We start from the raw sequence: 70,862 nt of genomic DNA, 5'->3' as shown, positions 1-70,862 counted from the left end.
ATGCTGTGTGTGCAAGGCGCAAGCGCCCCACGCGAGCTGGGAAATGTCATCAGAACACTTGCCTGCAAGGCGCCAGTGCGATGCGAGCTCGGAGAGAACGCCTGCCGACCAGCTGCCGACGGCGACGCCTTGCACGCGTGCACCTCGCACGGCGACACGTTGATGCGGCACACAGTGACCGATAAGAGTATGTGTTAACGAGCACAGAGCAGATCGCAGCCGATGGCAGTTCACTCGCACAGTGGCAGGCCGGGAGCGCTGGAGTCTCTTTTTGGCTCTCTCTTGGGCTGACCGTCTATGTCCATGCGATTGCGGAGCGTCTATTTCGGTCAAACTCCACATGTGAACTAAAGCCGTATTCTGAGATGAAGTGCACGTTATAGCGCACCATTAGGACACGTTGGAAAACTTAGCTTGCAAAACAATGGTAACGATATGCCGTAATTACTGAAGAGCGCTATATGCACTGACCTGAGTGTTGCAGGCCATGGCTTATAGCCACGCGGTCAGGGCAGACCATATTCATCATTGCTTTGTTAAAGGCCTTCGTCGGATTCGATTACACACGGTGGTGTCCGGCTAGCACGGTGGTGTCCGGCTGGCATAACTAACAACTGAATATTCGCCTAAATAGCTATCTTTATGTATGACAATGAAAGTACAATTTTACGCCCATGTCTAAGAGCCACGCTATCAAGAACGATACGAAAGCAACATGCACGTGAACGAATGAAACGCCGCGGGCTCGTGTACCCACAATAGCCGCGTCGGCAAGCGCTTCTGCACGCTCCCCTCGCAGCGACCATCCCTGACCATGGAGACGCTACAGCGCTAGTGGCCGGTCATGCGATCACGGCACGAGGGTCACGATTTGTGGCACCGGCGCTGTTAGGTGCCCGGCTGACCCCAGCGCTCATGCTGGGCCTGAGCCCCTGCCACACCCACGGCATCTGCATTCCGTGCAGTGCTGGACCTCAGTGCGCATCGCTCCGTTAACCGGTGGTGGCGGCCCCTTTCAATATTGAAACTGGACGCCAGTATAAACCGCTCCCATTTCTTAACCGATTTGTCCGATGTGCACAGCCGGTCCCAGGCCACACATGGACATCGACGGCCGCATTAAAAAAGTAATCGGCAGCGCGCACTGACGCGGGCCGTTTTCACAGCAATCGCGCAACCATCCAATGGCCAATCACGCCTGGTGCTGACGTGCGTCCGTGACTCACAGCGCCTGTGTTTGCAGTCACGCACCGTGCCCCCCCCCCCCCCCCCCCCGGACACGATAGCCCCGTGACCCAGTGCCCCGTGCCGACGCCGCAGGTCGAGGCGGATGGGCCCTGTTTACTCGACGCATGTCCGTCCCCGCGAACAGCTCAGGCCGGGGAGCCTCGGCGGGCCGGTGGGCCGCCGACAGCTGTGGCCGGGCAACCTCGGCGGACCGGTGGAAGCATCGACGAATGCGTAACATGGCAGCGCCCGAGACGATCAGCTAGTGGTTTGGCGAAAATGACAATGGTGGTCTGCTCATGTTTTGTTCTGCATTGGTGGCAATGTAAACACACCGCCCACAAGAATGCGAGCTCGAATGGAATTTTGATTATTTCACGACAAAAACCATTACATGAATACAGTCGTCAGGTCATTCAAGCTTGACATTTTGATGGTCTTCGACCGAAGGCGCTTCGAAATGGGATGATTATTTCATTAGTGCATAACAAAAAGGTTTGATGCTGTTAATCCTTGTATAAAAGAACATACCCGCAAAATCCGGTGATATGGTTATGGTCGCAAGCAACGACAACCAAACACCCGGACGTGGATTTCAGGCGTCGAAGTCTCCGTTCCTTTAAACTGGTAAGAGTGCGTACTTTTATTATGATACTGTTCCGCATGTCATGCTAAGTAAATTGCGCTGATCGCTGTTGTTTTCGTTTTGCTCTGAACGCCAAGAATGCATCAGCTAGACTTGTCTCGCCAGCCGGCAAATGATCAAATGGCGGTGATCATCGACGCTAATGATCCTTGGAGGAGGCTATGGGCATATATGGGCCTGCCAGCGGCGTCTGTCAAACTATGGCCAGGCTGTCTCGTGAGCAGTGGCAGACGCTATCCCGGTCTGGCTAAGCCTACGCCACTTGTGTGCTATTACCTGTCATGAACTCATTTAAAGGCAGGGCCGGACGTGGCGGCGTCGACACTCGCCAGGATCACAACATTTGCCTGAACCGGGGCCGGGTGGGACGGTGTAGGAGGATTTGGACGGGCCCGACAAAAATCGAGCGGCCAGAATCGAAGCGGAAGCGTTAAGCACTGACGTTCTCCTACTGTCTCCTGTCAGCGAGCTTGATGAAGAAAATACGACTGCTAGACCTGACATGAAACAAAAACTTGAACGGAAACCAGCAAAGTCGGCCTTTCATAACATCGTGTGCTGTAGGCAACGGCCTGCATTGTTTATTGTCTTGAAAACAGCCTCGACGGAAGTAAATTTGACCAAGAGTAGCCCAGGCACGCAGGGTTTTGTTGAGTCATTTCAGCGGCACGGAATATGTATCATCGATGCACACCGGTCTGCCTGCCTGCGTTTTGCTCTCATTTTACAGTAAATATCGATTTATGTACAGGCCGCCTCGTGTACGCTGAAATGGTTTCACTTACAGTCGTCCCATCGTGACCAATCCTTTCCTTAAGTTCTTTTTTAGTCTTTTTTTCTTAAGCCCTTTCTTTGACCCATACAGGTCGATGTGAAATTATAATATTGCTGCTCAGAGATTGTTCTGTGCAGCTAATAGCCGGTTAAGCTCACGGAGATTGCAACGATGAAAGTCGATGTTTTTGTTGAAGACCCCGTGTGCGTGCGGTCAAAACGTTAATACACTGGATTTTGGCGTTGTGTTTCGTAATATACACACAAGAGAGCAGACATGTTTGCCCAGCATGAACTACTATGACAATTTTGGCAGTGCACCCAAAGCACACTGCACAGAGGAGCGAAATATTGAGAGCCAACGGTTGTTCGATGTTCACGAGGACATCCCACCGAGAAAATGAGGTCAAGATATGGGCAAAAATAGCCCACGACAGAAGCCAATAGATTTCTGCCACCGACCTGGAATAACGCGGAACGAATCGCACAAACGGAGACCGGGGATTAGGCGCAACTCAAGGACCAGGAAGTGGTTTTTTATTGATGCAGAGTAGGCTTCGATTAGCTTGCGCGCCATCGCTGACGTGTCATAAGCATAATCTCGATAAAACATTCCAATCGGAGGTCATCTTCACAGCAAGCGCTAGCACCCCGTCCTCGATGCCAACAATCCCCAGCTCAGATCTTCAAGTGCCTTCGCGAAAGCCTGCCGCCGTATGCTGCCACCGAAGCTGATACCATTTCCCAGGACGGCCAGTGAGTGCCAGCCCGTCACGGACGCCGCCGCCGACGCCCCTCCCCTCCACGCCCCCGGAAGCCCCAGCCAAACAACCACAACACGGACAGCACTCAGGCCGGCGACACCTGAGCGGCGCCTTATTCATAACACGACACTGATGGCAATCCGCCGAGAGGCGGCGCCGAGCACAAACACGGCCCTGGCGCCGGCGCCGTCAGCGCGAGCGCGCCCGTCGTACCGCGTTACGTCCGTCTTAACCAGGAAGTCGCGTCGGCGGCAGCTGTGCGCCACGCACCGGTCGTAACTCGCCGGGAGCCGGCGGCGCGATCGTTTCACACCTCCCTCCCCTCCCAGCGCCCCGTCCAGCTGCGGCTTGTCGCGCCACGCCGCGCCGCGCCGCGGGTGACACCATCCCGGTCCGGCCCCACCCCGCCCGCCGCCCCCGGCCCCGCCCCCTTCTCTCCCGCACCTGGCGCGCAGACCCGCGGAAGTGGCCGGCTGGGCGGCGGGCGGCTGCCGGTCGGGTGGCGCCGGATGTGGCTTACATCCGGGGTCGGTCAGCCGCCGCGCCTCGAGCGGGTCACCGGGGTCACGAGCGCCGGCCGGGGTCAGGGGTGGCGGCTGCAGCGGCGCCCGGCGGAGCGGGAGGCCCGCCGCCGCCGGGTCGCCTGGTCAGGGCCGACCGCTCGCCGGGAAGCCGCAGTGCCCCGGTCGTGACGCCGAACGGTTCTAATGACGGCATGGCTGCTCGGCTGGGACCGGTTTGGTCTGGTCCGCCCCAGTTCTTCGCTGAAGCCTCTGGTTTTGACCCCATTCTAGCTCTAGTGTTATGTTGGACGTGCATGAAGTCATGCTGCCGATTCCTTGACTATAACACAATACTAATAGCCCTTATTTCTTGTAGAATAACCAGGAGAATGGAGAGATGGATGGATTGATATTTCGACTGCATGCCTTCATCGAAACGAATGTCAGTTCAATTGCCATTCTTTCATTTTCCTGGCTGTTCTGCGAGGAATAAAGCTATAGCGCTGTCTTATCATATCATATATGCACAATATTCCTCGCAAGTGCACTTAATCTGCGTAATTGACAATTCTTTGCGGCTCCACGAATCATTTAATCCACGTACTTAATTTGATTATCTTAGCAGTTTCCTGACCCGTCACTCACATCATCCGATACCGCTGCAACGGTTATTTGTGACTAAACAGTGCGGGAACAACTCTGGTACAGAGCGACCAGACTCCGCCCCTTAGCCCCCTGCCACCATCTCACCACCGCTCCAGTTCCCTGGGTTCCAATCACCTCCACTCCTGCCGTCCAGTTGCCAGCATTCCCCTGCGTCCGTGGTGGCCGGTCCCGCCCTCCAGACGTGAGCTTCCTCGTTCCTGCCGTTCCAGTTCCCCGCGTCGTGCCGACTCCGTTCCGCCCGCACCGGCCGCGCGGCGCCAGGGTCGCGGCCTTTTTGTCGGCGCTGTCGCGTGTTTTCGAGCCGCCCGGCCCGGCCTCTGACCAGGCCCGCCGGCCCCTCCCGGTCGACAGGCAGCCGGCCCGCGACAGACAGACGGCTGACGGGTGCGGAGAATCGCGAGCCCGCAGCGGATCGCGGAGGTCACGCAGCCGCGCACGAGGCGTGCCGTGCTGCTCGGCGCAAATATGGTGTTTGTGCGCTGGTTAGTTCACGCGAGCCCGCGCGGCCATGGCGACTCGCACGCAGGGAGACTAGTGCGACCAAAACGTAATGGGCAAGGAAAATGGTTTCTTGCCAGCGTTCTTGGATGGAAGAGTTACACGACCATAAATGTTACAGCTTCGCTGCGAAGTTTTTGCTGAGCAGGCACGGAAACCCGAAAACTCCTTGCATCACACAAAGCGTCGCAAGCAAAAACCTTCCGCTGAAGGCAGCTCAAACCATTAGCCCGACAAGCCACCACAGGCTCATCAAAAAGTGGAAGAGATGCCGGTTCTCCGCCTGTCCGCCTGTCCGCCTGTACACCCGGGCCTGGCCGCAGGCGCGCGGGCCGACGCAGGCCTGACGTCCGCCTGACGAGCGCCGCGCCTGCGCGCCGCCTGCCGCCGCCGAGCGTGCCAGGCGCGCAAAAACACCAGCGCGAATCGTCCACGACGTCCGCGAAGGCGCCGTCCTGTGAGCAGCCAAGGCTGCAGCAGGACGGCGCTCGACACTGATCTGTTTTCCGGCGGTGCTCGGCTGGCGGGTCGTGACCCCGCGCGGGGCCTGGTGGTGGCGCCGACCGCCGCCGGTCGGGTCTCCAGCAGCGGCGCGATGGGCAGGTTTTGACGGCGGCCTTCCGATTAATGAGATTAATTAGCGGGTCTCGTGACGGCCCGGTCTCCTTCATCAGCAGCTCCATTCGCCACCGTTGTCGACGGCGCAATGAGGGATCGCGCCCAGGGCGAGAGCCGAGGCCAGGTCTGACCGATGACGGGGCCAGAGCTGGCGGGCATGCAGGGCAAAAACGCAAATCCAGAGCCGATGGAGAGCGACGCTTCGCTTCGCGCTCAGTTCGCGTCTGCGTGCCAAGGACACGAGACGTATTCTTTACGTTTTTGTTATGTGGTGGCCTCACAATCAAGCAGAGAAGTTCACCTCAATCACTCTTCACCTCACGGCGTTCGGGTCGAAATCCCTCACGATTCGGTTTTGAAGCCGGACGTTTCAAGAGCGTGGCATTCGGTCCAATTATTCGTGTCCATTGGCATAGCCTGGATGATAATGGATCTCCGGCGTCCGGAAAATCATCGCAATCGGCGAAGGCCATGACCTTGTGGATTTCAACTACAGGCATTACGTATTTCAATGGTCGAGAAGAAAAACGCATCTGCTGTTAGAGCTTCGTGCTATTAATGAGTTTCGCCATGGCTGCGGCACTGCAATATTGAAAAGCATGCTATTTCAAGTAACAAACATCAGTGCTGTCTGCAACAAAACATATTCGGTCAGGGATATTGACGGGTTTTTCAAAGGTTTTCGACCTTGCGAGATAACCAAATGAACGTTCTTAATCATATGGGATGGGAACTAAGTGGCAAATTATGCAGGCCGGCGGGAGTTGCAGCAAACGTTTCAATTACCACCCGGGCACCACCCGTGAAGCCCTGATAAGCTGTATCTCCATAAAGTATCTGCGGGATAATTGACCCCGCAGGACTCTGACGAGACATTTTCTTTTTGACAAAACAGGCGCGCGGCTACAACCAACCAGCCGGCAGCTGTTCACCGGTGGAAAGAAAACGAGACATTTTACCGGACAAACTACACAGAATGATTCAGGTGCTCTGGCCGACAAGGATGAGCCAATGCAGTACGTACTCACTTAAACACCAGTTCATTTGCCTGCGGCATTTCGTGCACTCTGATGTGCGTGCCCGTATCGTTGGTCAGGTTATCTGTTTCTGAGGCCTCATCAAGAACCGATAGAACATGCATCGGAATGGCGGTGGTGTCAAAGCAAGCGCTAGATTATGTAGAGGTCTGTGTACAAATCAGTCGCATATGACCAAAAGATAAATGGTGGCTGCCGCTTTTGGCTATCGTCTTGAATTCGTGTCCTCCCATTACACATTTCATTCTTGACAGGTACCATGCCTTTTGAGCCGTATTCACTCCTCACACCGCCGCTCGATTCGAGAAGAAGCGCGCATCTATCTTGCCGCCGCACAGCCGACGCCAGCTGATGACAGCCCGCGGCGGACTGAAGAAGAGCAAAAACCTGCGCTCGCGTCGCTTCAGCGGGCCGGACCCAGGCGTGGCAGACGATCCAGCGGCAGCAGATGTGCCCGGCGCGGGCCGATGCAGACGCCGGCATCCCACGCGGGGTGTTTCCCGGGCCGCCGCCGTCCAGCCGCCCGCCCTTGGGTCACACCCACCGCCCTCGTCCAGCGGCGGCGTCCACCGCCCAGACGTCGCCCCGGGCGCCCGCCGGCCAGCCGGCCGAGGTCAAGGGTCAGATCGGGCGGCGCGTTGCGAGCCCGTGCACGTTTGCAGGCCGGGCTGATGGATCGCGTCTGTTACGCCGCGTCTCGCCCGTTGCGATTGAAGCTCCGCTGATTCCTCTCGCGGCTGGCGTGGCCTTGGGGGCGCCCTGCAGCCGCGGCTACGGCCGGCGACGTGACGCTATTTGGGAACATTCCCGGGTCTCCTGGGGTGCCGGCATCATATTCTCACGCACCGCCCATTGTTGTAAAGCGCTCGAGCAGGGCGCCTCGGCCCAAAATCGCATCGTGTCCTTTCGGCATTTCAGGCGAGCCGGCTTCTCCGGATTTTTTCCGCATAGCTCTCCAGATGTAGTCCTTGTGGCGGGTCATGGGAAGTCGGCTGGCATCTGCGTAATGGTATGGTGTAGGAAAACAAGCGTCGCAGATTTAGTGCTTAAAGCAGACCCCAGCTGCAGTAAAGGCGCAGCCACGGTGCAATGTTTGGATAATTAGCACGGAGTGGTCATATATCTTTGCTGGCGCAAAAACGCCGACTCTTTGCAACACCATCGCGCGGAAAGACGTGGACAAAACTGATTTTAGTCTCCGCAAGCGGGTCAAATGACGTCCGGGTGCGGACTGGGTGCTGTTTTTACATCTGGGTGTCGGAGCGGCAAAGCATACCACACGCGGAAACGTCCGAAGGCGGAAATGTTAAACTTCCTTGCTTTTCTTTCGGCGAGGTGCTTTCAGTCAACGAAACAAAACGATGGGTTTGGTTGCAGTAGAGAGTAATGTAGATTGAAGATAGTAACGGTTTGGATGCATTCGAGAGCCCTCGAATTATATTTGCAACAAAGGACGGAACGCAGGCAAATAACACGCATTGCAACTTGTTTGCGACCAACAGATTCGCCGCTGTATTTGTGGGATGAGAGACCGCCGGGCATTCTCTGTCAGCGTGCTATTTTACGGAAAACGATCCGGTGTGTACTTCGCGTTCAAAAAGTTATTTTATCAACCGCGAACTCTGAGGCGATAGCTGACAGACTAGGATCACTGCAGCCACGCAGAGTACAGGCAGCCATTACCGACCATGCTCGGTTATAAAACGGTTGATGTTTTGCACGATGCTTGCAGCTGACTGCTTGGGAAGAGCGCACTAAAACGCCAAGGACAGTCGAAATCGACTTGCCTGCCGCTATCTCACAACAAAGGAACACGCTTACGGGGACGAAAAACATGCGTGAAACGTTCACTGGGGTTCCGACTTTATCGATGACGGGGTGTAGAGTCAACCTAACACAACCATTCGCGTTTAGAACAGTCACAAATGCCGCGTCGAGTGCGCCGAGGCAATCGACACAGGCACGTTGATGCACACGTTGACACGTGGACAGCAGCCTCGCGGATGTGGGGTGGGGGTGGGGGGTGGGGGGGGGGGGGGCGTGCCCCTTTGCCCTTTCGCTTCCCGGTGATTTTAAACACTAACCGTTCTAATGTTGCGGCATGGCGTCGGCATAAATGCCTGTTCAACTTATTGTAATGTGATGTGGACTCTTAGTTTCACCCAACATTTCAATAGCAGCCCTTTCAACACATGGCATTAACCATTTAAACACGTATCAATATTATAAGTTAAAAGTAGCTAGTCATACAAGTTAAGGCTGTTAGCATAAAACCTTAATTCAATGCTGTTAACATATAACCCCCAGGTGAACACCGTGAGGAGGGGAAATAATAGACCAAAATGATAATGATAAGTAAAGTAGTAATAAAAAAAGACGAAGGCATAGTCGTAGTTAAGTAATTAAGTAAAGCAGTTAAGTAGTTAAGTAGTTAAGACATAGTCGAAGTGATTAAGTCTGGCCAAAAGGTGGAGGGAATGAGGGTCCTCGCACACCTGCTCCCGCCCACCATTCCTCTCCGTCTGGACACCGGACCCCCCTCCGACCCTGCCGGCGGAGATCCCCGCCCAAATCCTGACTCACTTGCTGTTTCGGACGGTAAGTTCGGCGGTCGCTCGCTCGCCCCTGCACGTGTCGGCACCCCTCTCCAGACCTCTGGTGGAGTCTGGCAGCGGGCGCGGACCTCAGGGGGCTCGGTGACGCCTCGGCTCCGCTGTCAGCAGCGGCCCGTCAGCGTCCCGGAACGGGGCCCAACGTCCGACCCCTTCGACCCGCACAGCACTACTGGCTCGACCGCGGCGGCGGCGGCGGCGGCGGCGACGCGGGGGGGGGGGGGAGGAGACCTCGAACGCACGCAGGCAGGGGCCAAGGTCAGTACGGGTGCGAGACGCGAATGCTGGAGGTGAGAAATGGTAAGCGGGTTCACTGGTGTTTCGAGCGATGTTTTGTTTTGATTTGTAGGTACCTCGTGATGTGTTTAACGTTCAGAACTCGGAACTGGTTTGGCTTCACTGCTAATTGGGGTGACGGCCTTCCACTAACGATCGGCCAACCCATAATCAAAGCTCACACGCCGTCGTGGGCTTTTTCGGATGATGGAATTCCCTCATTCAAACGTCGGCCAGAACATAATTTACGCTGATTTGCTATGTATCCTGTCAAAGTTTAACGTAAATTGCTTGATCAAAACTTTTCGCCGCCTACCTACCTACGAACCTCAACCCAACACACATGAACTTCATGACCTGTAGATGTTGTCTGGGAAAGCCTGTTGAAAAAAATTGTGGGGCATGATGAACTGACAAAATGTTTGGAATCATCCTCTAGGCCGCAAAGGAAAGGTTCTATTTCAAGGTTTTTACCATTTGAGCACCACTAGGGGTTGATCTTTTTCAAGCATGTTGAAGTCAGCTGCACTCTTGGACATGCGAAAAAGCGCGGGGGGTCTCATCATAAAGATTACCGTCTTTAAAATGCCCAGATGCTCGTTAAATGAAAATGCAACGCGATCATTCATTTGTGAAATGTCCGACCTTTTAAGGCATTGCTCGTGGCCGACAATGAACAACATTAACCATAATTGAGATAAAGAACATAAAACGCGCAGAAGCGGAAGACGGCAAATGTTCCGATGGTGTGCAGAGTCTGCCAGTAAAAAGATAAAACAGAAGACCAAAGTGATCAATCATCCGCGCCACCACATTAACACCCGATTTACGTTATCATGCTAAGGCCTGCTCGAAACACAGACGACCTGGTCGCAAGGTCTCAGTGACGCGTGCCATTAAACAGAAAATAAGGTACGAGTAAAGATATGCATAACCCAAGATCATCAATGCAGTCGCTAACGATTCCACGACCTTAAATCCGGCGCAAGGTATCGTGCTAAGGCCCGTCCAAACCTCAGACAGCTGAATCGAAAGGTTCCGATGACCGTGTTTACAATAATGCTAGACGGGACTGTGAACTAGACTAAGAATAGAGTAGACCAAGCCTACACAGCACTCTTATAACCTGCTCTTCTGGCGCGATATGCTCAGAACACAGCGCCGATGGCGGAGGATCTGTCTTACGACACCGTTCCCACAGAGCTGACGACAGACGGCTGTAGGTCACAGGTCACTGACGCTTATCATCGAGTGTGCTTATCGACAGGTCACCACTCACCACCACCTTGGCCATGACATTTGCTTCGCGGTAGTATCTGGATGGCTGGGCTCCATAGCAGTCCAAGTGTTTTTTCCGCTTCGGTCAAATTGATTTGAGATATCTGGCATAGGCCCTGTCTTCGGGGACGATCTGCTGGCACCTGCTTGCTTTGGAGCTAGCAGAACCCAGGGAATCCGTTGCAACATGAAATTGTGTTCCTTTATGGGGTCGGATGGTCTCTGATGCTTGGAATACAGTGGACACTTCGTTGTAACAAAAATCAGGTGCAGACACCTCACCTGTAATGCAAAGATGTTTACAGTGTCTCTATTTATAAGAGGAAATCCGGCACCGAGTTTTCCTTCGAGCTGTAAGTGCATATCTGCATGTGGCTAGAACGCGCCGAAGCGGGCTTAGGGCCTATTTCAGCAGCTGTTGGCAAGGACCGCATTCGTCTTTATCTCGGTGAGCAATATACAGACACTTGGGTTCGGTTGTCTCCAAGGCGGAAGATGCTCGCCACTGCGCTTGGCAATGTCCTTGGGGTGATATTCCTGTCGTTATTCGGTCCTGCACCCGAATGTATGTCGGTAGTGAAACGCTTCTCCTATTGTTTGTGAGCTCACCACATGAACTCGGCAGGAGTGCTTAGAAAACACTGGATGCGTGGGGAATTTAATAATTCTTACGACGTAGTTTAAACTCAGATTTGTACCTCTGAGTCCTAGCGGCGATTCGTTGGCTTTGACTGAAATGTTGTCTGTACGTGTTGCGCGGAATGCTCCCGTTATCACTTGAGCGCATGCGCCTTGCACGGTATTAGTTTTTGGCGATCGCTACAGCGCAGTCAGAGCAGCTGCACCCATAGTCAATTGCCGATAAAATAGTGCATTCTTAGGGCACATTGATTAGCAAAGCTTGGGTCACAGGATGTTATGGATGCATTCTGTACCCAATGCCGCTGCCAGGGACCGCACTCGTCATATAGTTTCCCGGCATCCTTTTACCGTCGATTGCTGCCGTTCGTATCCTTGCAACGCTAGGTTTGCCCGATGACCTGAAGTCACATAGGCAAAACACAATACCGGATTAGCTTCAAAGTCACTGTTGCCAGGTGATGTGCCAGTTTTGAGCCTTGTTTGGACGATGTCCGAAAAATTATAAACGTTTTGTGTCGGGAGCATTGGTCAGTAGAGTTTGGGCATCACATCTCATATACCATGATGGCTTGCGTTCACTGGCCCAATGATTACACTTGGTTTCGATTCGCAGGGCAGAGCGTCCGAAAAGGCATCACCCCACCTCATCCTCATAGGTATAACGGGCTTTCATAGGGGTCAGACAACGATGACTTTGCTGCATAATTTATAGACACATCGATGAAAGACAGTGTGTAATTGGCTTCAAACACCATGATTCAGGTACAGGCGATGAATTTCGATCCTTATCTGAGGGATTTCTGCATGTGAAACAAAGCTTTCGTGCGTTTGGTTCGAGAACGGGTGTCAGCTGGTTTGGAACGGGTATCAGCGAGTCAGCGGCGCTATGACACCACACAAGATCGGTTTAATTCGCTGGTTTCATGCAGTTACTGGCTATCATTCCACTCGTTCCTCGTCCAGGTCGCCAATTTCTTCTAATTCGTTGTCATGTCATTCAGTTCGCTTCGCTTCCAGATGTTTGCAAAGCGGGGCGTAATGGTCGAACGGTTTGCGTGCCGGACTGCCACACAGGAGTTTGGTTTCAAATCCCAGTTATGTTATTACCCTGAGCGCTGATATACAAATGCAGCCGCTGGGGAGTTCGGGGCATATACACCATAGGAGGAAATTCCTGTTGTTGCGATTTCATTTTCACACGGCTTAAATGCTATATAAATATCGAATGAAATTCATAGTGATAATTGTTAGTCAAAATTTAACCGGTGTGTTGGATAAATTCCATGTTTTTTAAACAAATGCTGCTCATTGCAGCACATTGCAGCCGTCCAGCTGATGTCTTATTCCGTAAAAACGTACCAATCTTGGTGTGAAGTAATGGAAAGTCATTTGCTCACATGCTGCTCAAATACACTGCGCAAACGTAACGCTGGTCCGTATTTCAGATACTAATTGGCTGGAACTAATGTTCGTCTGCATTCATTGAGCTCGTGGCAGGTACAGAACATGCAGGCACCTGGGACCAGACATAAAAATGTATGTTTTAGTGTGCAATAGTAAAAGGCATGGCGGTAGCACTATCGTACACGTGCGCAACACAAAGTTATTCATCTTACGCCGTAGACGCGTGCCTTCGAGATGAGTTCGAACCCAGTTTGATAATTTTGTGTGTGTTGACGGTGGACGACCGACGTTCTTACGCACAGAGCAGCGGTGAAATTTGTACATGATTTGCAACCATACTGAGCAATAAACTGCGAAATGCAGAATGCAGTACAGCAGTGTCGCGGTAGGCCCACCGCCTCCTACCGCTGCCCCCTAAAAGCAGAGGGTTGCATTTGGACGGCGTCACATGCTACGCACGCATTCCAAATAATTACCAATGTCAGGTGTGCGCAGAGGTCTGAAATAAGGTGAAAACATCAGCACCCAGCACCGAGCTCTTATTATCCAACTATAACCAATTGACTGATTTACGGAAACTGACGGTTGCTGGCGCAGGCCAGCTATTCCATGCTTCATAAATGTAATTACACTACTATAACATATATAGCAATGGCTAAATTATTCGCGGAACAATGCCAATGAAAAGGACAGCTAGGGACCTGGAAAATTCCATCAGCGAAATGCTCCCAGAAAGCTTTGATGGAATGTGTTAACCACGTAATCATTTTACCTGTAGAGGACTAGACATGTTAAACATGGCAAAATATCACGAGGCAGGACGCCATTTTCCTGATTGTTCTCATATGGGCACACCTCACGTTAATAGGTTACTGCACGCAAATTATGCATCCCGAGAAAAGCCAAATCCTGGATTTAGAGCCAGGGCAACATGTAGTTACCGTGGCGAACACCGCACAGGTTTTAGCCACCTCCATTCTCTGATGTTCTTTATCACTGTGCGGTGCATGCGGTGTGTCACAGCTGCACGAGCGTCGGTGCACATTTCACCAACAGCTAAAAAAGGCAAAAGAAGAAAAACCAGCAGACCCACGCATTTGGCGTCGTTCTCGAACAGCAGTGTCCTCTCAAACCTAGCCTAGTCAGATACCACAGAATGTGATCTGTTCTATTACAGCAGCCAGGCATGTCACCCACGTCGACATATCCAGACTTAACCAAGCGATTGTGCATCGCTCGCATTTTCCGTGTACATAGATAGCCCGTGTGATTTGAAAAGGCTCACTTCTGTGCTTTGACATGTGACTGAAAAACCCGTGTCATATAGGTCTGTTGTGAATACAAATCTGAATCCGAAACTGAACCAGCTGACGGCCTTAAACCCTGTCACAATCTCGTGCGATCCATTCGGTAGATCAAGGCCCACCTGATAGCAACGTGTCCCCATCACCTTTGTAGCGGTAGTAATCATTCCGTGGGCTGTCTGATCGTTCCAGGGCCCTGGATGGTTTGAGAGCCACTCGACCATATGTGGAGGGGCTTCGACTGCATTGAGGCCCACTGGACAACATCAGATTCTCTCCAAGCCGGTCGTAACGGTCCGGGATCATCCCTCGTGCTATCATCAGGGTGCTTTTCTTCGCGGGCTCTTTTCTAACCCAGATTAAAACCCATAGAATCCTCTTAATGCCAAACTGTTTTAAAGCCCTTGGCTTTCTCAAGGCCTCTGACCAAAACCGTTCCAGAGTGCCTGACGGTTCGCGGCCAGGCGCATTATGGCTATTTCAGGACCTCTGTTCGTCGTCTCGGAGTCATGCTCATCGTCTCGAGCATTCACTGGCATCTGAGATCTCAAAACATTCAACATCACGAATGGGAGAGATCTTCCTGGAGTTACTTCTTGATCGCTCCGACACAAAAGACAGTTTTAGATGCCATCGCTAGGTTTCACTTAACATGCATTCTTGACAACTGTTTGCTGTTTATGTCCTATAGCACCAATTTTTCACCTCTAGCTTGAGGCTTTAAACCATAACAACGCGAAAGTCGCCGCCTAGCTGTGCTTCCGTAGCTCTTGCGGTCCACTGCGTGTTTCGGCGCTACATGCTACAGTTTTGCCTCACTGTTTCAATATGTCAACTAACATACGCGGCATGATAGCTGACTGGCGTTTCTGATGTTTCTACCAATGTTTACTCAAAGTCATGCTCGAGCTGCGTCAAATCATGAAAGATCTTCTGAACCTCTCCGCCCGCATTTTCGGAACTCTTGCACACTGCTCCGGTTCCCGTGCTTAGCTCTGACGACCCGGCTACTTCGGACCTCTTGACGGTGTCGTGTCACCTTGAGCGTCTCAGGTCTCGCTGTGCTGGTTCTCTCGCCAGCCTCTCGACGATCGCGCACCCGTGACCGCGAGGCCCGCCCGGCCGTCTGATCTCTGACGAGTCAGCCGATGATGTACCCGATGATGTGCGGCTAGTAACGCTGACGGTAGCTGATTAGTTCTGAACCTCAGGGCCAGTTTCATCAAGTCAGCACCACCCGCGAGAAAGAAACGAGATAATGTAGCCTTTTTCCGGCAATATTAGACGGAGGCCTAATCTGCCGCCAAATCTAAAACGCGTGAAGAATAGGACAAGCAGAAACGAAAGTCATGTTTTGTGGGCAGGGCTATCAAAATGGCTGAAACTGTCTTTCCTAGCAGTGTTTTGCCCTAATTATCAGGTGTCTGCAAGTCCTTTCACGTTTGCAGGACTGAATTATTTGGTCCCATGGGACTAAATTCGCGAACGTAAAATGGCTAATTGGTGCATGATGCCGGAACAAAGTCTCTTCCAGAGTGAAGATAATCAGCTTTTTTTTGGGGGGGGGGCTGGCGACGAATATGGGTTTAACCCCAGTTAGACAATTTTCTGTGCAGTTCAGTTTGACACCATATTAGATCCTTGTGTGATAATACTGGCGTTGAGAAGGCGGTTAAGTTCAAACTCTCGAGGAAGGCACGACAAATTGCGAGTTCTATCCGTATATCATTCATAGGTTGTGAATCATAGTTGTGTGTTATCCAGTTTGGCTGGGGTACAGTTTCCCATTCAGCTGAGTGGGCTCCAGCCTCCCTTCTAGCTTCCGGAAGAAAGCCGACCAAACCCAGTGGGAACCACGTTTGTCGGCATATTTTAGTGATCAGGCTGTGTCATTTTCCACCCTTCAGCCCCCTACCCCGCTTCCCAGCTCATTTTAAGCAACTACGCTCCTACAGTCCTGAACAGAAAACGGAATTGGTTGCCAATGTCGGGAGAATGAACGCCTGTGCTGAAGGCGCCTGGCTATGGGGATCGTCCACGTGTTCCCGCAGCGGCACTGCGAAACGCCAGCATGTAAGGCAGACAGGAGGACGACTTCTCAAATCTCAGAAGATGAACTCTGATGTCGCAGCTGAGGCTCTTCCCGATAACATTTCGCATCCTCGTCGCTGCAGCGCCAGCCTCGCGTGGCGTGCAGCCGACGCTGGGCCGGGCCGGGCCCGATGGACACCGCCGGTACGACAGGCGCTGTGCCAGGCAGTGCCACCGCCGGAGATGCTTGGTGCTGCTGGGTTTTCCCTCCCTATCATGAGCAAGAAGCCGCATTGATTCGCGTTTCTGAAGCCATGTGCGCCAAAACGGGCGCGGTGGCTACCATGGGAATGAGTAGACTTACTGGCCTTCTAATTACGAATCGCATGCTAGCGCACCGCGGCGCTGGCATCGCACCAGCCACTGACAGGTGGCGCTGCTACAGGCACGGCAGGGCGCCCGGTACGACGAGGCTGGCCGGTTGCGCGGACGGCAGGCGGTTGTGAACAGATCTACTCGGGCTGAACAAGGAGTGTAGACTCCTGTTCAGTTGGGGGAGGAGGCGGCACCCAACCTTGAAAGTGATGTGGGCCAAATCCGGGGAAACCCGCTTATTGGCCTAATTTCGAGGAAAGCTACGGAATTCCGTGCAAGCGGTGCTTCTCACTGCTCAGCCCCCCCCCCCCCCCCCCCAACTCATCTTGGGAAACAACGACGCTGGTCTGAACTGGCCTGCGGTGGTACAGGGTGTCAGCGGCTGGGCTTTGCTCGGAACACGATGTTGCCAGTTTCAAGACCTTGTGATATCATTTTGTCATAGTTTTGTAATTTATAGAGCTAATGCTAGGTATGTTTCCAGATCGGAGATTGTAAAGTCTTTTGGTTGCATTTTTACGGAAGAGCTCAGGCAAGGTATTAGTATTGCGGATGGAATAATTGCTCGAACTGTCGCCCTCGTCTGATGTGTCATTTACACTAAATTACACACAGCGTAACATGCACATCAAATGATTACGATAATCATTCCATTCGTATTATTCTTAGGGTTCGCATCGTTGTTGGCTGTCATCGCCCCGTGATTCACGCAAGATGGGCTGACTACGTACGCCGTTGATAGGCGAAATAAGGTGATGCGAAATGCTCCCCGGCTATCGCATCGCACAAAGCAGAGGACGCACACCCACCGACTCGCACGTTTTGGTGCACGATTTATTGTTTGCCATGAGCTGAGCCAGGCTGAGCCCTTCCACTTGACGGCAGGTGCCTGGCATCTGAAACACCTGTTCAACAATGTAGATGTCAATTTATTTCATAGGTACGGTAGGCGACAGTGAATGTCACAAGCAGTATTCGCCCTATTCGCGCAGTCCCGTCCCGGCGCTACGCGCGTCCCGCACTCACGTCACGATAAACCTTTGACCTCAGCTCACTAGATACCGGCGAGGCGCCCAAGCAAGTCATCCTGTAATCACGGTCGCCCGCCACTATCAAACTCCGTCATACGCCCGTGGGCCAAATGAGGCGCGAGCGCCTCAGCTTTTCCATTTATGGTGAAAAGCGCTCAGGAAGGACGCGTGCTCTCTAGGTTGCAAAGTTTCAAATGGTTTTAGTTTGACCACGGGCATCTGCTTAGGCGTATTTGGGACAAGACTGAGAACTACGTAAGTTGTTCAGTGCATTAGCGAGGAGCATTATTCATATAGATAGGACAGCAGTATTAGCCTTATTCCGCTCGGAAAACTACTTACCAAGGTTGAGAACCATGCTCTGAAGTGATGCGTGCAGTAGCGTTAATGTTTTGTTTTAGATTAACTGAGATGCATATGTCATAGCAATGAAACTTTAATGTTTCAAGAAACTGCGTATAAACGGAATGTGAACACCACATTTGGTGTGGACCCTCTGCACTTGTGAATGCAGAAACAAATACACCTCAAATTACAAAAGTACGTTGCGGAAGACCATACGCAGATTTTGCTTTTCAGTATGCAAGAGTGAACTGCAGCTGAGAGCACGCACACCGATCAAACTTCGAACGTGCAGGCGAAGGTGAAGACCTCAACAAGATGTTCAGAGAAGGCTGCGTAGGAAGGCATCAGATGCGCTACATGGTGGCAACCAACGCTCGGGTAGTCAACGTCCCGGGCAACCCAAAACTACGCAAGAAGGGATCGCCACTTCGGGCCATCGCCAGTGGCAGAAATTATGCGAAGGAGTGCCCGGCTGCACGTGGGGGAGAGGAACTGCATGCGCACGTGTAAAATCAGAAATCCTTCATCCGGGATACACCACGCTTTCTCCAAAAACTTGACGAATTATTACAAGCAATGAGACATCATAATAAGTGCATGCGATCCTATTTACCATGGGTGAGAGTAGCCTTTGCCCCAGTGTACCACTTCGGCAGGTAGGGGACTGCGCCTTTGCCCCAATGTACCACCGCGGTAGGTAGGGGACTGCGTCTTGGCCCCAGTTTACCACTTCGGCAGGTAGGGGACTGCGCCTTTGCCCCAGTGCACCACTGCGGTAGGCAGGGGACTGAGCCTTTGCCCCCGTGCACCACTTCGGCAGGTAGGGGATTACGCCTTTGTCCCAGTGTACCACTGCGGTAGGTAGGGGACTGCGTCGTGCCAAACGGCTCTAGACCAACCTGAATCGCCAAAAGTTACAGCGGAGAGTGTGCTGCACATTACCCAGTTAGCTTGGGTGCGGCTTAGGGAACGACGACCTTAATCTAGGGCCAAACGAGTCTTTAATGCAAGTTGAAGGCACAGAAATAGGTTTGAAATTTAGGAGAAATGTGGCGTGCACGTATTTGGGGCGTGGAAATCAGACTTCGATTAGAAATTTAACCTCAGCCCCTAGTGTATTCAACATATATCGATGACGTTTTGGGAGTAGGGCGGCTTGGTCAGGAGCTATCAAACAGGATCACAGTGCTGCAAAACAGCGTACACTAAAGACTTCAGGTGGACCTTCGTTATTCCGAAACCAATATATAATTCTTAGATGTGATTGCACGGCTAAAAGACGGCTATATGCGAACTCAGTTGTTCTACAAACCACCAGACAGCAAAAAATGCTCCTATTTCTTACCAGACCATCCTTACCACGCCCAAAATGTCATGCCTTTAGGATTGGTTATGCGATCCAAGAGAATCTGTGGTGACCAAAATGATTGTATCCGGTAAAGACGAAACCTAAAAGCCAAGTCTCAAAAACAGAAGTATGACGAGAGGGGATGGACAATAGCTTTAGCAGGGTCGGCAACATTGAGCGTGTGAAATTTTTGACAGCAACAAGCAGGGCAAGAACGTAAAAATGTAGTGCCGGGTCCCGCTCGTTATAACTTACTCCAGCCATCTGCCCAATGTTGTGATTTTAATTTACATAATCGGATACTTAATGTAGTAACACTCGTTCAAACTTGGTACAGTTTAAATTAAAATGGTAAAAATATAAGCGACTCGTTTTGAACCACACCAACCAAGCAAGAATTTGCCAGCCAACCCTTTTTCATCAAAGGGGTCAAGCCTCAAGGATCAGTTAGTGCACGCATAGACAAAAAGAGTTGCGAACGGTCAGGCAAGGGAAGACAGGAATGAGAAAAAACTGCGTCATCTGTCGGCTGACTTATCGGGCTATCGGTCGTGATTTAGTAAAGGGACATGAAATGACGTGTGTGTATGATAGAGCGATTAACTGTGAAATAAGGAACACTGTGTATGGTGTTACAGATGTGTGTGAATGTGCATGTTATCGAGGAGATAAAGGAGATGTCTATACCTGTTCGACAAACCATTTATCTGCCGTCGGGACAAAATAGGCATCGGTGAACTCTCTCGCATTCCCCCACTTTAAGTCACTGGGTCACTCCATGAATAATCTAAAATTTGGTGACTTGGAGAGGGTGTGGAACAGAAATGTGATACATAGAGGGCTCAGAGAAAGCAAGAGAGATTAATAAGAAGATAGATGAATTTAAAGGGCAAGATTATTAATGTTCTGGACAGCCTACATTCACAGCACACCTTCAGACTAATAAAAATGTGGAGCAATATAAAGAGCAAGAGGATTAATGTACTGTAGACATCACACCTTCAAGGGAAACTGAACGCAAAAACAAAATTAGATGCACAAACAAGCGCCGACGGTTGTAGGTCACAGGTCACTGACGCATGCCATCAAGTGTGCTATCGATATGACACCTCAAACTACCCTGGCCGAGACATCTGCTTCGCTGTAAAATCTACATAGCTGGAATCCTCAGCAATCCAGGTATTTTTATGCTTCGCTGAAATTGATCTAAGATATCTAGAAAAGGCCCTGCCTTCTGGGCCGATCTGCTTGCAGCTCCTCACCTTGCAGCTCGTAGCGCCCAGGGAATCCGTGACGACATAAAATGGTGTTTTGTTATGAAATCGCATGATATCCGATGCTTGGAAAACTGCATTTTTCGTTGCTTAAAGCAGACACCTGGTCTGCAGGGATACAATTTTCTGACTCTTTATCGACAGAGGAAATCCGGCCTCCGAGCTTTTCTTCCAGCTAACAGTGCACATCTGTGCGCGACCAGAATGCGTCGAAGCGAGCTGAGTGCAACTGTCGTAAGGGGCTGCGTCCTTAAGTACTTATCCCGGTGAGTGATACGTACATCGTGCGGAATGCCCCCGCTATCACTCGAACGAAATATTGGTTGTACGTGTCGTGCGGCATGCCCCGCTATCACTCGAGCCAAATATTGGCAGTACATGTCGTGAGGATTGCCCCCGCTATCACTCCAGCGAAACATTGGTTGTACATGTCGTGCGGCATGCCCCGCTATCACTCGAGCGAAACATTGGTTGTACATGTCGTGCGGAATGCCCCCGCTGTCACTCGAGCGAAACATTGGTTGTACGTGTCGTGTGGAATGCCCCCGCTATCACTCGAGCGAAACATTGGTTGTACATGTTGTGCGGAATGCCCCCGCTATCACTCGAATATCTACGCGTTGCACGGCAATAGAAGTTATTGACCGTCTCTAAAGCACCATGATAGACTGCGCATCCATGGGCTATTGCAAAAGAATGGTGCACTTTTAAGGCGCATAGGTCAACGAAGTTTGGGTAACACGGCGATGTGTATGCATTCTTATATTGCAAATGGATACGGCCTTGTAATTCTCGCTTCCTTACTCCTATTCATTGCATGCCCGAAACCGTTGTTTGGCATAGGTGGGCATGTACGTTGCATGATGGCCAATAAACTATGTTCATTGGCGATGTCCGCCAAATTCATAGACTTTGTAAGACAATCAGTGTTCAGGAACTTTACAGCTTCGATACAATTTGGTAATACTTACCCGAATAAAGTAACTTTTCATGTTATCATTATCTCTATATACAATGCGACATACGACAAATTTAAACAGTTTTGTGTGATTAAAATTATGTCTAAAATGAAGATAGAGTTTAAGCCTGGCTCGGGCAGTAAGGGGAAGGGTTGATCCATCTGCTCAAGACTTTGCGAGCTTTGCGGAAAAAGGTGGAGCATGGCGAGCGATTTTTTTTGCATCCATATTTTAGGTTCTCACACCCCGTATGCAAAATCTAAGTTCTATGGAGGTTAGGTCGCTGTCTGAGGTTATGTCCAAGGCGGAGCTCCAAGCAAATTACAAACCTTATAACTTGCTCGGTGCGAACGGATTCTGATGACATTGATATAAGTCTCCTGTTATATGGTACATGAGTTTGACATGTTGATTATACAATCACCTCAGCAGCTCTAAAAAAAATTAATGGTCTTTTTCCCTGCCTCAAATGACACGCTCTTTTTGCTGGTATTTATCTTTATGTGCGATACACAGAAAATGAAATCCTGCCCAGCCGTCCGCACCAAGCATTTTGAGGACCAGCCGGGCCCGCGACAAACGACAACTCCTTCTTAGCTTCGAGATTTATCCTCTTTTGACATAAAGTGAACTTGACCTTGGCCTTGCGTCGCATATCGCATTTTAACTCGAACCGCCTCCAATAAATTATTTCCATATCGCTCTCGAGCCTCGCGTTTATGGCATCAGCGGTTGCGGAGATACCGACCCCGGATCTTAGGCTGGAATCCAAGGGATACGCTCGGGTTGAGGTATCTGTATTTCATGCACATGAGATTGGTTGATGTTTTCAGACTTGCACGCGCGAACGGGTCTTAATTTTTATGTTAGGTTATCACGGATAATGATGCATGTACCTCGTCATCCAAGTTGAGTGGCATTGCTAACTTATTTTTGGAATTCGTTTTTTGACGTCACGTCGATTTTTGTCTGCTATTTTAAAAAAATAGGGAGCACCTTTCAGGGTAATCCCTTCTCTAATCTTCCAGCCGATCCTGATGATACTGATTCACCTGTCAAATCGTGTTCACTGGAATGCGCCAACCTCTGTTGGTACACGCTCCAATGGAACGCTCCAATGGAACGCTCCAATGGAACGCTTAAGGCGGAGGAACATCCACAGACTGGCTGGACGCAGGTATTTGTCCAGACATATGAAACAATATCTGTAATGATTGGCTCAGTGTTTGTCCACACACGTCTTGGGATTAGATAGCTGCAGTGGATTGCTTTGGTCATGAACTGGCAGATCCTGATGAGAGAAAGGCAGTTGGTCAGTTAAACTAGGTGAGGATTTTGCAAAGGCATGTTTTTCGAGAACGGGTCACAGGCGACGATGAAACACTGCGACACTGTTTGCCTGAAAAATAATATTTCATGCGTTTTTTGCTTTTGTTTAAAGCATAACAAACCTATGGTCTATTCCAGGCAAATTTTGCTGCATGCGTTGTTTTGCACTTTGAGCTACTTTTCTACGTCACATCGTCATAAGAATTAAGCGCAGCGTGCCTAAAAAGGAGATGAACTTACCCGTGCCTGACTAAAGGCCATCCGCCATGCACAACCGGCTGTCAGATAATAAATCCAGCCCCCCCCCCCCGCCATCTTATTTACAAATGCTCGATCATGGAATGAAAATTAGAGCAGCGTTGGCATCTCGACTTGAGAAGAGCTCGCGACATACCATATTAAATGTTTTCTGTACAATATTCAACCGTTCTATGCCCTGTTCATGCCCTATGTTCTATTGCTCTATGCCCTATGTTCTATTGCTCTATGCCCTATGTTCTATTGCTCTATGCCCTATGTTCTATTGCTCTATGCCCTATGTTCTATTCATGATAAATCTCCTCCCAGAGGTTGTATTTCGCCAGCGCGGGTTGGATTCCTTAGGTTTAGTTTTCGTTTTAGAGTGAGTATAAGGCCTTTTCTATAACAACGAAGATACAACCACATTTCAGCGCGTGAGTTTAGATGGCGAGCACAGAACGTGTTGCACGTAGTCACACAACCTTTTATGGAGCGCCAACGACTGCATTGGTCATATCATTGCTCAGAGGTCAAGGTGCAACCATGCTTCGGGCTCGCACCCCCACGTTGGAGTCCTGGGCGTCACTGAGCCATTACGCCACTCACATTGGCAAGACCCATGAATGAAGTGTTTTGTGCGGGAGTTGTTGTTCTGTGCTGTCTCTGTTTTTGCTAGTCAAGCCTGCTCCTTATGTGCCATTTTTCTTTCAAATCCCGAATGTTTCTTTCATACGCCTGGCATTTTTTTAATATGTCATTTCGTAAAGAGGAGCGGGTAATTGCGTGACCTGTGGAAAATGCCTGAGCGATTTCTGAAAAAAACAGACGCAGCAAATCGTTCCCTTAGTTATTATGTTCCGATATGTAGTATTGTGTTGGTGTCCTGCTTTCCAAAAAAAAAACCAGTCGAGGTTTTTCAGCCTAGGACCTAGGGTAGAGGATTGGGTAGTAAACTGACCTAGGGTAGTGGTTTGATCTATATGGTTTTTGAAAAGGAAAGGGAAAGGAAATCCTTGCGATATTTTGTCTTTTTCGTTGAATGGAAAAAGAAAGAAAAATGTCAAATTGAACAAAGAAATGGTACTGCAAATTTTGTGACGCCATGACTCATATGTCCTCCGCCAAATGTGTCTCGCTATTTCCCGCCGCTTTGCTTTTCAATTTCATTATGTTGCAACACTTAACTCCACTTATCTGAAGGGGCTCCCATTCATTCACCTTTTCCCTGTCTTTAAGCTCCTAACATTTTCATCCCTGGCGACACAGAAATAGTTTCCAAGAACTATATTACTGACTATGTCTGCCATGCGAGCACTTGTGCTTGCAGATGATGCACACGCTTCATAGCAGTAGCCGACACAGATGCTGCATTTTCACGGCATTTACTGCAGCCAGCAGTTTGTCTGGGTCCCAATCCAACGACATTTTGAGCTTTTTGGAGCGCAGCAAGGATGATGGGATAAGGAAAATCCAGGGATGAGGATAGCAGGGAGCTTCCACACAAGAAAAGGAAACCTACACGTCGCCAACATATATGTCAACACAGCTCTTGCTCACGATAGTTTATCTCTTTTCCTCTTCCCCTTAAAGTTGTACATGCATATATGTATGTGTATATATATATATATATATATATATATATATATATATATATACATATAGATATGTATATATATAGATATGTATATATATATACATATATATATATATATATGTATATATATGTATATATATGTATATATATATATATATATATATATATATATATATATAATTTGAGCAGAGACGTCATTGGCTGATAAGATAGCCTCCTATTTCTAGATCCACAGGCCCTCTGCGATAAAACTCCATTTCGACAAAAGTCGGTAATGCCGGTTCGGTAGCAAACTTTTCCGGAACAAGGAGACACCATGTTGTGTTAACTTAGGCGAATGGACTCACAAGTTCACTGCATACCCTACTTTAAAGGACATTGGTATGAAACTGTCCTCAATATGCAATGATCAGACAATCATCGGCACACTGGTCTATTGGCTGGGTCCTGATTTACGTCACTGCAAGTTTCTATTTTTGGCAAAACGCGTAATAACCTGCAAAGTTGCGGTGACGGGGCCCGCTGAGTAGGGCAAATAGTGTATTGGGCGAAGATTATCTCTACCGCTTATTTCTTAATTCAGTCGCCAGTTAATTAAAATACCAAGAATAGAATGAAAAGAAAAATACATACTCACAACTCACACGCACCTGACACAAACTGCATCCGTTTCTGTGGCAAAAGAGTTGTCCTAGCATCTCCGCCTAGTTACCATTACGTCAGAGGGTGCTTTTTCCCATGTTTTTAAAAAAAAATAAATCAGAAGTCTTTTCAGACAAATGGCTTCCTACGTCGCAGTACATGCGAAGCACGTTAAGAGGCACCTACTCAAAGCACAATTCACAGGCACAACTGGATTTTGGTTTTTGAACAGGGAATGCGTACACATTCGTTAAGATATTTGTGTTTTTAAACAAAACACGTTTAGCAGATCCCATGACCCTTAGGAACGGCGTAGCAGAGGCGGGGAGGCTGGGGGGGGGGGGGGGAGGCATGCTTTTGTCACTCTCAGATTGATCCAGAAAGACCCCATAGAGGAGCCATAGAGTAATAAATCAGGCTTAGAAGAACCTTTGTTACATCAAAAGACTCATTTTGCGCCCTGAAGTCTCCTTGACGAATGAAGCAAGGGCGGGTCCATGGAAGGCCGCAGGGGCATGCCCTCCCCCCTTAGGCCCCGAAGGGGCACATTGGCTCCGAAAGGGCCCATAGCCGGCCGAACAGGTGCAGCTACTTTAAAGACAAAACGCAACGAAATTGAGCGTCTTTGGACTTCGAGGCGACCAAGAACAGTTGCAAGCGAAAGTGAGGGGCCGCGAGTAGACAAAAAGTTGTCCAGTGACCGAAAGGTGTTTCTTGGGAATTTTGTGTCTCATTAACGCTATCCAGAGGCTCTATTGCTGTTTTGGGGGGACCTAAATGCCCACTTGCAGGGTCATTCCGATCGTTAAGGAGCCTCCCAGGTTGCCCTTGACCTTCTGCATTTACTCGGAGGGCAATGCTCTATTGCTGAGCCATTCCTGCTAGCGTGCCGGGGCGCTCTTGTCAATCAGGGGCCTTCCACGGATTCTTTTCATTCGTCAGAAAGGCTCTGTACGCTACAGCCGGGGCCCACATGTTAACCTGCCGGAGTATTCTCGGCTGCTCAGGGGCGCTTTAGGTTGGTTTCGGTTAACCTACCGACACACGTGCGATATGCTCGTGGGCCCTCTGCATAGGTCTAGGGGGCTCCAATTCTTGATGACTTGCTTAGGGGCCCTACGCTCTTGTCGGGGGTCCATCTGTTAACCTGTTTGGGCACACTCCGTCGCTCGGGGCCCACCTTGGGTGCTCTCTAATTAAATGAAGGACCCGCACACTTGTCGGGCCCCATCTGTTAACCTATTGGGGTACACTGGATTGTTTGGGGGCCCTGCACATGGGTTTTTTAATGAAGGGTCCCACGCTCCTGCCGGGGGCTACCTGGCAATCTCCTCAGGTGCGCTCGATCTTTCGAGGGTACTTCGCACTGGGTCTTGGGTATTTCTTATTTGAATGGGAGTCCTACGCTCTTGTCGGCGGCCTATCTGATAACCTGCTCGGGCACATTTCATCGTGCGAGGGCGAACTACACTGTGGCTTGGTTGCTTTCTATTTGAATGAAGGATCCGCACTCTTGTCGGGGCCCCATCCGTTAACCTACTCGGGCACACTGGATTGTTTGGGGCCTTACACATTGGGTATCTTAATGAAGGGCCCCACGCTATTGTCAGGGGCCCATCTGATAATCTGTTCGGGTCGCAGTCCACCTTTCGGGAGCCTACCGCACTGAGTTTTGGTCACTTCTTATCTGAACGAAGAGCCTTACGCTCCCGTCGCGCCCCTTCTGATAAGCTGCACGGGCACATTCAATCGTTGCACTCGATCATGCAGAGGCCCTCTACTTCGTGTCGCGGGTATTCCATATTTGAACGGAGGGCCTCGATCCTTCCGGGACCTCCATGCTGTGTCTTGAGTGCTTCTTTTTTGAATGGATGGCCATGTGTTCTTGGCGGCGCCCTATCTATTAAGCTGCTCGGGCCGGTGACGGATACAGAGAGGGGCGGGGGGGGGGGAGGAGGCACCGGACCACGCTCCCATGGACCATACGGTGGGGACCCAAAGGTTCCGAAGGGGCCCATAACCGGCCGAACGAACGCACTTTTCTAACAAACAAGATAAATAAGTTAGATAACAAATGAATGTCTTTGGACACACAGACCACAAAGAACGGTTGCAAGCGAAAGAAGAGAGCTCATACGCAAACAAATTGAATTATTCACCGACCGAGAAGGCGGTACTCGAGGGGAATTTTGGGGCTCACTACGCCGCTCAGAGAAGTTGCGTTGCTGCCCTGGCCCCATATGTCCCCTTGCCGGGCCAATCCAATCGCCAAGGAGCGTTCCACGCTTCTCTCGATCTCTTTGCATTTCCTCGTAGGTGATCCCAACGCTACTGTCGGGACACTGTGTTCTTCCATGCCTGGACACTCTTGATCGATCAGGTTTTCCTTCACGGATTCCTCCCATTCGCCCAAAACGCCCTATACACCTTTGCCGGTGCCCATAAGCCGGGGTACACTCAATTGCTCAGCGGCCCCTCATATAAGTCTCGAGTTTTTACCACTTGCTTGGAAAGCCTTATGCCGTTGCTGGGCTCGTACAAGGTAGCGCACCGAGGCACTCGATGCTCAGGAGCCCTCTACGTTGATTGAGGACTCTTTCCCTCTGGTCTCATTCACGGAGGGCTGTTCACTCCTATCGGGCCTCTTAGTGTTAACCTGCTCGGACAGTTTCATCGCACAGAAGTATAAAGGGTTTTTATCGCGCAAGGGCATTAAGGATTTGATTCGAACAAGGGTTCCGTCCCTGTTGGCCTTGGTGCCTAAGCCTGAGAGTAGCAGTCAGGCATGCGCTGTGAGTTTTTACGCGCACTCGTCGAACGCAATTTTACGTGCCATCGACGTTGCATGTGTCATTTCCCTTGGTTAAAGAGTATGTTACACATATCAAACTGGTGCATCACGTTCCTACATATTTTGAATGCTAGAATGTTTTGTACCCCTTCATAACAAGGACAAATTCTGTATTAGTTATCAGCCATCAGCTAATTACATCGCCCAGCTGGCTTGCCGTAAGTAAGCTAGGAATCAATTACTTGCTGGGTTTCGATGGTATTGAGCAACCAGTTTGAGTTTATTTTGCCTGTTTTTCCGAAACATTTAGCCTCAAAATCACAGGGATAAACATGATCTGGAGCAAATGAGTGAGCTCCATGTATGTGCATGCGTAGCATACCTACTTTGATAGGGCTGCGCACAGTAAGCTGAGTTCCCGTATTATGATTGGTACCCTATTTATTATTTTTTTGAGGTGGGTACCCTATTTATCTTCAGATATAATTGCTTGAAAGCGAGGATATCTTTGAAGGGGAGCGCAAACTCTAAGGGGGCCACAATATTGCATGGCGACCCCCCTGACGATATCTTGGATCCGCCTCTGGAATAAAGAAGCCGATGCTCTTGATCAGGAGGGCCAATGTGTTGTTGGGGAGGCAAATTTTCTGGTTCAGGGGGCCCCCGACACAAACTAGAAGGCCCCCTGTTCAGAATAAGGAGGCACCCTCTTTATTCACGACGGCAATTTCTGGAGCAGGAGGCCGTTTTCGTGCATCAGTTCGCCCCAATTTCGGATCAGGATGTTCTGTTTTGGGAAAGCGAGGCTCCTTGGTTAAATTTGAAGGCTCTCTTCGCAAGTTGTTAAAATTCTGTTCTGAAATAGGAGGCCTCTTTATGCATCGGGAGGTCATTTCCTGAAAAAGCGAGACTCCGTTGTAGGTAAGCGAGACCTTTCCATAAATAATTAGGAGTTCCCAGTCCTGAATCGCTTAACTGTTGACATTTAGTTGGATGAATATGATGCGTGTAGCAGTTTAATGAGAGAGAACAAGGCCTCGGTGCTCCTCCCCCTTGCATACGACGCTGTGCAAGAGGTTTCCTGTGAGGAGTCTTATTTTGTCCTGGTCTCCTGGAAAATCCTACCTCTCATCTCAAAACCCGTGCCGCCGTGCATAACAACCGTAGCAGTGGCGTGATCCAACCGAAAAATCGCTTTCTTAGAACTGGACACGTATTTTAAACATCAATCAGCACCTGGTACTTAATATTTGGTCTGAAGCGAAGGAGAGCGCATTTTCTCCCAGCTCAGTTACCGGATCCTGCCCTTCATGAAATGTCAACCATCGGGCATTTTGCCGCTGCACATGCACACGCCAACTCCACAGGTTCCTGCATGTCCGAATGGTCTAGCTGATTGAAAACGCCAAGGGTGTAGTTTCACAAAATGCGTTTGGGGGTGGGGGATGAGGGAGCTGAACAGTGAAAGATGACCCAGCTTACCCCAAAAATATGGCAGCAAACAAGTCTTTCCCCAGATTAAGTCCACTCTTTTCCCAAAGTTGGGGGGCCGGAGCCCAACTGACAAGAAACTAGACCCCGGCATACGCGCAGCGGGGGTGTAGTTTCGTTTTCAGTTAAGTGCGGAAGAGGATATATGCCCCCTCCAAAAAGCCCCCCCCCCCACAACTCCGAGAAGAAAGTGCTCAGATTCGGTTATTGGCACATCTTGTGGACGTTTCCCCATTTTAAATTGTACAGCCCGCGCTGAAAGCAGCGTGCAGTCTGTGCACCCTATGCGTGCATCCAACAGATGGTACAGTGCAAAAAAGCGCGGGAATAATGTCCATTTGAATGCCTCGCTTGCGAAAACGCCGCTGCACATGATTCATTATGCACTGTACTGAAATATTCTAGTGATAGCTATTTGATCTCATCCTCTCAAAACAAATTGATGACGTCTCCCCTGGCCCCTGGTCTTCGGTGCCTCTCGAAATGAAGCTTCCGGGCCATTTGTAGTGCCCCTGAAACTTGGCGCCTCTCGAAAAACAAGGGCCATGTGGATCCGAAACGAGGATTTTTGTGCTCCTTCGCCATGAGGTGTTCCTTCGATCCCAGGAGGGTGTCATGATCCCATGCCCCCCCCCCTCTGGATGTGCCACTGAAGGCGCCCCGTCAATATGTGAGAGTGACCGCCACAAACGGCGCTCCTTGACCTTGCTTCAACCATCCTGTCCACGTGCTCGTGCATGCTTCTCACTAACATCACAAGAAAGACTTGACCTTCGCCCGTCAAGACCGAACGAGCGAACGCGAACAGCCTTGCCATATAAGGTGAAGAGCGCTACGGAAGGACGCCTATTCTCTAGTTTCTGAACTTTGAAACCGTTTTATTTTAGCGTGAGTTGATTAACCTGGAGGCTTACAACTGGTTGGGAAAATTTTTGAGGAGTTCAGAGAAGAAAGTGTCAACAAAAGTCTCGTGCTACACAAGCCCCACCATGTAGATCAGCATCGACAGTAATGTCTGGTTCGCTTCTACCGCCAAACGGTCCCAGTCCAGATGACTCACTTTTCCCTTGAGACATATAGTTCGTACTGTTGCAGTTTATTTTCACATTATTCATGTTTTTTTCTTACGGAGAGGACATTTGTTCGTACCCCTTTCTAAGACAGAATGAACCGCAGCTGCAAATCTCCAGCGAGTAACCTTCACACATGAATGTGGCTTCTTTTGACTCGAGTTTTGTGCCGAAAATTGGCCAATGAGGCTCAGGAAATAGCCTGACGTATGGCGCATGAACTTTATTTAGCTGCCACTGAACGTCTGAACGACTCACCTTTATAAGGTTACGATGTTCAATCTGACACTAAACGCTCAGTCCTTAGCGGAGCTACACGGCTGACTACTAGGTTTTATGTGAGTAATGTAAGCAAAAACGAAAATATTTTCAGTTTTTTCCTCCCAATAGAAAATACATTCTTATATTTTTTGGTTACATTATTTTAAAAAGTAAATTGTACCATATTATAGTACAAGTTTCTCTGAAAAATATTTTCTGATAGAAAACTGCGCTGCTTTGCGGTAGAGCCCGGATATCAGCTGTGTGCTACACGGCGAGCTGTCGTGTTGCTGCCAGACACAGTTCCGTGATTTGCAGTCCTTCCTCTCTGGGCGTGGGGTTGCCGGCCGGTGAATTCTCCGCACATCCACGAAATGGTAAGTGATATGTTTTAATGAACGGTTGAGTGGGATGGAAGTATTGTAAGGCGTTTGTAAGAAATCAGTGTTCGCTTTTGCTGCTGTCAGAGACCGTGGAGGAGGGACGGTTTTTGGTGCACGGATGTTAATTGTTACCAATTTGAAAGTTGCCCTTGTCTGAAGCGGTTTCATGTTAAAGTACATTTTTGGCGAAGTATGCGGGGATATGACAGTTCTATGTTTGTTTCCCTTTTGAAGCAGGTTAGGCATCAGATGTAAGTAAGTTGATGAGGACTGGGAGCATTCACCGAACCTCCTCCCCACATTGCATCATTGAAAGTGAAACCTGATGCAAAAAGTACCATTTTTTATATTGGAATCCATCGATGAAATAATGAGCATTAGTACTCTAGGTTGTCAAAAAACCTTTTCACAGCATATGCAAGGGCATGCAGACATAGTCACATAGGCCAGTCTGCCCAAATTCATGGTGCAGGAATGCTTACATGGCATTGGTGTGCTGAGCATGGGGGATACATACATTGAATTCATGCAAGGTCAAAGTCCACTGAATTTTTAAATTATGCATGCCTGGTAACCTAGGGACTTTTGCACACTAACAGAAGATGTCCAAGAAACATTTGCTTAACTCCAGCAACTCCATACAGGCACATAATGATAAATGTGACAGTGTGATATTGTATAACCCATGAGATGCTGTTGGTGGCTGCAGGTGACTGGTCATTGGTAGTTGGCGCAGCCTAAACACCTCATACTTCATACAGCACAGCTGCCCGAACAAGGTGCTGTTACAGGTTTAAAACAGATACTTTTTAAGGCATTGTGATGTTTTTCACTTGGTGTCATTAGTGACCAGCTTTAGCCTTGGCAGTCATTGGGTAACCCTTTTTACTTCTGATGTGGTCACTGGGGATAAGGCATTGGGACTGACTGGACTGGTAACCATTACTAATTTTATCCATGTGTACTGATACTCCATTTGGCATTCTGTGCTGAATAGGATAAATCAAGGCAGATCTGTCATTTGAAATTTTTGGAAGTGGCTTAGTTAGGTTTTGCCCTATGCAGCTTTAGCTCCTATGCAAACATTCATGTTAGTTAGATTCATATAGGCATTGGGTGGATTGGATTCATTCATATAGACATTGGATTCCAATGTTGGACTGATCTATTTAAAACTGGGGAACAGCATTGTGAACATGATGCAAAGTGTTCAGTTTTGAACCAGAGTAGGCAGGTACTTGTGCTGCAAAAATGCTCTGTTAAGAAGTTATTTAGGTACAGGGCAGCTTCTGAGCAATGTTTGGATGTGTATGTGTTATCAGTATGAGTCTTAGAAGTAGTTATGTTTAGATTTTTGGCATTGTTTTGTTCATAGATGTTTCCTAACACTTGTATAAAGACAAAGGATGGTTGTTTCAATTAGTTCCTCCAGGCAAACTGTTCCACTTCATGGACTTGACAGCATTGTTCATAAACAAAGGTAAAACTTTTCCTCAAATCAAAACACATTCACTCAGTATTCATATCCAATTTTGCCCTGCAAGTAGTTAAGGTTATACTAGGCAACAGGATTAGAGGGCCAGCAAGTGCTCATGATGTTCCTGTCTGCTTCTCCGGCAACACATATTTACTGTAGAAGTATTGATTCTGGTCTTTATAAATGTTGTTTCAGTGAAGATTGAATCTGCTTTTTCTGTGATTAAGCCATAGTTTCATGCTAGCTTACATTGTCAGCATACACCACCAAGGTTTGGAGCACAGATAACTAGTCCACAGAGTGACCATATAGAGGATGTGAAACTGGTCCGTCATACCATTGGTTTTCAGGCATTGTAAGTTGTGATGTCCATGACTTGTTGTATGGAGACATTTTATTAGGGCACTTGCTGAAATACATCATGACAGAAAATCCTTACATTTTTGTTACTGATCTGCCTTACCCAAAATGGATGGTTTTGACACTGAACAAGATAAGTCTGTTGACTCCTTGTCACTCATATCCAATCAGTCATATTGGCAAATACTTCATCTGTGTGTGCTTTGTTTGGGGGCATCAGTCAAGAGATGGTCTGGGAGCTGGACACCACAATCAGCTGCTGATGGCTTCATTTATATCCTGAACATTGTAGCAAGTCAGTCACACATGCATCATTGTGTTCTATCCATGTCTTATGTGGAGTAAATTATGGTGTTGCTGTTATATGCTATAAGGCTGTTATGCTTTTTATCATCCAAAACATTTCCCCAATTATTTTATTCTTGGTCTCTGCATCTCATTGTGTGATACTTTGTATCTTGCTCTCACCCCCTGACTAGCTTATAGGCAGACTGCTGTGATTGCCTAGGCTCATATCTGCTAGCAAGGTCTGATGTAGCAACAATGTTCTGAACTGCTCCACACAATCACCCATTCATTTCTGTTGTTGCTTAAATGTTGTGCACTTGAATTTTAACCATGTCTGTCTCACAGACTTGTCTGGCTGTCCCCACACTGCTTAACTCTGTTCAGATGTCCAACTCATCTGAGACCCAGGCCACACCGTGGTCTGCTCATCGGCCTGCTCCCAGCCCCGTCCAACTCATCTCAGACCCAGACCATGCCATGGTCTGCCCAGCGGCCTGCGCACCCGGGTCGGACCGCGTCGCCCATCAGCCTGCTCCCAGCCCCCACCTGACCAGCCTGGCGCGTCCGTTGCAGGCGTCCGGTGTGTCCGTATCGGATGCGTGCAAGACGGTGTTCGACGAGGTGAAGAAGGCCAAGAAGCACCGGTACGTAGTGTTTGTGATCAAGGATGACGTCATGATCGACGTGGAGGCGATCGGCGACCGCGACGCCAGCTACGACGACTTTGTGACCGACATCCAGAAGGCCGGCAAGGGCCAGTGCCGGTACGGCCTGTTCGACTACGAGTACCTGCACTCGGTGCAGGGCGCCGCCGAGGTGAGTGCGCCGGGGCAGAGGCGAGTGGTCAGGGCGCCCGCCGCTGCTCGGGCCGCTGGCAGGCCGGCCACGAGAGTCCGTGTGTAGGCCGACTTGTCGAGCCAGATTGCGCCCGCCTGATTTACGGGGCGCGGTCCTCGTCTGCGGGCCGCGGCCGCGAGACGCGGCGCGTGCGATTTATGTGGCGGCGCCGCTCGTCGCCGGGTTTCATTTCCAGCGCCGGCTCGTGGCCGGCGCGCCATGTCGTCGTGATGGATGCTGGCGGACAGGCGCCGGTGGGCTGCCGCTCCGGTAATCGGCCCGGGTCAGGCGCCGAGCCGTCAGGTCGGCGGCGACGGCGGCGGCGGTGGTGGCGCACCTTCCGCCGGGTTCCGGTGGACACCGTGTATTTCGGTCGCCAAGATTTGGCATGCGCTGCTCGCGCCTGTGGGGTGGGGTAGGACAGCGCAAGGTGCGGCTGTAGCTGCTCTCGCCGGCTGCCCGCCGCGCGGCTACGCGACGAGCGTCGTGGGAGACGCGGCGCCAGCTGATGCACTCTGCGTGCAGCGTGCCGCGATGTTGACTTTGGCGCGTTTTTACGTTCGGTCGTGGCGCCGAGTGGGTCGCTCCACGTACCGCCGAGCTGCCGCGTTCAAGTGTGACGTCACAGTCGAGCCGCTACTGGCCCCAGTTTAGAAGCAGTTTTTGGAAGGATGACGTCATTCGGTATGTGTCGCGCCCACGTCTTGCCGCGTTACGTGGCGTCGCTTCTGGCCATAGCAGACAGGTCGTGTCCGAGGCGTGACGTCACGCGTCTGAATCACGCGACGATCGGTAGACTTCGTGGAATGGGCAGAATCCATGCGCAAAGTTGCGCTGCGAGACGGCGGGATAATGCGAGGCCTTCCAGACTGCGATGGGTGACGTCACTCACACGAGTCGCGCACAGCCGGCTCCGGACAGCAGCGGGCGCTTTGTCCGAAGTTGCGAGTCATTCGCACGGGTCGATCTGCGATGGATATCGCTCCCGGCCTCGATGGACATCTCGTGTCTGAGGCATGGGTTTGTTTGACGTGTGCCAATCACGTGACGTGCGCTACGTATGCTATGCGATTTGCCGCCTTCTGCGCCGTTGCCACCGGTTGGCGTGCTGGCGAGACGGCGGTGGCGCCGTGACCTCCCGCTCGGAGATCGGACACCGGGCGTGCGCCGCGGCCAACCTCTGCTCGCCGTCGGGCTCCGACCCGTCCGGAAGCCGGGCGGCGCGTGCGCGACGCTCCGCCGCCAGGTTTGCAGCCGTGCGTGACCTGACTGCGCCGCATCGGTGTGCCAGTCCGTCCAGGCGGCCTGTGCCGCGGGGCTCGCAGGCGAGGGCCGCCCTGGAGATGACGTCGGTGCTGCACGATCGGCAGTCGGCGGGCGGTGGGGCCCGATGACCTCAGCCAGGCCTGGCCTGCGGTGTTGGCCTCGGTCGCTGCCCGCTGGGGCGGCTTTTTGTGAACGCGGCGAGGAAGAACTGCCGAACGGCGTCGCAACGTTGGGATGACGGGACGTTTCGGCCGTCGGCACGCCCGTGAGCCGTAATCATCATCCTCAGCAGACCTTTACTGTCCCACGGCCTTGCAGTCATGCTGCTCGAGCATCCGGACGGAATGTGGGGCACGGCAGCAGATGTGGCAGTCGTCATGCCGTCCTGACGTGTTACCATTGAGAGTTGCTGGTTCTGGCAGCTGTGCCGTGCCGGCATTTCTCGGCGTCCTCCATCGGCGCCCGGGTGGCCGGGCGTGCGCCCCGAGGCGGTGGCGCCGGTACCGATTCGCGTCGCCACGCCCGGTCAGACTGATGACCACAGCTGCGCCGGCCATCTGCGCGGCGCGAGCTGGCCCGCGGTGCGGACCGCCTCACACGCGCGGATAATGCTCTCGCTCACATGCTGCCCGCCGTCTGGAAGCGCAGCCGTGCTGTTTTCTGTCGTGTCGGGTGATATGTGTCGGTGTCATGCGTGCGGATGTGTTGTTACGGGCCTGCCTCCGCCCTTTGTCGCCCGCCGCCACGCGCAGCCGTCCCGCCACGGCCTCGTGCTCATCTGCCCACGGGCGTGTGTGTCAGCGGGGCGGCGGCGCATGTCGTCACGGAGGAATGTGTCGGCCGTGACTCACGTGCGCCACGCCGAGCTGAGGCGCCCCGCTGTGGGCGGCCAGGCGTGCCCGGGTCTCCCGGTGAGACATCGACGGCCGCTGTTGCACGACCGAGCGCGCGCAGAGGCCGCGCCGCGGCACAAGCGGACCCGATTGGTATCGATGCTATCTCTGTTACGTGACGACGACTGTCTGGAGGGTGTGGCGCGGCGCACAGCCCCCGGGTTTTCGGTAAGCCCCTGCTTGCGTCCGGCGGTTTCGTTTGCGGTACTGACAGGTGGTGTGCATTGCAGCCCACGAAGAAGCAGAAGCTGTTCCTGATGCTCTGGTGCCCTGACGAGGCCAAGATCAAGGCGAAGATGCTGTACTCCTCCAGCTTCGACGCTCTCAAGAAGTCGCTGACGGGCGTAGCCAAATATGTCGAGGTATGTATCGTGCGGGTGGCCGACGCTGTGTTCCGCGTCGGCCAGGGTTGGCAGGTTGATCAGCCCTGCTCCCGCCGTTGAGGCGGCTGTAGCCGGGTTGGGGTGGGGAGAGGGGAGCACGGGGGTCTCTGTCGCTGCGCGGCGGTCGTTCGTGACCTCCCGAGGGCGGTTTGGCAGGCGGCCGGCGCTGTTCGGCTGGCGCGCTTGTTGGGGTTTGGCCGCCGCATTCCTGCTGGATGCCGTCGGCGCCGGCGGGCGAACGCCAGCTGACGGACACCCTCTCCGCTTGCAGGCGACAGACTCGGCCGAGATCTCCAAAGAAGAGGTGGAGAACAAACTAAGGCAGAATGATCGTATGTAAGCGGCGATGGCGACAGCCTGCCGGGTCGCGGACGCCCGGTGCCCGTGCGCGCTCGCGCGCGCGCACCCACGACAAAAATACAGACTGCTAGTCCCAACTGTGAAGGGGGGCTGGGCGTCACCCAGGGATCGACGATCAACCAGCCGGCGAATAAGCGAATCAACGGGACGGCCCTGCCGGCACCCAGCAGCGTTTGTTAATTTCCTATCTGATTACACGCATCCACGTGCGCGCCTGCCGCGGCCGCGCCTGGCGCGCCGCGCACCGGACCGACGGCACCAGGTGGGCGCGCGGCGAGGTCGGCCCGGCGTGCCCGCAGGGCTTCCGTCGACGCAGCACCGGGCGGGGCGGAGCGGGCCTGCCCGATGGCGCCTGTGTGACGTTTTGTATTGCAGGAAATCTGTTATCGAAACCACCTTTCAGCGTGTGTCGCAGCGATTTTTCTATTTATGATTGTAGGCTGTACACGTTACGAATAAATTTCCTTTCTACGCGGCGTGTGTCGGTGCGGCGGGCCAGCCGTCGGCGGCGGCGAGCCGGGCGCGGACGGCCCGGGGCCGCCTTCCAGCTCGCCCCGGGCTATTTATAGAGCTGGCGGCGCGCGCCGCCCATCCCGGCTGGATGCCGCGCGCCCTGGGGGACCGTGTTTTCGGCGCGTTGGGGAGGGGAGGCCCTCCCGGGCGCGCCCTGGTGCCCCGCGCGGGGTGCATGGCGGGAGGGATCGGAGGCAGTCTGAGAGTGGTGGCGGAAGCTTGCAGAGACCGGCCTTGGCGGGGCAAGGCAATGGCGCTCTCAGGGCTACAGGCACACTGTTGCTCGCCTGTGGAGCTCGCAGCGACGGCGAGATTCATTTGCACTTTTTGATTTTCTCAGTATCTAAGGAGAATGACGATTATGCACACCCATATCATATACCCACATTGCATCCGTGTGTACACATCCACATCTGAACGAAACCGACCCCTCCGCGCGCTCCAGCCAGGGACGACGTGCGATAGAAAGGACACCGCGCCGCGTGGAAGGGCGTGGCCGGAGCAGCTGACCCTGACCTTCGCCCCGGCGCGCCCGTCGCCCGCCGTCGCCGGGCCCTTCCGTGACGGCGGGGCGTGCAGGTACGGCCGCCGGTCTGAGTGCGGACGGCGGCAGCGGGCGGCGCCACGTGGGCGGGGCCCTGCCCGACGCCGCTGGCCGCCAGCCAACTGCAGCCGCGCTGCCGGCGCCGGCCGCCGGACGCGCCGGCCGCCCGCCGCGCCTGTCACCATGTAAGGAGCGAAACCGGCGGCGGACGCGCGGGCAGCGGCACGCTTTAACGTGCCGCGCAGGAACTACCGATGCCAGGTGCGAGCGGAGCGGGGCAGCTGCCGTCGCGGGTCAAATCGGGAGCTCCCAGTCCGAATCTCACTTATCGGCCAATGAGCAAACACCTCCGACGCCATCAAAACGACCGGGGTAAGATACACGGAGTGATCGCATGCATGTGCATACATGATGTGACGACAATCGACGGTCCGCGTTTGTGGCGAGACAAGTTCAGTTGCATGTCTTCCGGCAGTGTCACCTGTGACGCAGACACGCCGCTGCAGTTCGCCGCCGGCCGCCGCCCGGGCCGCCGCATTGTCCGCCGGCGGACAACAATGCGGCGTGGCGTCGCCAGGTGGGCTGCCGTCCGTCGCGCAGCGTTGCCACGCACGTCCGCGACGCCCCATCGCGCCGCCGCCGGCCCGGTTCGCACCACACCGGCGCGGCGGCGGGGAGACGCTGCGCGCCCTGCGGAGACGGCCGTCCGGCAGACGTGACGGCGTGGAGACGATCGGACAGGAGACGTGATGGACAAAAGACTCCGATGGGAGGGAGAGGTGCTACGTTCTGCAGGCGGGTACCGAGGGACTCCATGCCCGATAGCGGCAAGGACGGAGGATTTGGCGCGACAGGTACTGATAATGGCGCGAATGAAAGTGCGCTTCGCGCCGGTGACGGGGTATGGAAATGGTACTGGTGGAAAATGGTGCTGCGGTGGGTACGGAGACGGTTCACGCCCCGGAGGCACGGGGGCGGCGCACAGTGCCATGTGAGGCGAGCAGATGGCTCGCGCGTCGAGGGGACACGTCGGTAAGGCGCGACTTTGTTTCCAGCGCGAGCGAAGTATGTACCTGTTGCCTCAGTTTTGTTTTTTGTTTTTGTTTTTTGTTAAAAGCACAGCGAGACGCCGCTGCAATTGGTCAGGCCGGTGGCGGATCCAGCATTTCGTCAGGGGGGAGACACGCAACTTTGTGGGTCCCCCTGGAGTTTGCGGCCCTTCCAAAAAGCCTTCTCATTCCGCCCATCAAATCGTAAATCTACTCGAGTTATTTTTAAAACAGGAACCATCGTGCTGTGCCTAGAAAACTAGGCACAGTACGAGAACAGACACGGTAGAAAACAGCCCGCAGGCCTAGAAAACTAGGCTTGCTGCGTACATGCATGCATGGATCTTATTCATTTTCTCCAGATCATGGTGGTTCCTGTCATTTTGATTATGTCATCCTGTCAAAGCAGGCAAGTTGACGCGATCACCTGATGGTAGATGTCTTGTGCAGAGTTTTTGCTGTAATTGTCACGAAGGCGTGCGAAATAACCTGGCATTCAAACGTGATGCACGGGTGTAATAAGTGTCACATATTCAATAACCTACGGAAATGACTACGGCATCGGCTTCGCGTGAGGTTATACTCGGCATTTGCCCTTAAAAATGAATGAGGGTATATCTGCTGCCATAAAGCAGAGAAGCCGAGAAAAATCGTCATCCTACAGTCTTGGCCTCGTGCACATGGTGTAATTTGGCTAGGCCCATACACACGAGCAGGCGAAACACCCTGGCACTCGCGAGCACATGCGGGGCTTTCGGCAACAGAGCAAGACCCTTCTGACTTCATCGAAGGAGCTCACGAGCAATGTTGATGACCCAGAGCGGTCAAGAGTGCCCCGGCTAATCAAGGTTTATGTCCCCGTCAACGGCGTAGGCCCTCCGATGACTTAAAACTTAAAAACTTAACTTAAAAACTTAGCTAAAAACTAAAAACTAAAATTTAATAAATGCCTAATAAAATACTTAATAAATAAATAAACAAATAAATACTTCATAACTAAGTAATAAAGTACAAATAAAAAATTAATAAAACAATATAAAAAATTAAAAACCAAAAACTCCGAAAACTTAGGCCAAAAGGGATGGAAATGTCCGCGGTAGGAGTACAGGGTCCTCCGCAAATGAGATCAAATGGAAAGAGCCCTTCATTAATGTAGAGGGCCCCTTGGCATCCAGCCCCTGGATGCGTTGCCTTATATGGGCCTCAGCAACAGCAGAAGGCTGTCCGAGCAAGCGGAAAGAACCCGAAACCAATGTGAAGAGCCCCTAAGTAATTGAGTGCACACTGACAAATGGGGCCCCGGCAATAGCGTGTAGAGCCTCTCGGCTGAACGAGAAGAATCCGTGGGGTCCCCTGATCGATCAAGAGTACTGAGGAATGGAAGCAGGTAGCGTCCCAACAGCAGCGCTGGGCGCGGCGAGAAAATGCAGAGGTAAGAGGTAACGTGGAAGGCTCCTTAGCGATCAAATTGGCCCGGCAAGTGGGTATATAGGGCCCCGGCAACAGCGTGAAGCCTCTGGACAGGCAAATGAGCCTTAGAATGCCTCCAAGTCACCACTTTCTCAATGAGCGAAGAATTTTCCTTGTCTCCTCGGGGGCTTTCCACTTTCGGTTGCGACTGTTCTTGTTCATTTGGAGGCTCATTGACTTGCAATGGTGCTGCGTTTTGCGTCAGAAAACTCCGCCCGTTCGGCCGGTTATGGGAACGTTCCGGAGCCTGTGGACCCCTTTAAGGTACAAGGGAGAGCATACGATACAGGATGGGGGTAGCATAGCCCTGTGCCCCTTCCCTATGGATCCTCCACTGGCCCGAACAGCTTAACAGATGGACCGCGACAAGACCGCGGGGCGCTCCATTCAAATAAGTACTCAATACGCAATATTGGGGCCCCCGAACGCCCGAGCAGGATGCCCCCCCCCCCCCCCCCCCGACAGGAGCATAGGACATTTTATTCAAACACCAAGGCTTAATGTGAAGGGCTACCGAACAATCCATTGTACCCGAACAGCGTAACAGGTGGGCCTCCGACATGAGCGCAGGGCCCTTCAAGGAATTAGAAGTACCCACGACGCAATGTAGAGACCCCCAACGACTGAGTGTGCCCGAGCAGGTTATCAGATGGGCCCCCGACAAGTGCGTAGGGCCCCACGCAAGTGACAGGGAATAGAAAGAGGCCCTAGGCCAATGTAGAGGGCCCATGAGCATATTGCGAGTATGTCGGTAGGTTATTCGAGACCTACGTGAAGGCCCTCTGAGCAACAGAGAATGCCCCGGCAGTTATTATATGAGGGCCCCCGACTGTAGCGTATAGAGCCTTTCGGACGAATGGGAAGAAACCATGGAAGGCCCCCGATCGACAAGAGTGTCCTGACACGCCAGCAGAAAGGACGCCGATAACAGCGCAGGGCTTTCCGACTCCGGGGGGCAAGATATCGTGTCTTATCGAGCGTCTGGAAGCTGCTGGAGACGGTCATAGTTGCACAGGACGCGTGGCGCACCGGACGCGCGTGTCGAGCAGCCGGCGCCCGTCCGATCCGGCCGCTGTGGAGCCAGCATCAAGGTCAGTGGTGCGCGGGGTTGTGTGCGGGCTCGCAGGCGGCCGCCCGGCTCCAGCACTGCCGCGATCTCCCTGCCGGCTGGCAGAGCCGGGCGCCGTGCCCGGCCTCGCCCCGCCCCGTCCGCGGTATTGGCACGCCCCGACCCGGCGTCGATAGCGGCCTGAGGGGTGCAGCTAGCGGCGCGGCCGTGCGCCGCTCCTGGTCCGTCGCTCCTGGTGTGTCGTCCCGCTCCTGGTCCGCCGCTCCTGGTGTGTCGTGCTTATGGCGGTGCGGCCGCGGGAGGGTTGCCGGGGGGCTCACGGCGAGGACAGAGCCGTTGGCGGCGCGGCGGGCCGCGCCTCGACCACACGGGGGAGGGGCATCGGGGCCTGGGGCGAAGTGGGTACGGATCAACGTGGCTTGGCTCCAACTGCAACACAGTGAAGTTGATGTGGCTTTGGAGGCCAACTGAGGCGATCTGGCCATTTGCAAATGATCAGTATTACACTATCGATCTCTTGCGATTAGGCCCGTCCGATGATTCGACGCCCACTAGCATTAATAAGTTCTTTCGTCAGCCATTAGCCGATCACTGAGCTTTAAATAGGCAACGTCACAGATGAAGTGCTTTTTCGCCCTCGCGTGCGCGAGCATGTCAACATCTCTCACGGACATCAACACACACACACACACACACACACACACATATATATATATATATATATATATATATATATATATATATATATATATATATGAACGCCTATCGACATCTGCAGATACTAACACACCAGCCGGGGACAATAGAAGGAACGACTATTCCATCAGTAACACTGCTGACTTATTAGGTGTAATGTAATCTATGTTGATTAAGTCAATGCTATCGTCTCAACACTGCGAAAAACTGAAACTGCGGAAATTGAAGATATCTTACGTCCGCCAAGTGCAAAAAATGACAGCAATAGGTTTCACCAATGCTGTAAGTTTCATAAGCGTGGCGTCCGGCGCCTGCTCCGTGCTCAATCTCCGTGCACCTAATCTGAACCATAAGTTCTACGCTGTTCCTGGAGTGTCTTGCCGTGCTTGAGTTGGCCAACTGCGCGCCTGTTTCTCCGCATCTTACCAGCCACATCGCGGAAGGCAACACATGCGCGAGGTCCAGCGAAACTGCCGAATCACGGTCATTGGCGCCACCGGCCTCCCGCCGCGTGCCTCCTGCGCCGCTCGGCTCTCCAGGTTGGGACCACCCCAGGAGGCCTGCAGGCCCCGAGACCCCCCCCCCCCCCCCCTCCCGGGATAGGGGCCCGACATACAGGGGAAGGCGGCGGCAGCTCGGGCTGTCAATCGCTGTACCATGTTGACTGGCAAACAAGCAAGAAAATGGAAGCGGAAAGAACAGAAAAGGGCAAAAAAAAACTTCCAAGAAGTTAGGACAGGAACAGTGACGGTTTTTCATGTATCTTTAGAAGTTAACGACATCATGTTGCAATGTCGCGTTTGTCGAAGCTGGAGGCTGATGTTGGTATATTTGTGTGTCACCGCAGCTGCTTGAGCTTATCAGCTTTTGTTGGCAAGCGTCACGGCCCGCGCCCTTCACACCAGATCGCCCCAGATCGCGGTAGAACATCCCTGATGTGTGATCAGCTTTCCCGAACAACCGGCTCGTGAAAGTGACGAAGCCAGGATTCTCTGCCAGGCAGAGCCGAAGTCGGGGTAAAAGGGGGCCTTTTCAGCCAAGGTGACCCTGTTTGCTGCCCAGGGACTCCGCTGTCATGTGGAAGATCTTGTAAGGCTCGTTGTCCTCCGCTGATGCACGGAGAAGCCCCTATCAATATCTTAAACTGCCAAACCCTTCTGGGGTATTCGGCCTAGGGACCCCGCCAACCCCAGGGGAGGGGAGGGAAGGTGACGGTTCCCAAAGCTCCCTCTCGATTACGCCACTGGTTCCTGATATCATTGAAATGTAGCTTGCAGGTGACGACACAATGGGCGTTTGCGGCAAATGCGGTGCCTCATGCGCAATAGCCCTAGGCAAGTTCCTCATGAGCCTACTGGGCCTGGCGTGCGGTGGCGTGCTGTTGGAGTACGGGATCGCGGCGCTGCTTGACGACCGTGCGCCCCTCGCCGCCGACCTGCTGGGGACGAACCTGCACGCGGCCCTGGCGGTCATCGGCGCCGCGGCTGGAGGTCTGATCGCGACCCCTTAGTCTGACATGCTGCTGCTGCAGCTCCCTGTGGCCAAGGTGCTCGCTGTGCATGACCCTTCCTCTGCGCTGGGATGCTGCTGGTGCTGTGTGCCACAGCGGCGTGTGTGCCCGCCAGCTTGAAGCCGAAAGACCAGGACGGCTTCGCTGAGAGCATGAACAAGTCGATGGGCAGCTACAACTCGGACGCGTCTGTCCGGAACGCCCGGGACCGCCTCCAGCGCAGCCGCCACTGCTGCGGTGTGGACGGCTGCTCCGACTGGGCGCTCGTGATGGGCGACGGCCGGGTCCCGCTCTCCTGCTGCAGCACTGACGGCGGCGGCAACCCGGCCAGCTGCAACGCCACCAGCAACTCCCACCACAAGGGCTGCTTGGTGGAAATGCAGAAGTTTGTCGGGGAAATCGGCGTCTTGCCTGGGAGCGTATGGATCGCCATCGTTGCTTTCGCGATATTTCTCGTGATCAGCTGTTTTTTTGCGTTAAGATCCCGCGCCTCCGGCAGCCCTCAACGGGGTGCCGAGAGCGCCGTTCCACTGACGCAACAGCCGGCGCGCGCGTCCAATCTTCAGCGAAGACGGCCCGATGAATCACTACCGATCCTGCAGTGATTGGCTGAGATTCCCGGCCCTTGTGGTCCTGGGTCTTTTTATGTACCTGCAGCGCTTGATTTTGTCTCCATGCACGGGCTTAATGCCGAAAGCCTACACTGCTACGATGTGATCAGGATTCCCCCCTGGAAATGCACCGCCGCATTCCCTTCTTTCTCCAATAGACCAGCAATGACACGTGGTGAAAACGACGAAGATACGAGATGTGCACCCGTTTGTTAAGTGTATTTACCCAGAAAAAATAACCCTTTCGCCATCACGTACGGTGTTGTCATCTTGGACATTCCGCACTTCACAGCTGAAGTTTACCATCAGGTTCTTATGGGACGCAACTCGATGCTCGCAAAAAGTGCGCATATCATGGCAAACGCACACTTCGAGAAGCCGAAACACTGCCACTGCACAAGCCCGTTGCGGCGTTGAGTTGGGACGATCGTTCCGACACGGACGGAGCGCGCACGCTTATGTCAGGCAGCGACTTCACCGTAGCGCAACGTCGCCGGCCGCTGCGGGCTGCAGCGGGGCGAAGATACCCGCGCGGCGTGACGAGTCGTGCGACACTGACAAGGCCGAACACACACCCCGGCGACATGACTAAACGTGCAACGATCATTCGCTTGGCGTGAGCTTGCGTCGCCGCGTACATAATCATCACGTGACTGGCCGCGATATTTTCACGTGCCCGAACGCTCCACAACCCACGACACAACGTCCAGCGGTCACGTGACTGTGCGTCGGCCGTCACGTGACCGGACTCGTCTCGCGCGGCGCCACCGCGGGTCCCGTGGCCGCGGCAGGACGCCGGCGGCGGGTCACGTGGCGCTGGAGGAGCGCCGGCGGCGCCGTCACGTGACGCTGACCGGCTGAATCAGGTGGGCGGCCGAGACGGCGGCGTGGCGCACCCAGCGGCGCGTCTCCGCCTCGGGCACACCCGGCAGGCGCACGCCTGCCACGCGCAGGCCAGACACCGTGTGATCCGACACCTCCCAGCTGAGGTGGAACGGGCCCAGCGTCTCGGTGGCGCCCGACGCGTCGGCGTCAGTCACCTGCCGGCGGGGATCATGTCCGGAGATGCCGCACGCGGCGGATAGTTCACACTCCACACGTGCCGGACGCCAGGGGGCGCTCTACCTATGTTTGCAGCCCATTCACTTCTGTGGTGTCAAAAGGCAGATGCGTCACGAAGTGAACCTGCACACGACAAAACAAAAACGCTACGTAAGCTTTTAAAACGTTGAGAATGACATCTGCATGTACTCACCGCACAACAGACTCGCTTTGACGGACAGCACAGTCTCTTCACCGGGCGTGCTTCCTGGCGCGTGACGTCACGTGACAACGGCGCCATGCATGGGCGCGCTAAAGATAGCGTTCGTGCACAAAAGCGATGCGCAAACACCAGCACGGAGCGCGCGCATAAAACGGCGGCGGTAATGCCAGGGAACAGGAATCCCTTGTTATGCACCTTGGCGGGGTGACATGCCCAGCGGATTGCGGAGGGCTCCATCAGGCGAGTGACAAGTTCCGATGAGAGCGATTAAGGAGCGGGACGCGAGTCACGTCGGTCGATCCGGGTGCGTGTTGGCGCGTTAACACGCGACCGCGACGCAGGAGCCCGCTCCCGCCGCGCCCGTCGATGCCGGACGAGGGTGGAGTGCGCCACCTGCCTCGTCCGCCTCGCCAGACGGTTCGTCCAACCCGGTCGGCAGAGGGGCGACATAGTTCCGCCCCCCCCCCCCCCGTCCCACGCTGAAGATCGGCCGCCCGGCTGCGAGACCCCTCGTCAGGCATCTGGATGGAGTGGGTGGCTGGACTGAGCGGCTGGACGTACTGTGCTTCGGAGAGCCGTGGCTCGCTGAGGTGACCGTCGACAGCACGCTCCCGTTCCCGGGACACGTCGAGCGGCGGGTGCGTGCCCAGTCGGTGGAGCTGGCGGCCGTCGCCGCCGCGGGCGGGCTGGCTGCGACCTCGACCTCTGAGGGGACTAGGCAGGAGACAGTGTCGCCATCCTACACCGTGACACGCTGTCAATGGCGTCCCTGCCCGTGTCATCCACAGGTGCTTGACCGGAGTCGCTCTGGCTCCGGCTGAAGTGCCGGAGGCCTGTCATCGTCAGCGTAACATACCGTCCTCCAGGCGCAGCGACAGTCATCGATGATCGGCAGAGCCAGCTAATGCTCATCTTGTCAAAAGAAGAGCCAAGCTACATCCTGCATGACACCGACTTCGACATTCTCCGTTCCGATAACCTTGGGTGACACCCGATATCCAAGCGATCAGTGACCTCTCACTGAGTCAGTTCATTACCTCTCCGACTCACCCTGGTTCCAGCCCCGCCGTGACTGATCACACCATTACCAACACACCGGACCCGACACCCGATGTGCGAGTACAAGCCTGCAACAGCAGCGACCACGACCTGACCTCACTGTCTGTGACCGCTGCCAGGATACGACAGCAGCCGTCGGGAATGTTGGTCCGGTGCGCACGACGCCTCAACCGCGGCGTCCTGTGTCTCGACCTTCTATGTGCCGATGGGAGCTCGATCCATGAGGCGGGATCCACGGCTGTCAAATGGGACGCTTGGCTGCCAGTTGGGGATCCGATCACTGATCCCAAACTGGCAGCTGCGCCGCAGGGAAAAGATGAAGCACCCGTCCTGCCTCTGGCTTCTAGATGGTAACGCCAGAGCTGCCACGGACGAACAGGACCCGACGCGCATCGACAAGGAAAAGACTTCATGCGTGGAAGTTGCGCGGGAGTCTAGACTTCGCCGAAATGCAGCAGGACCGTATCAAATTGCGTATGCTCTTCATACCATCCGACGTCGTCCAGAACCTCAAGATCTACAAGATGGAGAGGCATCCGTCGTTTCTTAGCGTCTTCCAACAAACCCGAGCCAAAGCCTACCAACCCGGCCGAACAAGACCGAGAGCAAGATCTACGCTATGCCAACAAACTGAGCTAGTTCTTCGCATCCGTGGGTCCCGGCATGGCGGGCGCCCTGGCCGCGTCTCACGTTGGGGAGACCCTCTCGCCGCACCCGCCGCGCCTGTGCAGCGGTGCGCTTGCCCTGATCCCGACTACACTGCTGGAGCTGTCGGCGGCAGTGCGGCGGAGGGGCTCGTGCCGCACATGTGCAGCGGACGGCATCACCGTCAGTATGCTGAGAGCGGCTTCCCCTGTGGTGGGTCCCAATCTCCTCCGAGTCATTAGCGCCTCTCCTGCCACTAACGAGGCACCACACCGGTGGAAGGCCGCTTCGGTGGTGCCGCTGTACAGGACAGGTGATCCCACTGATCCGAACAATCATTGACCCATCTCCATCTTGACAGCTATGGCGTTGTTGCCAGCGATACGAACGCGTGGTGTGCTGTCAGCTGATGAATTACTTGCGCCCGCATAACATCTTATGCCCTCAGCAGCGTCGTTTCCACCCAGGTCTCTTCACTGAGGTGGCCATGCTCGACGCTGTCACATAAGTGCTTGAAAACATGGACTATGATGGTGACGTCACTGCTCACCGCCGATCAATGATGGTGACATCACTGGTCACCACCTACATATGACGGGGACGTCACTGGTCACCACCAGCACGTCCAAGGCATTTGACAGCATTGACCATGGCTGTCTTCAGTAGAAGCTGGGATGGTACGGCATCGATGCCACGTGGTGTGGTGTGTGGCTCCAGGGTCGCACACAGTCGTTACGAGGCGGAACAGAACGACTTAGAGGGATATCTTGACCTCCTCTTCGTCAGGAGATACACGAATATTGTGTCCAGTGTGACGCCTTTATCTGCGTTGCTTGTTTGATCTGTGGCTGTGACTGTGATATCGCATGTACCACGACGTGGAAGCTCGAAAATCGAATTTACCACATAGAGCCGTTCCGGACCAGAAGACTTGTTCGTGGCCCTGCCCCCTCTCCCCACTACATCCGCTCACTTACCCGCAGCTCAGCGGTAGTCTCCTGCTGCCCACACAGCTCGCGCACCGTCCACGTCACCAGCGCCGTCTGTCGGCAGTGGCGAACAGTGCCGCTTCCGGCACCGCCGCAAGCGGCGCTCACGCCGCTCGCCTCGGGCGGTGGCCGGAACTGCAGACTGAGCGAGGGCGCGCGCCGCTCGGCCGGCGCCAGCAGCCGCAGCCGCAGCCGGAGCAGCAGGTCGGCCGACGGCGGAAGCCGGGCGGCCGACACGTGCACAGCCAGCGGCGGCGGCGCCCGGGCCGCGGCGCAGCCGTACTCCAGCAGCGTCAGCGGGCCGGCCGGGCCGCTCAGCCAGCGCGCCTGGCGTCGCGCCGACGGGTGCAGCCGGCGCACGTGCACCTGCGGCCCGACGTGCGCCTCGACTGCGGCAGCGACGGCGGCGGTCAGTCTGATGCGGGGATGGGTCGGCAGCCGGCACCGCAAGGCCCCGTGTCAACGAAGCGGCAAAGACTCAGGTTGGTGGGGACGATGGGAGTTGGCGAAAAAACGAAGTGCGCAGTTAAAGCGGGCCCTCCATAACGGATGGAGAGAAGCGGTCGGTGTGAGGCTGGTTGCTGGTTGCTGGTTGGTTGGGAGTCGACGGTTGCAAGCAGCTCCACTGGCGCCAAGATGGACACATCGGTTCTGACAATGGAACGAACGGGTACTGATGGCTCCAAGAGGACGAGCAATGGAAGGACAAATATATCAGTATAACGTCAGAGTCACTGCATCACAGAAATAAGTGCCACAGTCTACAAAATGTCAGCAGGACCACTGCTGGCGGATTCAACTACAACTGCAACACCACCACCTGTAAATTTTCATCTGTGAAGTTTTTTGTCTCGCTATGATGTGGCGACTGCAGCGCTAAGCCAACAGTCTTTTCACCTCTGGGTTTCGGCCATGATTTTCAAGTACTGCAGCGTTACCAGCTGGCAACGCAGTCAGGCTGCTATTTAGTCCGCAGAGAGGTCGAGCAAGACATGGTCGGGGAAGTCATTGAAAACCATCACATCACCGGGCAACATCCTCCGTGATTAGACGGGCAAAACAATAGAAAATATCCCATGGATGAGGCGAATCGACCCACCAATCACCACACTCCGCAGCGGGTCCCCTATGCAAGGTTCTGTAACACGCGTCACAGGGGAAGAACGAGAGAAAAAGCCGCTGACCGGGCGCTCCGAGCTCCAGGAGTCGAACGTCCTCGGCCAGCGCCACGTCCACCTGAGCGCAGCCGGCGCCAGCCGTGCGCACCTCCAGCCGGCCGGTGACGTCACACTTCTCCAGACCGCCGTCCGGCGTCATCACACAGTCTGCCGACACGGTACAGTGACGTCACACCACAGCCGGTGCCAGCCGTGCGCACCTCCAGCCGGCCGGTGACGTCACACCGCTCCAGACCGCCGTCCGGCGTCATCACACAGTCTGCCGACACGGTACAGTGACGTCACACCACAGCCAGTGACGTCACACCGCTCCAGGCCGCCGTAAGGCGTCATCACACAGTCTGCCGATACGGTACAGTGACGTTACACCACAGCCGGTGATGTTACGCCGCTCCAGGCCGCCGTCCGGCGTCATCGCACAGTCTGCCGACACGGTACAGTGACGTCACACCACAGCCGGTGACGTCACACCGCTCCAAGCCGCCGTCCGGCGTCATCAGTCTGCCGACACGGTACAGTGACATCACACCACAGCCGGTGACGTCACACCGCTCCAGGCCGCCGTCCGGCGCCATCACACAGTCTGCCGACACGGCACAGTGACGTCCCACTGTCGATCTTTTGCCCTCATCAATCAGTGGGCGCGGTTGTGACGGAAGACCACTCCTATGGCATTACACGTGCCACCTGGTAATGACGTTGCACCACTCCTATGCGCCATCCAGCATCAGCATACAGCCCACGGACCTGCCCAGGTCACGGCACAAACACAGACTCTGCGTGCCACTCTGACGTCAAAAGGCTCCATGTCATCTTCCGTCATCATACGCATTGCAGATACATTGTTGTGACGTCACGGGGTGACCATCCAACGCCGATCCCACTTTCCCTGGCATGCACCAGGTCCACAGCGCATTCACATGCTCGCCAGCTCCACAGCGCGTCCAAATTTCGACCCGACTCCACAGCGCGCGCACGTACCGACCGACTCCACCACATCCACGTAGACGGTGTGCTTGGCGCTGGAGGCCGGGTCGGCGTAGCCGGGCGAGGCGGGTGACTTGAGGTCGGCGGCCAGGCTGACCCGGGGTCGCGACAGCAGCAGCGAGCGCAGTCGGCCCGTGTCGAGCGCCATCATCAGACCGTCCTCCTGCGCGCGTCGAGCGGGCGTCATCACCAGGGACAGGGGAGTCATCAGGGGCAGGAGGGAGTAACCATGGTTGGGGGCGTCACAAGGGACAGGGGAGTCATCAGGGGCAGGAGGGAGTAACCATGGGTAGGGGGCGTCACAAGGGGTAGGGGACGACACCAGGGGTAGGAAGCGTCACCACGGGCAGGGGGGGGGGGGGGGGGGCGAAACCACACCTTTCATTGGGGTCGGACACCCAATGGTGGCGGTGGGCAGGCATCCCGCAGGACGTGCCAGACGGGTGCGTGACATCAGCAGATGACGAGTGGCCGCGGAAAGCCCACGTCTTCCTGTTGTGAACGGACGTTCGGAGAGGGTGAGGTGCTTATGGCAGCAAGGAGTGTGGGAGTAGACTTCTAGAGGCAGCACGTTCAGCTATTACAGCAGCAGATTAGGAGACTACCAGCGGCGGCATAAGGTATACGGCCACACGGTGGTGCAACATCCTACCAACGACAGTTACGCAAGGCAGAGCCCAAGACAGTTCAGATACACCAGTTCTTCGGGTTACGTCGATACCGACGGCAGCCCTCCAGCTTCTGAATGTGCCACAGACTGCATTCACACAAGCACGAGCCACGAGCCCGACTCGGACATACCGCACCTGACAACCCCTCTCCATCTCAAGCCGCCTCGCTCACCTCTCACCAACAGCTCGCCTCTAAGCCCGCTCCGCCCACCCCAGCTCTGCGTTAACCCCGCCCACTCTCCCTGCCGCCTCACCATGACCTCAGCGGCCAGCTCGCGGAGGGTGACGTGGTTGGCGCACAGGGCCGACTCGGTGGCGCCGCCGCAGATGGCGCGCACCACCTCCCGCAGCGTCTGCAGCCAGACGACCACCTGGAGGGCGGGCAGCGCGCGGCCCGACACGGCCACCCAGCGCAGCCCGTCGGCCAGCACGTGGTAGAAGTGCTCGCCGCTGTGGCAGAACTGCGAGACGTGCCGGTGGTCAGCGGAAGCAGAGACGCGCGGGATGGCTGAGGGTTCTGCGTGGGCTGTGGTTTACGGGAGAGTCAGCCGCGAGAGGCATTTTATATGCCACGTGTCTGAAGAGAATGGCACCAGAAGCAGTGATATGCGACATGATGATGTAGCGATGGACCATGTGTGGCAATAGATCATGCCCCAGGACAGTGCTAACGTAGGGAAACGGTCACGGCTCAAGGGCGATGCGTTAGCCCGTGGACGCCGTGGGGTGGGACGCGGTGGTGCCGGCGAGTCGCACGCTGATCGTGTTGCGGGTGGGCTCGAAAGGAGTATAAGAGGTGCTGCTCAGGGCACGTAGAGTGAGTCTCTCTGTCGGTATTGCGTGGGCAGTTCGCCATTGTGTGCGGGGTGGTCCGCCGCGATGTGATCCCGAATACAGATGATGAGGGTTTGGGATTTATTTGTGACTTCAACACATACCTATCAAACATGATAGGTAACCTGAGCCAGTGAAGCTGTAAGAGGACAGGGGTGGGATAGTCAGGGCACAGGAAGGATCATATGCCAAAAGGATGGAAAAAATCTTATGCCAACAAGCACTGCTTCATTGCATAGGAGAAAACTTGACTCCTGACTCTGGATACACAATTCAATCAAGAAGTAATGAAAAAACTGGATGACTTACATAAGGTGGTGATTCTGGCTCTGTTCGGATCACATTGTAAAACAGCCTGTGGCTGGGTTGACTGGGATCATTGCAGTACAGCCCTGAAACAGAATACATGCAATGCATTGCTACAAAGCCAAATGCAATTGTGTTGTCCCCTAGTTTCCAAACAAGCCCAATGTCTCAAATAGCTTTATAACAAGTCTAAACACAGAGGTAGCATAAACTAGCTAAAATATTTGCTGCTGGGTGGATTCAACCATCAAAATGAGCTGACAGCAACTACTAGTGGCAAAAATTCAAGATACTTTTGGCTGTTTACTTAAACTGATGTAAAATGAAAATGGTTGAATATAATCCTAAATGCGATACAAATGCACTTTTATGCAGCAAATCATTTGCACTGCATATGCGCAACAAATTTGCAGCACCAGCCTGTAATCAAATACAAGGACTTCAGCCATATTTGATGATGATCACTTTGATGCTCACATTATACACCTACAAATTATGGCCCGCAGTAGAAAAAATATGACCTATTGATGATCTTTCATGACTTGTAATGAATTAAACCACACCTCTGAATGATTGTGCCCACATTCTAGCCTCTTTTGATAACAATTGTTATCAGAGCAATTTGCACAAGCACATAGCAAAAACCACACAAGCACATATTTTGCCTAATATCATACAGCAATTTTCTTGACACCTACTATAGTAAACACACCACACATTTTGATCATGTTGATGCAATTAGCGAATTCTTTTAAACCTCCATGAAAAACATGAACACTTGGGTCAGATTAAAGAAAAAAACATAGGTACTTCAAACACACTCAACCAGGAAGGAATTGGTGTAAACATTGATTTCCATGCAACATTGCTGACATTATCAGTCAAACAATGGAACACGTTGTAGGCCTGTTGGCAACCATGACCTAATGGCACAGTCTATTTGGTATTGATGAATGAGGAAATGGTGAAGCCAGATAATATCAAATATAATGTCACAGCCTATGGGAATGTAGTTTGACACCCAATTAGACTTACAAGCATAAGGCATCTTTATTTGTAAGTTTTATCACATCACATAACAGCAGATCACTGACCAAGAAGCATGCCTTTCTCAGAATTGAGACAAATTGTCAGCCATATCACATAAAAATGGCTATCTCACATTGCTCTTATTTTGGGAGATGCTTTAGTCCAGTCACTTCTTGCACATATATTCTCCTAACTATGCCTATGTGGACTGGTGCATCCAAAAATCTAGAGCTGCCACAAAACCTTATTAGTCAGTCACATTGGTAATCTGTTGCAGAGAAGAGCACTTGTGTGGGCAGTCATATAGCATGCAAGCTTTACAAGTTCAAGCCACATTGCAATGCGTAATACTGCAGAAAAGCCATACATCAATGCCTACAGACATTAGTCCCCAAAGCTCAAGCTTTTGACACCACCAGCATAAATTAATCATACATATCCTTCAGACTATACATTTGCCTGATCTTGCAACTGGGCACTGTAAAAGATGCCTAGTCACATATTCCTCACCAACTAGTAATATTTTTTTTTCTGGAACTAGTTGTATGACATTTTGGGAACTTTTATGTATGCAATTACTTTAGCAATATAGTTCCTCCACACTTTGGCTCTCTAGTAGACTATGCTCGTGGTCAATGTGCATTGAGCTCTAGTGTTCAGCTTTAAAGAGACACATGCGCTAAGATTGTTACTGCGATGTCGCTGCTACAGCTGACACGTTTTGGGTACGATGTACTTTTTGCGGTATGATCAGTAACCACTTCCAACTACTGACCTTTTTCACGGAATATCACATGACCTTTGCGGTTCGTGACAAATATCTCTTTCAGCATTTTCTATAACATGCGTGCTCACGAACAGACTTGGTAACGCCCCCCTTCAGCCCAAGCAAAAATACGATTCTATGCAAAGCATTGTAACTATGTCTTCGTCCTTTTCCGGAGATAGTGGTTACTAATATCGTCTCAGGAGCGTCATGATGCCTTGAATTCCAGAAAGCTTCCATATATAAAGGAAGTATTCCAGGTTTTCAAGGTTTCCTTCCACAATAAGACGCTTATAACATATAACATAAAATTGCAAAAACGTATTTTTCCTTTATCTTAAAAATTCAACTCTAGATGTTTGAGAACAGCTTTTTAAAGGTTGAATCGCTTTTATTTATTAAGCCATTTATTATATATTTTTACAAAAGCTAGGAACTATGGTTTAATTTTGACCGCACGAATCCGCAGCGCAACTGCAGCCGTCGTGGCCTATTGTTTGGCATATTGTGTTGGTCGGTCCGGCGGGGGTGTTGTTCCGTGCGGGGTGGCCGATTTTTTGTCGAGGGGAGGCGTTTGTGAAGGTTTGCTGTTAAGATTTGGCCACGATAGCAAGGGACGACCAGTGTGTATTCATCTGGACTTTCGCGAAACCCACAGTCATCTCCAATTCAACCTGAGGTTGATTCCAATTTGAGCGGATCTTTCACGGAAAAGAGTGCGGAGGCACGTCTTATAACCAGAATCCTACTTTATCTACAATGAATCCAGAATAGTAAGTGCACTTGGCATCTTGTATGGTGCTCCAAGTTACTAGCTTGGTCTACTTTATTTGCCCAGCTACTGAAGGTGTAGTTAGGGTGGAGGCCTTCAAAGATACATAAGTATAGCCTCCAGGGTATGGTAACCCACTTAATTTTGTACTCTAATGGTTTCATTCCTGACACTGTTCTGAGTAACACATGCTTTGTGACCCATGGCTTGTGGACTTACTTCTGTTGACTTGATGTGATTAGCTCAAACACTTACACACGTTTAAAGAAATCAATTTCATCCATAATCAACACAAATTTGTTTGGTCCTGGAGTCAGTCCTAGCTCCTTTCAGGTTAATGTGGAATTATGTGCATAATATGTAAGCATTACCTCATTGTTCCTGAGTGAGATGTTTTATCCCCATCAATCCTTGCTCAGCTGCAGCATCATTAGGTAATTGCCTCATGCCAGGCCTCTGTTTCAGTGACTACTTGTTCAAACTGCTGCTAATTGGGGATTCAGGAGTGGGGAAATCCTGCCTCCTTCTTAGATTTGCGGTAAGTTCATGCAGAAACTGTCAAGTCAATTTCCATCATTTACCCACCTCCATATTCAGCAGTTTTTTATTTTGTTATGTTGCTTATTCATCTATGGCTTGTCAATCTTTGATGTCTACAGTCATCTCTCTTTCAAGGTATGAGTTTTGTATTGCAGTAAGCCCAGTATAGTCTGGAACTTGTACCAAAGCTATTGCACAGCAGTTTTGATATGTTACTGACCCAGGGCTCTCCCCACAGGATGACACCTATACTGAGAGCTTCATCAGCACAATTGGTGTGGATTTTGTGAGTAGTGAGCATGAATGAGAGGGCTGCATGAGACCAGCACTGCTTTGCTTGCTATGGAACTGCACCCCAGTGTGGTGGTTTAGCTGGTTCCTCACATGTTAGATAGAGTTTGGTCCATTTTGAAGGATGGTTAATGCTGCATTGGTGTGAAAGGATAAATTTGTGCTACCACTACACTCATTCCTGTGAATTCTGGCAGCTGGATGCACTTAAAGTGGGAGAACTTTCAAAAACTGATGTCTGACTGAAATTTACATTTACATTCCATTGGAAATTTATGGAGGACAAAAACCTCATCCAAGAGTCAAACATTACATGGCGTATGCCGGATTGGGTTACTCCCTATCCCTCCTCAACAGAGGATAAGCAAGCAAGCAATCAAAGAAATTCTCTTTTAGTAGTTTCAGCCACCTTGGGCTCTCGCCGCCGTACCCACGTAAGTCAAGTGTAGAGGCGCGCCAGCGTGCGCCAACATTGCCCGCCGCATTCCGTCGCGTATTCTCGATTCGGAACTGCACGAGCTCGGCATGTGATGGCGGGTGAATCACAGCTGGTTAGGCCAGCTGACGATACGGTGAACTCTGAGCTAAGCATCGGCTACATACGCCGGGCTGCGGACGGGACGCCGTTCAGCGGGCGCTGGGGACGTGAACGCGGTCGGGGATCGGGGCAGCGGGACGGCCCATTGGGGCCTGCGTGTCCAGTGATATTTACTCAATAGATTGACATGGTACGCTATTTTTTTCGAGCCATGCGTTCCCATCGTCATGAGGACATCTGATGTTGACCTTTCCCCTGCAGTGGTTTGCTTTGTTCGCGACCAAGCGGCCATTCTGTCTTGAGTCAAGTCCTGGTTCTGAGCGGGTGCTCTCCTGTACTGTGCGTTCTCTTTCCACCGGTGCAAACGCCAGGCGTGCGCATTACGAATATCAAAGCGACGCGCGAGGTCGAACCCGACGCGATTGCGAGCGGGCTCAGTGCGCGTGGTTTCGAGTTTCGTGCCCGCCCACGGCGACCAGACAGCCCGAGGCCACGGCTGTGGAGGTCACGCGGCGACGCGGCGAGCGGCGGGCCGGCCCGAGCAGACTGGCCGGGGGTGGGCACATACCGTCAGGTCGGTAAACACCGGCCGGTATGTCTGGGGCCCCGGATGGTCACGTGGGAGGCGCCCCTCCAGGACGTGCAGTCGAGAATGCGGGCTAGTGCCGGGACGTGACCTGCGCTAGGTGTGTCTGATGTCTGCGGACCCGCCGCCGTTTGACCGCGCCGCGTTTGAAGCGTTGATTGCCGAGGCCCGGCAGCTGGGCGGGTGGTTTGGAGGCGGCCGCTGTCCGCTGCAGCGGGACGGCCCGGTTCGAAGTGCCCCGTGTCTGGAGTAAGCAGTTTGGGCGAGCACGTACCGCCTGACTGGTGATCCGCCGCGATCAGCTGACAATCGACGGAGCCCTTGACAGGAAGATTTCGCCACCGGGGTGTTCGCCCTGTAGGAAGCTGGAACACTCACTCACTGAGAAGACACCGCGACAGGCACGGGTCATCTTTCGAGCCGCACTGGTCGCCCTCACAAGCGTCTGATCGCCGCGCTCGCCGGCAGCTCAGGCCCTGCCGGCTGTCCGTGTGCCACCGCCCTACAGCTCAGCCCCTGTCGGCTGTCCATGTGCCACCGCCCTACAGCTCAGCCCCTGTCGGCTGTCCGTGTGCCACCGCCCTACAGCTCAGCCCCTGTCGGCTGTCCATGTGCCACCGCCCTACAGCTCAGCCCCTGTCGGCTGTCCGTGTGCCACCGCCCTACAGCTCAGCCCCTGTCGGCTGTCCATGTGCCACCGCCCTACAGCTCAGCCCCTGTCGGCTGTCCGTGTGCCACCGCCCTACAGCTCAGCCCGTCGGCTGTCCGTGTTCCACCGCCCTATAGCTCAGCCTGTGTCGGCTGTCCTTGTGCCACCGCCCTATAGCTCAGCCCGTGTCGGCTGTCCTTGTGCCACCGCCCTTTAGCTCAGCCTCTGTCGGCTGTCCGTGTGCCACCGCCCTGTCACGCACGGTTACACTTCCAGGCCACGAGGGCCGACCCAACTGTGCACCCTGCGCTTCCAGACAGTCTCACCTGTTTAGAGCTGTTTGGAGCTCGCGCGCGCACCGGCTGGTCAGCTGCCATCGGCCAGCACCGCCCGCTCCGGAAAAGCGCGCCCGGGCCCAAACAGCTAGGTCGCTGCCTGGACGCGCCCCCTGGATAGTCGTGGGGCGAGGGACATGCTCCGGTGGTCCTTAGCAGCATGCAACCTTTGACGCGGCAGTATCCCAACTCTGCTGCCACAACCCTCCAGCGTCTGTCGTTCAATGCGTTCAAATGTTGCCCATGACCGTCCTGTGCCCACGCCGCCGTCATCGCTCAGAGGGCGGTCCCACCATGCTGACCGCCCCCCCCCCCCCCTTCGCCCCGCCCCGCCGGCAGAAAATCCGCACGATCGAGCTGGACGGGAAGACGATCAAGCTGCAGATCTGGGACACGGCCGGCCAGGAGCGCTTCCGCACCATCACCGCCGCCTACTACCGGGGCGCACACGGCATCATCGTTGTCTACGACTGCACCGACCAGGACAGCTTCGCCAACGTCAAGCAGTGGCTGAAGGAGATCGACCACTACGCCACCGACAACGTCAACAAGCTGCTGGTCGGCAATAAGTGCGACCTCACTACCAAGAAGGTGGTTGACTTCGCCACAGCCAAGGTGAGGTTCGGGATGCTCAGTTGCTCAGATGCTCAGTTCAGATTTGGGTGGATTTTCAAGTTGGGTGTCACCGCTGGCGTTTTTCATCTCGCTGCCGCGTCTTAAATGACATGTCTTGGTCAACGTTAGCGGTCGTTATTCTCACACCTATGCAACTCCAGACCACGTTTTGGGTGATCCTCGTAAGATGCCCGTATTGATGCTTTGTGCTGCAACGTGTTGTCATAGGACACTGCTCAACGGAACCCAGGAGGAGCAGAGTCCAGCGCCCGTGTCCTTAACCCGCCGTCGGCGTGGCCTTTGGCTCCCGGCCGTCCTCATGCATACGACAGGCATCTATCTATGACTTCCCAATTGACCCCTGACCTTCGGGGCCCGTGGATGTGCACCACCTGTCTGAACACCTGATAACTTGCCGCTCCTCGTCTGACCTTTGCGCCTGGAGACGAATCCCATCCAGCCGTCTCGGATCCACCCGCGGCCTCTGACCCTCCGTTCGGAGGAGGTGTGAGCCCCCCCCCCCCCTCCCTTCGGACGAGCCGACCGACCTTTGGCCTCTGCACCGGCTGCAGATGTGCTCCGGCGAGCCTCCCGGGACCCGGCGCGGATCGAACCGCCCCAAGATTCGTGGCGATTGTACCGTCGCTCTTGCACTAAATCGATGAATTTGCAGTGGCCGACGTTTGGTGGTTGCCTGCTCGGTTACTTAAGCAGTGGACTGCACGGCGGCATGGGTTTTGGCAGAGTCTTGCTTGGTTTAGGCCACAGCGCGTCTTATTCGCGACCGGTCAACACCAGCCTGACCTCGGTGACTCGTTGGCCGGTTGCTGGCACATCTGGGGCTGGGGTCGGAAGAAGAAGGCGGCGGCGTGATTAGAATGCTGAGTGACGCGTACAGGGAGTATTGGTGCGCCACATGCATCGGGTTTTATACACCCGATCCGGCTGCCACTCTGACGTAAATCCTTAAAATGGCGGAAAACGGGCAGGCGAGTCCATTATGCGCGGGCGAGTGAGCATTCCCGGGCACACCCTCTGCCCTGCGCTTTTGCCAGTGCAGTTATCCGTTCTCTCCCACGTCAAGCAGCTTTAGTTTCGTATCCCAGCCACGCTGGGTCGTTGAACTGTGGACCCGGCTTCGGCCCGCCGCCTTCAGATAGGTGGTGCAGGTTCCAAATATAACGCCCCCTTCCATGCTAACAAAATTGAAAAGCGGAGCTCTGTCATCTTGCAATATTGCCAGAAATGGCGCCTGATTTAGACAGTTTGTGGGTCGCATGGCTTCAAAGAATCGTCTGTCTTGTTGCTGAGTGCTGCGTGAAATTGCGGTCTGTTGTTGCGAAATTGCTGCGTCTAGAAAGTCGGTGGCTGAGCCGGACTCCCCGAGCAAACAAATGTACAACACCCTGTGGACATCTGTTGGGGCCGCGGGCTCGCTAATTATTGGACCTCACTTATGGAGGCGCACGGAAGGAACGAACCTAAAATATACTACTTCTTGCGCCCATCTGGTGGGGTTTGGGGGGGGGAGGGAGAGGGCTTGCTACTAGCGAGCCTCTGCCCCACCTGCTGCCGTGTCCGCGGGCGTACGCCTTACTCCCAGTCCCCCTGCGACGGTGGTGCCGCTCTCGCCACCAGCTGACCTCTGCCCCGCCCCATGTCCACAGGCGTACGCCGACCAGCTGGGCGTGCCGTTCCTGGAGACGTCGGCCAAGTCGTCCACCAACGTGGAGCAGGCGTTCATGACGATGGCGGCCGAGATCAAGGGCCGGGTGGGGCCGGGCTCGACGGCAGAGCCGGCCGGTAGCCGCGTCCTCATCCAGCAGGGGCGCGACGTGCAGCCGGACAAGGGCGGCTGCTGCTGAGCGCCGGCCGAGGTCAGTCCAGGTCACGGCTCAGGGGGAGGAGCGGGGCTCGCCGGGTGGGGAGGGTGCGGGGAAGTCGCGGGTAGGTGCTGATGGTGAGGTAGCGAGGTAGTGCCCGAGGCGGTGCTGCAGGGTGGAAGGGAGTCCGCGTGGCTCGTGGCCACTGCCATCTGGGCCGAACGCGTCCCCTTGCTGCGTTCCACGTGGGCTCACGAACGGACAAACTGTGATGCGCACCGGCGCACCAGCTCACGCGTTGCTCCTCTCGCTTCCGCCTCAGGATCATAGGCAGATAATATCAGTTTTCGTATGGCAATACGGGATAGTGTTGGGAATGCTGTACTCTGGTCTCCGGCTGCATAAGCAGCATCTCCGCGGTGGGACGAAGTCCGCCGCGTGCACAAGCGCTTGTCATCAGCTCGGTCAGAGTCCAGTGATGGCTGCCACACGGAGCCCTATCGTACCTCGCGCCCGCGCCCGCTGAGGTGGCTGAATGGCGGGTGCCTGTTACAGCGCGTTAAGTTTCAAAGTGAGTGAAAGGTAGCGATATTTGGTAAAGTTATCCGTGGTGTATTATCAGAATACCGATCATCACCCTTGTCGAGTATCTTGTGCGTGTTGCCCCCGCTCAGCAGTCTCCCGCTCTCTCGGGTGTGTCTGCCGGTGTGCCTGCAGGTTCGTCATTGGGTGTGTCTGCAGGTGTGTCTGCAGGTGTGTCTGGAGGCGTGTATGTGGGCGTGTCTGCGTGTGTGTCTGCAGGTATGTCTGCAGGTATGTGTGGAGCAGTGTTGGAAATTCGAAAAACTTGCCTGGTAGCGGAGTACAAATTTTCTATAGTGGAGTACAAAATTATCCAAGTGCTGCGGGTCATTATAGCTTTATTTAGGTTATCTTTGGGAGATGGTAGTACAATGGGCGGCACTCAACGAAAGCGCCACTTTTTATGTGTAGTAATTCATGTAAAAACACTCTAAATGAAAGAAAACATTAGTATTAAACATGGCACACTGAAACAACACAGTCCCATACTCTGTACCATGAAACACATGTGCATATACAATGGTTCGCAATTTGTGGAAGGCTCTGTGTATACACCATCCAAAACGGAGAGTAATTACGGATCGGGCTTATACACTCTCCAAAATGGAGGGTGGCTACACACCGGGCTTATACACCCTCCAAAATAGAGGGTGGGTACGATGCGCACAGCCAGAAAAAAATGGTGCACAAAAAATGCAAATGAACATGCCACAGACGGCCACCTACTCATGCTCCATTTCGATCACGCTACTCACGCCCCTCCACGGTCACGCTACTCACGCCCCACCAGCTAACTGGTTTTAAAAACAGCTAAACATCCATGCCCTCCACCTTCCCACTCCCGGTCAACACACGAGGCCCTGCACGTCCCACCCAAACAATAGATACAGGCAGCACTCTTAACCGATTTACCGAGCCGGCGCAAGTACAATGCCTGGCAGACCCGTGTAGGCCAGCAAAAAGGGATCGGAGTCAGTCACTCCGCTGACTCCGGTGGATAATGCAAGATATTTATGGATTTTGATGTGCTTTAACCAATGTCATTGCGAAATATGATAATTTATGTTGCAATTGATTGATGTTTTTGTCCTAATAAACCCCTCTCCTTAATTTGCCGGCCAAAGTCATGGGTTCATGTTACTCTGGTGTCCTGGTGTTTTTGCCGGAGTGAGATGGCTGTCTCAGAACAGTTTTTTGGCTATTTATAGCAACGTTTTTTGACTTGAAAGGATATTTTTGTAAAGCCTGAATTACCAGCTTCGGTTTCGCACCCTTAAGTGGCAAATTTAACTTGGTTTAAATCCACAGCTGCCATAACGTTTTTGTACTCCGGATACCAGAAAGTGACCAAAAATCCAATCACATGGCGGTTCTGGATGAGTACAAATAAGTTCTTTATAATCGTGATACCCATCTCTATACAGCTTTCCTCCAAATGTTTACAAATCTGTTCAAGGCATGAGCGCGAACAGAATATTTATACTATTGACAAATCAGTCACGAGGAGGCGAATCATTAAAACCAATTGGAGAGTTTTGCTATATTCAACCTCCAACCTGAGCTGGGAGGCGGGCGCAAGCCGCTGAATAGTTGAGACGTTTCCGACGCTGAATTGCGAGTGATTCTCTTATTTGCATTGCCATGACACAGTGGTGGCGCGTGGGTAGGCGGTCGTCTTCGGTAGGTGATTTGGCGTGCGGTTTTCTATGAACGTTCGTTGCATCCTTGGCAATTAATGCGGTTCGTCGTCAATGGCAGGTTAAGTCATGTTCAAGTTTGAGATGGTCTGCATAGGGCATAGGAAGTGAGAGCTTTGCTAATCTACAGACCGGTGCGATTCTGGTGCTCGTTTCTCATTTCCCGGTATTGTTCAAAGACGATTCCATTCAACATTCAAACGCTTTATTTTTCTTATTTCCATACATGGTTTATCATATACCTAGGTGGCAACACAGGCTGCTTGCTATTGGGCATCTTAGGCGGGTGGGTGCGAGATTTGTGCTCTTGCAGATATCAATACATGACTGTATTTGGAATTCTGATGGAAGCAGCTAGTCTCAAGCCGTTGCACGTTCTGGTTTATATTGTCCTGACACAAAAAGGTAAAACGAGTTTTTCCAGAAGCTGTTCTTGTTGCATCATGATAAGGTACAACATGTTTCAGTTTACCTAGTCACAATCCTGGAGTACAAAATCTCCTGGTATACATTACGCCAGGAAACGTCAAGTTTTCCAACACTGGCCTGGACGCAGCTGACGGAAGCAGACGCGTCTGCGGGTGTGTGCGAGTGTGTCTGCAGGTGTGTCTGCCGATGTGTCTGCAGTTATGTCTGCAGTTGTGTCTGCCGGTGTGTCTGCCGGTGTGTCTGCAGTTATGTCTGCGAGTGTGTCTGCAGGTGTGTGCCGGTGTGTCTGCAGTTATGTCTGCAATTGTGTCTGCAGTTGTGTCTGCCGGTGCGTCTGCCGGTATGTCTGCCGGTGTGTCTGCAGTTGTATCTACAGTTGTATTTGCCGGTGTGTCTGCCGGTATGTCTGCCGGTATGTCTGCCGGTGTGTCTGCGGCGTTGTGCCGGTGTGGTCCGCTGACGTGTCGTGGCACCCCCGTTCCAGGTGCTGGAGAGCCGAGCCCACCTCCAGGCCCAGTCGCGGGAACATCTCAGCGGACGAGTTTGCATGGACAGACTGCTGCCATCGGCCACCAGGCCATCATCCACTCACCTTCAGCCACTAAGCCATCGTCCAATCACCTCCGGCCACTAGGCTGTCATCCAATCACCTTCGGCCACTAGGCCGTCATCCAATCACTATTTATGCGTTTAATCCAGTCATCCATGGATATAGCCGTAAAATCCCAGTACCGCAACGCTAAAATGTTTTACGCAGAAGAGAGTATCGTTGAGTTTGTGCATTTACCTAAGCATGCGTAGACATTGTAAGCACACGTGTTCACGCCCTCGCCCGGACACAGCACCTGTTGAGTGTTATCCACCACGTACAGACGGCGTCCTTCGCGCCCACTGCTGGCAAGGGCCGGCGCGAGCGCGCGATGGTGGCGCTGTCCCGCGGGCGACGCCAACGGGAGGCTGGTGAGGGGCGCCCCGAGACGGCGCAGACCGTGTCCTGGCGTGCGGTCGGCGCGTGCCCGGTCGGTGGAGCTGGCGGCCGATGCGGGCTGGTGGGGCTGTGACTTTGACTTCTGAGGGGACTGGGGGAGACTGGCGGGTCCTCCGAGGACGTCACCAGAGCCGTCGGCATCCGCAGGTGGCGTCTGGGCGCCGGGATGCGCTGCCGTTGCGGGCTGTGCCGCTAGGTGACGCTGTGTGGCTCGTGAGCAATTATGCGGGCGTAGCGTCGGCAGGCGTCTTTGAGTTGATATGGAGGGGGACGTGCGGTATTGCGATGTATTTAGGTGGGTTTGCTGGTCTGTATATTGGGAGCTTCTCAGCTAGTGAAGCCAGTTGCCAGATTCTTTGAGCGTTTTCATTGCAGATCTATCAGGCAGTGTGTGCGTGTCTGCGTGTGCTCCAATTGCTATGCGGACGGCCTGTGAGCACATCGTCATGGCAACATTCGGGCTTATGAGACGGATAATTGTGATACATTCGCATGCTGCGTGGTTTTGGTAAGCTGTCGTTGAACGGTGCTGGTGTAGAATGTCTCGCCTGTGCTGTAGAACACGAGTGACCGTTAGGTGGGCCTCGTTGGCCCGTGGGGCGTGCGTGTGCGTGTGCGGTGCCTCTGTGAATACATGCTTTCCATGCATATATCTCACCATCTGTTTGACTTTCATAAGCTCAACCTTCGTAGATATCACTGCCTTCCACTGAATGATTTTGATCCCTTAGATTTTTGGTTCAGGAAGAACACAAAAACTGGTCTCGGCAAGTTACAAGCACACAAAGTGGGGATTTCTGACGTGTAAACACTTGCATTTGTGGGCAGGTAAGCCCAAGGATGTTCACAAATTCGTAACGTCAACGATAAAAGTCACGACTTCCAATGTTCTGATTTTGTTACAGGTCCACGTGGACATCCAAATATGACAATCCGATGAAAAGCCAAGTGCCTCAGAAGGGGTCGGGTCGAAGACTCAGGACGCCACTTTTGTAAGACATTTGTTTCCCTTCAATACCATGCTCGTTATGCCGGGTTTCGAACGCAATGGACATAACATACCGTTTGTCCCCTGCAAGACCATCCAAACTAATGGTGACAGGTGTTTTGTCGCTCATGTTCGACACAACCCGGCTGTAGTCGAGAATTTGCAAACGTTGCCGACCGAAGCGAGGGTTCTCAGGCTAAGAGCCTACATAAAAAATAATCTTCGTAAAAAGTGGGTCCAAAACCCAGAAACAGCTGCTAGAGAGGGAATGTCTAAGAGTAATTCCTGGCTATCTCGAACTGTGTTTTTGGAGGCTTGGAAGCCATTGGAGGAGCCATAACCCCTCAGATGCGCAAGAAGCTTGATTTGGTGTTGTGTTCTGAAAGCAAGTAGCAAATACGGATATGAGGGCAAATAATTTGACTAAACTTTATTGGTGGAATCTGCGTCATTTACTACGCGATAGTTTCACGCGGCGCGTAATGTTGCGCTTGCTGTATCGTCCTATGCGTTCAAGACAAGGCTGTGTGTCCCATAGTTCGCATAAATAATCTCGCCTCGGCGATCGCCCCGTTGCCCGAAACCGTTGTGTAAGCATGGTGCTTGCATTGAATTGATATTTTTAGCATCTGTGTTGTTTCATCTGTGTCATCATTGTTTCAACGAGGAATAAGCCGCAAAAGCTCAAGGGCAGGCTTGTGAATCATATTCGAAGACTCCTCGGTCCAAGGTCAGTCGCCAGACTGCAAAAGTACACCTTTTGCTGGACATGTCTGCGTAGCAGCAACATCAGTCATGGTTTATGTTGGTGCCATACTTTGCAATATTTAAACGTTTTTCAGCTGACCTTCTGAAGACATCAGACCATATATAATCATAAAACAGGAATATTTGGGGACATCTTATCATCTTGTCTTCTGAATACAATACTTATGGCGACAATGGCAGACATCGGTCTGACATTGATCTGTCACACTAATGGCATGGGCACTAATGGTGTGATGGATTGCAGGTTACTGGATGGGGAGTCAACATTTTATTTGTAAGCCACATTCCTGCAGCACACATAGCATGGTGGCTTAGACCATCCATGTGACCATCATAGATAATTTGCCAGCTCAAAAGCTTAGGTTTTGGAGGAGATGTTATGGATAAAAATTGGTTCAATTAACACTCATGTGATCATTTTTTCAGGCTGCTTCAAATCATGTCAAACAGGTGGTATAGCTTGCTCAAAATTTAACTTAATCTTAATGTAGGCAATTCCAAATCACACACACACACACACACACACACACACACACACACACACACACACATATATATATATATATATATATATATATATATATATATATATATATATATATATATAAGGGAGTGCATCATGAAGCACTCCCTTGACATCCATAAGCTTTATAGGATCTGTGCTAAGGATCTGAGATAGGCATAACACTTGACCTGGAAGTCCTCTGATAAATCTGGTTAATGTCATGCTTTTGCTATCCCATACAACTACAAGTAAATGCATTGCTGCTTGGCAAACAAACTGCACAACTTTCATAATCATACCTTCCCGTGTTTTACATTAATGTTGTACCATACTTCTCACTTCTTTTTGTTTGTCAATAATCAACAAGCCATGGAGTGCATGATTATTAGGTTAAGGAAGAGCTAAGTAGAAGAGGAAGGAAACTAGGCCTACTACCACTTTGTTTTCATAATTCATTAGCTAACATAAGCTATGTGCAGTTATGCCAGTGATTTTTGATCTGCTGACCTGCTAAGCTATTTTGTAAAATACTGAGTAGGATTGTAATTATTGGTGGATTGATGCCCTTGTTGCTCACATCAATCACCAATATTGTTTTGACCATGCATTATCAAATGTAGCACCAAGCCACTGATTGTTTGCATTGTATATTTTTTCTGAAGCCTTGGACACATGAAACTGTATTAGCAAAAAAGAAGGTATAAAACACCAAATTGTCATTAACTCACAACTATCCATCCTCAAATTATAATGGAGTGTGCTTGGAAAATTTTGGGCCATCATTGTTGCAGCTTGACACTGCTTGACTTTTGTGTGGTTGCTGCCTCATGTTTTCCATTGTATTTAAACAGGGGGATACATTGCATTGAAACCTGGGCATGTAACCTAAAGACCAATTTTGAATGACCTGTCAAAACAGAAATTCCCAACATGCTCCATGGAAATCTGAAGGATTGGTTTTGGGGGAGGAGGGGACTGTTGGGACAAATCAGGCTGTTCAAGGCAAATTAACTATTCACGGTTTTATGACCATGTGCCCGGTGATGTTTGACTTTTGAGTGTTATGATACCTTTCTTTTTTTGTATGAAGACCGAGCACATTTCGATGATGAGTGATAGATGGGAACAGCGAGTGTCAAAATCCGGGAGGAATAGGTGGGGAAGTGTAGATACTTAACTTACCACGTCGCTAAGCTAAATGAACTTTTAAAAAGACATGACGTGAGGGGCCTTCCATAAATTACGTTACGCATGGCGGGGGAGGGAGCTTAATGGAAGTGTAACAAGGAGAGGAGGGGAGGTTGTGGACAGTGTAACGTTACACTTACGTGTCGTTGCAAATGGTTCTAAAACGTCTGTGGAGTCATTCGAGTTATTATACCAGTAGGAGCCGAGTTTGTTGGCGCGGAGGAATCAATGTGTGCGACCATCAAACGAAATCATGAGTTGAGAGTTCTGATGCCGACAGTAATCGCCCTTCAGTGCGCCTTAAGGTACTGGCTAAACGTTGTTGCCACGAAAATATTGTTTTTATCTGATCATAAGCGTACCTTGAAGCGTCGGGTATTGACAACATAACCGATGTTTGTCCGGTAGCGTCGTTTATACAGTATCTCCTGATATATTGAAGTCTGATAGATATCAACATTAGAACTACTTAATCCCGAAAAACCAGGGCCTAAAAAACCCTTCTTGGTTTTGTCAAGTACCATGAAACCAATGAGTATGGAAATGTAGCGTGCAAGTACAGTGCCATAGCAAGTGCGTCGCAAGCGATGACACGATAAAAAACATTGGCTCGTTTTGCAAGGCCATGAATTGGAAATGCGTCGGACCTGGAGGCGAGCAAGGTAGGGAAGCTGAATTGATTGAACTGAATTGGATAACAGTCGAAGCATGAGTAAATTGAAATGCCATGCAATATTGATTCAGTATTTCAATGAAATAATGCATCTACATTTATTTATCTTAACGCGGCCGGGTGGCCAGCTAGATACCCTTTGCTCGGGTGGGGAGGGTCAATTTGACCCCCCTGAGATCTCGGGAACTAAGAAAGATAGAGACACCAAATTTGCGGGGTGTCTTGACCTGTACGTGAACTCACTTAGGTCAAAGTTTGAGCTTCCTAGGTCATGAGCTTCGGGCCAAATAAAGTCAAACAAGGTCAAATTCTGGGTTGGTCACCAAAGTGCCCCCAGAACCTAGGAAACTGTTTCTAAGCAAAAGGTCAAAAGCCCATTTGAGGTCAGTGACCTCGTTTGACCTTTTGAAGGCCATGGTGATCAAAGTCATACAAGACTGCTCTGAGTTTTGCATTTGAATAAGCGACAAAGATTACGCTAGGTACTATGCTCATAAAACAAAATGTCGACCCGGGTTATCTTAGGTGAATGACCTTGTCTGATCTCTGAGAAGTCAATGGAAGATGTATAGTGCGGTTCCTGCTGTCAATAAATTCGAAATGAACACCACAAACTATCTCATACAGCAAGCCCTAGAGTAATCAATCGGGTTGGTCGTGATCTTGGTCTGACCTTCATACCTGACCTTGGGTCAATCTAATTGCTCATGCAATATTTTTAGTGCCTAAGAAAGCATCTCAGAGATGTATGGCTTCGTCAAACACTCCGTTATTTTCTCAGATTGGACGATTCCCTAGAAATGGTCTCCGCTGAAACCATGGCCTGACTTTGACGTGCATGGTCAGCAACCTTACAAGGTAGATCTAAATTTTTATGTTAAACTATCCGCTATTCAGTTGTCTACAGCTATGCAAAATTGACGCTTTTGACTTGCTTGGATCCTGTTATAAAGTGGCTGACTCGTACTCTATATCGAGACCCAGACATGAACTCGGAATTAGATCGCATCGGATTCAGCCTCCTGGGACTTGGTCCCTAACTCGGACCCATAGACTATGAGAGTGGGAGAACTAGGACGCGGAGATCTGACACGGATAAGCTTGAAACTCATTTTCAGACCAGAGACACCAAGACACTGGACTTAACCTAGTTTTAGACTCCTTACCCCTGGGATCAAGGGTCTGATGATCCCTGGCTGACAACAGCACTGCAAGCGCATCGTTTCCGCAACGCTAACCCACCGGGATGAGCTTTGCAGTACAGCTCTTGTGTAGTGTTCCTGTACAATTTTTAGCCCGCTTGGGCTTATCAGTGTGCCCAATGGTTGCTTGGAGTGCGGCATTATATTTCGCCTCTCTTTTATCTTTTTAGTTAACTTGTCATTCATTAATCGTGCATTGATCTCTACCTTTGCTCACAGATGTATACGTGTGCATTGCTGAGCACAGTTAAATATTGGGTTTGTTATCAGTCCTGGTTGTAGAAATGGAACGATGTAGATATCCTCATGCCTTCATCGCCAGGTAAATGACAAGCTGGAAGTACCCAAGGTTGAAGTTAAGCTGAGGACGGATGTTCTCAGAGGCAACAACATACCGGCGTGTTCATACACTGCCTCAAATTAAGCTGCGGGTGAATTGAATTCTTGGGTAGCATTTGCTATCTCTTCGAACCTGTTGTCTAACCACGTGCATAGTGTATTTATGAGTAAATTACAATATCACGCCACAGGTCCGTTGTCCGAAAATATGACGCAATATTGCCCCCGGCGCAGATCCAGGTAGCGCCGCGACTTCACGCCTAGCTTTACAAAGACCGCAACACGACTGCCCTTGGTAAAGGTCATCTGTATCGGAGAAATACGAGCGCCTTTATTATAATTAAAAACCTCACGATAGCTGAGGCTCGATACCACAGCGTTTGCGCTTGCAATACGATTACATAACGGCATGTTATCCACTCCAGCCATTAACTTCGGAGCCTGGCCGGATTACATCGAGGGCTGTTGGATATTACGATTTGCGGCATATTACGTCTTCAAGAGAGTTTGAAGGGGAGGTATAGCCTGTGAAGTCCGCTCAGCACCCCTTAACCTCCCCAGCGCTGCAGCCAATCCTCTTGAGGCCGTCTGGGGAGCAAGCCAAAGGTGAAGAGTTATGGTATTTTTAATCTTTTTGTTTGCTTATGCTCCTTACCATAAAGTGCTCGCCAAGTTTTTTTGCTTATGCGCCTCACCATAAAGCGCTCTCCCATCTTCCCCCAAGTTGATGAAGACAAAGAAGAACCACGCTCAAGAGTTTGACGAATTGACATTGATTTACGTTTTCGGTGACTTGAAGTACGTATTGCGAAAACCACAAATGCTATTGGACGGTATTGGTCAAAGGGAGCACAGCTACATATTTGTATATTTTCATCACGCAACAT

General features: G+C 52.4%; 4 protein-coding genes across 4 annotated transcripts in view; 2 read left to right on the top strand and 2 right to left on the bottom strand.

Annotated features, from left to right (window-relative positions):
- LOC119094375 (protein sprint) overlaps positions 1–9,503 on the bottom strand; it is a gene marked incomplete in the record, with an annotated part of 60,402 nt that extends 50,899 nt beyond the window's left edge. The window contains 1 exon segment of the mRNA XM_037217439.1: positions 9,317–9,503.
- Positions 9,504–31,348: 21,845 nt separating this feature from the next.
- Positions 31,349–37,750, top strand: LOC119093509 (cofilin/actin-depolymerizing factor homolog). Its single transcript, XM_037216469.1, has 4 exons — positions 31,349–31,407; positions 34,112–34,354; positions 36,765–36,896; positions 37,189–37,750. Exons 1-4 carry the CDS (start codon positions 31,405–31,407, stop codon positions 37,255–37,257), a joined length of 447 nt encoding a protein of 148 aa, XP_037072364.1. The 5' UTR covers positions 31,349–31,404; the 3' UTR covers positions 37,258–37,750.
- Positions 37,751–43,969: 6,219 nt separating this feature from the next.
- On the bottom strand, positions 43,970–54,602 carry LOC119094374 (AP-3 complex subunit mu). Its single transcript, XM_037217438.1, has 9 exons — positions 54,477–54,602; positions 52,676–52,758; positions 51,787–51,993; positions 50,856–51,024; positions 49,881–50,021; positions 49,040–49,085; positions 48,685–48,838; positions 45,636–45,779; positions 43,970–44,080 (listed from the first exon to the last, which is right to left on the bottom strand). Exons 1-9 carry the CDS (start codon positions 54,532–54,534, stop codon positions 43,970–43,972), a joined length of 1,113 nt encoding a protein of 370 aa, XP_037073333.1. The 5' UTR covers positions 54,535–54,602.
- A 387-nt stretch (positions 54,603–54,989) lies between these two features.
- LOC119093302 (ras-related protein Rab-1A) lies at positions 54,990–64,964 on the top strand. The gene is made up of 6 exons (XM_037216246.1): positions 54,990–55,240; positions 55,705–55,777; positions 56,018–56,065; positions 58,518–58,793; positions 60,461–60,670; positions 63,809–64,964. Exons 1-5 carry the CDS (start codon positions 55,227–55,229, stop codon positions 60,656–60,658), a joined length of 609 nt encoding a protein of 202 aa, XP_037072141.1. The 5' UTR covers positions 54,990–55,226; the 3' UTR covers positions 60,659–60,670; positions 63,809–64,964.
- The last annotated feature ends 5,898 nt before the right edge of the window (positions 64,965–70,862 follow it).

Source organism: Pollicipes pollicipes, unplaced genomic scaffold (assembly GCF_011947565.3).
Source record: "Pollicipes pollicipes isolate AB1234 unplaced genomic scaffold, Ppol_2.1 Scaffold_4002;HRSCAF=4701_pilon_pilon_pilon, whole genome shotgun sequence".
In the NCBI taxonomy this organism is placed as follows: domain Eukaryota; kingdom Metazoa; phylum Arthropoda; class Thecostraca; order Pollicipedomorpha; family Pollicipedidae; genus Pollicipes; species Pollicipes pollicipes.
The sequence above is the reverse complement of the archived record's forward strand: the minus strand, read 5'-3'. Positions and strand labels throughout refer to the sequence as shown.

Excerpts from the sequence above, each read along its gene's own strand:
- LOC119094374 (XM_037217438.1), bottom strand. The coding sequence starts at position 54,534 with ATGCTGAAAGAGATATTTGTCACGAACCGCAAAGGTCATGTGATATTC. Across the intron at positions 49,086-49,880 it reads CCTGGAGCTCGGAGCGCCCG|TCGAGGCGCACGTCGGGCCG; the intron begins GTCAGCGGCTTT and ends TCGCTGCCGCAG. Across the intron at positions 48,839-49,039 it reads CACGTGCGCCGGCTGCACCC|TCTGCAGTTCCGGCCACCGC; the intron begins GTCGGCGCGACG and ends GCCCTCGCTCAG.
- LOC119093509 (XM_037216469.1), top strand. Across the intron at positions 34,355-36,764 it reads CGGTGCAGGGCGCCGCCGAG|CCCACGAAGAAGCAGAAGCT; the intron begins GTGAGTGCGCCG and ends TGTGCATTGCAG. Across the intron at positions 36,897-37,188 it reads GCGTAGCCAAATATGTCGAG|GCGACAGACTCGGCCGAGAT; the intron begins GTATGTATCGTG and ends CTCCGCTTGCAG.
- LOC119093302 (XM_037216246.1), top strand. Across the intron at positions 56,066-58,517 it reads GCACAATTGGTGTGGATTTT|AAAATCCGCACGATCGAGCT; the intron begins GTGAGTAGTGAG and ends CCCCGCCGGCAG. Across the intron at positions 58,794-60,460 it reads TTGACTTCGCCACAGCCAAG|GCGTACGCCGACCAGCTGGG; the intron begins GTGAGGTTCGGG and ends CCATGTCCACAG.